This window comes from Symphodus melops (assembly GCF_947650265.1).
Source record: "Symphodus melops genome assembly, chromosome: 3".
Taxonomy (NCBI): domain Eukaryota; kingdom Metazoa; phylum Chordata; class Actinopteri; order Labriformes; family Labridae; genus Symphodus; species Symphodus melops.
The window spans coordinates 18,288,441-18,359,229 of NC_136693.1; the positions used below are offsets into that span (position 1 = coordinate 18,288,441).

Consider the following 70,789-nt stretch of genomic DNA (forward strand, 5'->3'; position numbering starts at 1 on the left):
GTATTCATGGTTCTTATCAATGATGAAGTCCCTGACAGGAAAGGGTCTAAGGGATCAAAGTTATGGCTTGAGAATGTAAACAGTAATGTGGGACAAAGAAGACAGCGCAAACTGCACACATCAGAGACCATACCTTTATCCTTTCTTTATAGCGAAAACATGTCCAAACACATCCAGCAGGTCTCCCTCCAGAGGGAAGATATCACAGAAAAAGTGACAGAACACAATGTGACAAAACAGCAACAGAAAACATAAGAAGTGTTACGAAAATAAGAAACAGAAGAAGAAATTAAACTGTAAGGCAAAAGGTTAGAGAAAGGCTAAAGGAACAGCAATTATTAGTCATCAAGAAACATATCATAAACATATGTTCATATCAGTGTCCTTATACCTTAAAGGGTTTACATTTCCTTTCAGGTAGAAGTGTGTGTTTGAGGAAATAAAAGGTCAGTGCAAAATAATTCACCGGGCTTATACACTTAAACATCCAGTCACATTTTACTGCTTTCATTTTATTATTTTTAGCACATACACATAACATATCTCTTGGGATACATTTAAGTGTTTTGTCATGTTTGAGATGCAGCAGCAGCTTTTCTGAATGTGTGACTGTCAATAACTGCAAACATCGAGCTGTACTTAGCAAGTGCTTCATCGCTGATCATCAACCTTTTTTTTTCGTCTCAGATCCACTTGTTGAAAACACCTCAGATAAAATAGATGTTAAAAATATCCCACATCGTCTCATCTCTTCAACTCTTTAAAGAGAAACAGAACTTATTAAAGGGCAGTGATCTGTTTAGCAGTGAAAATAATATGTGTAATAGCAGAGACAAAAGAAAGAATATTCAACTTTTTGAGGTGGCGCACGATAAGACAAATAGGTTTGGATATGTAGTAAAACACAAAAAAAACAAAAAGACATTTTTGAGCCTTCAGCATCCATGATAAAAAAAATCAGTTCTATGAAAAAATGGACTGCCTACCATCATTACAATTAATCCATACACTGTTTAAGAACGGCCTCTTCATCTTTGTCAACAGCCACAAAACAGACCCTTTGTGATGACAATCCTTGTCGATCAGCGCTGATTGTAGAGGATGATGATTAAGGCTTACAGGTTGTACAAGGTGGAACACATCCACAAATGGACCTTTTAAAACTGATCCTGAGAGCTTTGATTAAACGTTGAGATGTTGTATTCATTGTTATCATTAAATGTTTACTGTATGATGCCAGGTCACCCTTGAAAACAGATCTGTGCTATCAGTGGCACTAACTTGGATAAATAAAGACAAAATAAAATCTTAAAAATGTTTGTGAGTTACTCTGCAGATTTCTTTAGAATAAGCGTTTGTTTGATGTAAAAGAAGATTTGGATAGTCATTTGCAGTTTATCTACTTCCTCACAAGGAAAGTGTTTAAATGTTTCAAAACTCCAAAATATTTTCCTACAGTGCATATATTAAAGATAGATAGGAGATCACAGGCGATAAAAAAGTTAAACAATAAACACATTTTTTTTGGTCATTTGTTTAAGTAACAGTCTTTGGATCTAAAAGCCTTGGTTGAAAAAAAGAAGCCATCTGAATATTACATGCTGGGGAAACTATAAGATAAATGAATTAAAAATAAATTATAAAAGTACATTTGTTTACAAACACAGAATAGAAAAAATGACAAATTATTATTTTTTTAAAAAGACAAGCTGAGTGAAACCAGTAATTTGAAGGTTTCATAAAACATAATGTTTGTCATGTCAGGTGATATTCAAGCAAAACATTCTAATTACACCTAAAGAAAGCTCATTTGTGGGTGCGTTTTGTTGGTTATCTCTTAATAGTCTGAAAAGTGAAATATCTTCAGCAGGGATAGGTCCGAAGTCTATGGTCCGAACACTTGCTAGAAATAATATTTCTTGCTTGCTGCCTAAAACAATAGCATGAGAAATAGCTTTTGATATTTTCTATGATTATGATTATGTTTCATGATCTAGGCTACATCCCCATCTACTGCTGGGCAGGCAGTTGGCGAAGCTTCACGCGCACAGTCTTGTGCTTGCTTGCCTGTCTGTGCGCATCCGTCGCACTCATAGGCTGTAAATGTAATAAACTAGATACGCATTCCTGGAGCAGGAGTGTGTGTGACTGTGTGTGCGTATGTGTGCATGTGTGTGTGCATGTGTTCGCGCGCGCGCGCGCGTGGGGGGGGGGGGGGGGGGGGGGGGGGGCGAGAAAGCGCGCAAAGAGATGTCTTGAGATGTCTGATGGATTACTGGTTGGACCTGGTTGGACGTTACGCAGAAGGAGTCTGGTTTTGGAGATTATTTGAACAAACTGATGTGAAAACTGACAACTCGCTCACAGAAGCGGAAAGGTAAGTCAGATGAATGTGATAACAAAGTGCGCATTCTGTTTATGTTTGTAAAGATCATCTTTTACTGGTGTGCATGATCCACTGCATCACCTCACCATTTGAACCGAAGGCTGTTGCGGTCACTGGCGCCAAAGAAACATTGTGCGAGTCTGCCCATCATTCGTGTTGCATTCTATCTGACTAAATGTTTTTAACAGTTTTCAAAACACACTTTCAGTCACATTTGCACTTAAGTTTTTGACGCACTAAGGGCAACCTGGGTTTAAATAACAACCATTCAAAAGAAAGAATTCATCATCAAATCATAATCAAAAGAATTCGAAGAGGTGCAAAATTTATCATCCATTACATTTTTCAAAAGAGGTTTTATGAGTAATTTTGTCTGGAAGAAAACGAGAAGTTGGGGAATGAATGGAGTTATAATTTTGAATCTATACATGAAGTAGCTTTTCACAAATAGATCTTTTGACCTTTTATTACCTTACCGACTGCAATTTATCAAGTCATTACGCATACATGACGCAAATCGCACGTGCATTTGTACTTAAGGTTTTAACCAGGTAACCCGGGGGGAAAAGATGGACGCTGAGAGTCTTGTTCAACACGTTGAAAGAGACACGGGGGCCACTCTGTGGCCACTCTCAGAGACCACCGAGTGGCCGGAGGACGGAAATGAGACGTTTGGGAATCAGTTCCACCAGCCGGACTGGCAGGTGGGAGATCTGAAAGGACACTAGATGATTCAGAGCCTTCTCTGTGTACTCCAGCCTGGAAGCTTTCAGAGGAAACTTTGATGAGAAACTGAAGAAATTTAGAAAACACACACACACACACACACACACACACACACACACACACACTATATATATATATATGAAATGTATATATATAAATATAAAAGATTTCATTGCACTCTTTAGAAAACATGAAGAAAGAGTGCAATGAAATTATATATATATATTATATATATAAATATTATGATTCATATATATGCATATATATAATACAAAAATATATATAAAATATTTTAATATATAAAAATAATTTCATATATATATATTTTTATATATATTTCATTGCACGCTTTCTTCATGTTTTCTAAAGAGTGCAATGAAATCATTTATATATATATGAATTATATATATATATATATATACACACACACACACACATATATATATATATATTGTTCAGTCCCTGATTACTACAACCAAATTCATTCATTAAATGAAGTATTTTGGTGACAATATATCAGATTATTTTTTTAAATCAGTTCTCTTTAATAATTTGTGTTTTTACAATGAATATTTTTTGATTCTCTTCTCTCCTCTCAGGTGGCTCTGTGGGCTATAGCGTACTCCCTCATCATCCTGGTTTCTGTTACTGGGAATGTCACGGTGATCTGGATTATTCTAGCTCACAGACGCATGAGGACCGTCACCAACTACTTCATCGTCAACCTGGCCTTCTCAGATGTTTCCATGGCAACCTTCAATACGCTGTTTAACTTTGTCTATGCGCTTCACAATGACTGGTACTTTGGTCTGGGCTATTGCAGGTTTCAGAACTTCTTTCCCATCACGGCCATGTTTTCATCCATATACTCGATGGCTGCCATTGCAGTGGACAGGTAGGAACGCTTACATCTGTACAGCTGTTCTCCCAACTACATCATCTAAATTATATTATAGTGATAAACAACCTATTACAAATAAGTAAACTCAATTAACAAACTTCACTGCTCCGTGTCTCTCTCTATGTTATAGCTCTTTCTTGTTTGGTGTAAGTAATGGTTTCTCATTTTTCTATTCTTCTGAGTAGAACATTTTTTCATGTGTGTAGTGCAGACTAGAACATAGGTAGGATGCAAGCACAGATGGTGACAGGCATTCTTGTGCAGTAGTTTGGAGCAACAATGACTTACAGGTAGGTTTGGTAGAAAAACAGGCAGGCAGGCTGGTTAGGATACAAGTGAATATCAAAAAAACAAATTTATCTGTCTGTCTGTCTGTCTGTCTGTCTGTCTGTCTGTCTGTCTGTCTGTCTGTCTGTCTGTCTGTCTGTCTGTCTATCAGCTTTGTTAGTAATCCTTTGTTAAACATGTGGTCACCATGTATCCTTTACAGAGCACAATGTGAAAAAAGAACACTAGAAAGATGACAAATGTATCATTAAATGTGTTTGTTGAAACACAAACTGTTATTATGTGTCCATGTAACATCCTTTAAAACATTAATATATTAGTATACATACAATTTACAACAAGCACACCTGTAAATCTTATGCTATCACACACAGGTTCTTGCAGAAAAGATATGCAAATGCACAAAGTTGCATTCAGCTATTATCATCATTGTATCATATACATTTGCAATCAAATCATCTGTCTTATTATTCTGGTTTCTCTGTCTTGAAAGTGAATATTTTGGCACAAAGGATTCCCATAGTTCCAAAAGATAATTATGAGACATAACCAAATACACATATTATATCTTTAATATTAAGGATACATGTTGCCATTCTCTGTTCTCCTGTACCGCCCCGTTCATTTAGGAGTGTCTCTGTCACACAGTCATGCAGGGAGGAGTAAATTGATATTTCTATGTCGCAGAAAGCCAGAACAGCAGCAGGGACAAAAAGAGACAAACAGAATGAAGATAATCATTTATTATAATATTTAATAAAATGAGGTTTTTTGCTCTTTGACTTTTTAAACTGTTTATAGCTTCAGAAAAATGTAATTGTTAAAACATCTCCACATCTAGAGGTGGTGTTTCAGAAAAAATTCCCTCAGAGTGAAACATGAGGTCAGTGCTCTGCTATTAGGAAAAATATCTAATATATTTAAATCTGACACGACTCTCATTCATCATCATTAGTCTGAACTACAGGATATTTGGATGATAAAGATGACAAAGTTGAGAATTGCATGTTCAGGTCAAGAGGAGAGAAATCCCATTCACTCCCTCACACGACCATGATAATAGTGTTTCATCTTGGTTATCCTGACTGATGATATCGACCTTACAGGTTCCCCGCTTAGAATAAATGTGAAGAGATTTCAGGTCATTATTTCAGATCTAGGATTTTATTAGCATGTGGTCAGACAGTAAGGGGTTTCTCTGTTGTTTCTTTTTCTTTATATTTAACATGAAATTCCTTCATAGAAAAATAGGCACATGACTGAATAAACCTTTTATCCTCTCTCAGGTACATGGCGATCATCCACCCTCTAAAGCCCCGCCTGTCCTCCACCTCCACAAAGGTTATGATCGCAGTGATTTGGATTGTGGCCATCTTACTGGCTTTCCCACAGTGCTACTACAGCGTGACTAGATATTACTACCCCAGAACCGTGTGCATGGTGGATTGGCCTGATGATTATGGAGGAACACATCAACTCAGGTAAAAGAAGAACTGTATACAGTATTCACATGGAAACTTTGTACTAAAAAAACATAGATAAAAACAAAGACTATCGTATTTTCGCCATGCAAGATCAATGAAATATATTGGGGGGTTTTCCCCCTGTGATACACAAACGTACAATAATGTATAATCATTTCTGTGAGACTGATCCCTGACTCAAAAAGGATTTATGGAAACCAGTGTACAATAAGTTAATATAATACACATATTGATTTAAGAACTATTTAGCTGGCATTTTGCATTGTTATCAACTTTAAAAGTGTTCTAGTCTATAATGGTGTAAAGAATCTAATAATCTAATATGTTAATATCATAAACCAGGTATTTGTTCTCTCTCTCTCTCTCTCTCTCTCTCTCTCTCTCTGTAGTTACCAGTATGCAGTGATTTTGCTGATCTACTTGTTCCCTCTGCTGGTGATGCTTGTGACCTACAGTTTAGTTGGCTGCTCGTTGTGGGGCGGACACATTCCTGGAGAGGCGACAGACCATTACCACAGCCAGATAACAGCCAAGAGAAAAGTCACATGTCTTTATTTTGCAACTATGTCTGGACTTTTAATTTGTCAACCTCTATATTATCAGATGGCTAAATTACTTAGACTAATTAAGCTTGATGGAAGTTAATTAACTGATATGTTTTTCCCCCTCTCTGTGATTTGAGGCAGGTGGTGAAGATGATGGTGGTTGTGGTGGTGACGTTTGCACTGTGCTGGTTGCCCTATCACATCTACTTTATACTGGGCTCATTTAACAGGGACATATATAAGCAGCGTTACATTCAACAGGTAAGCAAGCTTGTCTGTTTGCCTTTTTGCCTCTTGTATGTTTGATTGATTCACTCTGGGGCCTCATGTTTCCTTTCACTGTCAGGTGTATCTGACCATATTCTGGTTGGCGATGAGTTCAACAATGTACAATCCCATCATCTACTGCTGTCTAAACCAAAGGTAATAAAGCAGCTTCAGACCTTACGTTTAAATGTCCATCAAGACAAAACAACATTTCCCCTCTTTCTGTAGGTTTCGTGCTGGTTTCCGTCACGCGTTTTCTTGGTGTCCCTTCATCCAAGTGTCAGAGGAGGACAGGATGGAACTGCAGCACACACACACCTTCAGAGTCACCATGACACGCAGCCACCGCAATGACAACACGTACATACACACCTCTACGAAAACAAACAACACCTTTGATACGGAAAGAGATTTTTGCATTCAGCTTCAAAAACAAACATCATCGGGAACAAACAGCACACACAACACACACGCAATGAGGAGGCCAGACAAATAAAGATTTGCATCTAATAAACTAATGGAGAACAACCGCTGATTTTTGATTGGAAGGAAGATTGGTTTCCATAAAGCTGCAACAGTACTGACATAGAAGAAGATGGAGGAGAACACCAAGGTTAAACCAATTCTGGTGAGTTTTTTCCACGAGGAAAAGTTTAGAAATAATAGTTATTTATTGGACCTGACTTTTTTTTGTTGTTGTTGTTGTTGTTGTTGTTGTTGTTAAGGAGGAAGATGAATAAATGTGACTTTCAAGCTCATGGAGATTAGCTGTTCATGCCAAAGTGATCAAATGTTTCTGTGTAAGTATAGCTGTGAATTAAATCATATAACAATAGATGTGTTTTTATGCATTGTTAGAAAGTGTTGAAAAGATTTGAAGATAATATGCTCATCATTCATTTACTCTTCTTTCCATTCGTTACATATTTTCTTCTACCAATATCATTCGGGTTTTTTTTGCAAAAATCTGAACTGTATATATGTTTGTGTACCTTGAAAGTGTTTATCAGTTATTTCTGGTTTTCAAGAGCAGTGAATAGAGCACAGGACATTCTACTGGCATCAGCATCAAGCCTTAACGTTGTTGATTTTTTAGTTTTTTTATTGCCTTGAATAGTGGACTGAAAGAGAGAGAGTTATTACATTTCTTCCTCTCAACCAATCATTGTGATTAATCGGCAACATTGCTGATTTTAAAAAGTGTATTGTTCCTTGTGCTTTTTTGAGATGTGTGAATTAAACTGTACTGTATGATGAATTAGTGACAGCTTTAAGACATTTTCTCGTGTACTTATAACTGCAGAGATGTTGCATTAATCAGGATTTCATAGTAAGGTCACAATTTCTGTTACAGATAAAAACTAAATTAGTTTCATCATGTCTTGTTTCACATGTGGAAACATTTGAATGTCATGTTTGTTTGTCAGTGTATAAGAGGTAACTAAATATAAATATTAGAAATGCTGAAAACTTAAACTAAATATGTGTGGACTTGCTGGAGTTAGGTTATTTGCATTTACTGATTTGGTCATTCACATTAATACTGTTTTGAAGTGTAACAGCATCACCACTTACATGAGCAGTGAGATAGTAATCTCCTGTTTCTTTATATAGACACCATTATCTATATTGACCATTATTTTAAAATTAAAAACCATTTTGAAATAGCCTTAATTGTCAGCACTTTCTGGATGTTTCTGTAACTGTACAGCACTATTCCTTAAACATGGTGTTCATTAATACAGTTAATTGTGTCAATGTATTTAGTCCTAAAAAAATCACTGATTAAAAGTGCTTCTAAGAGTGTAATGTAATGTAAATGTACTATCAAGTGAGTTAACGCAATGTAAAAAAAAAACTGGATGTGATGTGATCTCGAACATTGGGTCATGATATTAATGACACATTTTTACTTTAACAGATACATCAATGTTTTGAGACATCTGTTTATTCATTGTTTACACATGTGAGCAGGTTTTGGTTTGTGACGTATCAGTCAAGATGTTTCATAAACGTATGTTTTTATTTGTGTAATGCTCGGAGTTTCTCACTAAGGCTGAATCTTGATGTTCTCCCTAAACCTGGAGCCCTTAAGGACTTAATTGACATCTCCTGTAAAGTGGTTGAGTGCACAAGGTTGCAAGGACTTGAAATGGTTAAATAGGAATGGGACAGCGCTTCTCTGTAACCATAACAGCACGATGACATGTGACATTAGGTGTTTTTATTTATGTTTTACTTTACACACTCAGCCATGGCCCTTTCTGCATTGTGGCATAAATAAAAATGTATCTTATCTTATACAGTAAATATAACTGGACTAATAAGCTTTCTGTCCCTTGTTTTTGTTCACAGACTTGCAGTAGATTTCTAAATCATCTGTAGTTTCAAAATAACATTTGTTTTTAGAAGACTAAATAGAGCGTCGTTTCACCTTACAGCCCTTTTAACATTTATTGAAATGTTAAAGTATTAACGGTAGGCCTAATAGCAAATGTAGATGTCAATGATTGCTTTATGTTAAGGTTTTTCAACCCTCTATGTTCAGTGGATAGCAACAGCAGCTGGACAGGTGATTAGCAATGTCAGTTCAAACATTTTCATTTGTACTAGTTTTGTGTATTTGGGTGTATTTTAGCTTCCTACAGAGTCCTTCACCTGCTCCTTCTCCTTCTCCTCACCAGTCTCACTGCCTCTTAAGCCAACTCTTTGAACAATAGTTGAGAACAGTGAATCCTCATCATCTCAGTATGTTATTTTACTTTCATTTGGATATTTATTCACAAACTTCCAAGTTGTCTCTTGTCAACTACGGTTTTTTTTTAACATGTTTTTCTGTTACAGAATTGATCTGCAAACTAATCACACAAGCAATCAAATAAATGTTAGCAGAGACAACATCTTGCAGGGTAGCCTTCAAGCTTCAAGCTGCAGATTGTGTTCCCCATGTTTAGGCTGCTTAAGATGAGACTAGTTTTAGTTAAACTGTGAAACTTGAGTTGTTGGAGTTAAAACAATCTGTTTTAGTAGTTACCACTATTTTTTGCTTGTATTACTGCTGTATAAAAGCAACATCACACTCGAGATGGTCGAGATGCTATTCATGTTGAAATGACATTTTGACATGTAGAAATATATTTGTATACATGTAAAAATGGTTTTAGTTATCTTGAATTAACATTTAAACATGTACAACTTAAATTTCAACATGTTAAAATGTAATTTCCACTCGTGAAAACTACTACTTGTCAGCCAGACTTTTTTTTTTTTAATGTTAAAAGGACTTGCCATAGGATCAAAATTAGCTATATTGGCCAGGTATGTTTAACACACAAGGAATTTAACTTCGGTAGACTGTGCGCTTTCTGTACAATGTAAACATTACATATGAACAAAAAATATAGACAAGAAATTAAAGACTAATATGTACAAGATTAAACAAGATAATAGTGCAGTGCTGAGTAGTGCAAAAGGTTGATGAAGTGAACATGAGGCAGTTATCTTTTATGATAAGAGACACTTGAGACAGCCTGATGCTGACAAACAATAACATTGAAAAACAACCTGAATACATTTATTGCATCACTGAACTTAATACAGTCTAATGTATATGATTTGAGAAGAAAACAACCACAATATATTGACACAGGTTTGTCTTTATTTAGTGACTTTGATTGACAGTGTTGGACGGTGGATATGTCTGGGTTTGTGATCACAGGAAAAAGAAGAGATTTAAGTTTCTGTGGGGCTTCAGTTTATCTACTTTTGAGAGAAGTCTGAAGGCCGGCTAGCTTTAAACTTCTGGCAGTTTGAGTAACAGTGGGAATGGAAGCTCCGTTTGTTTGAGATTTCTAGGAATTCTTAAGTGTAATAGCTTTTGGGTGGGTCTATGCTAATCTACCCCAAAACTTCAGAACTGCAACTGGCTTTACAATGGCAGTAAAATGTAGAGCAGCAAATGGAAGACTCGTCATTGCATAACAACAGTACCCTGTCCTGACCTTAAAACAGAAACAAGTTAACTTGAAGTCAAGGTTTAAGGTTTTAAAAAGACTTGCCACTACAATGAAGAAAGCCACTGAAAGATTCCATCTTTCTTAATAAGCATCAGACACAGTTATAATACAACTATTGAAGAAGATAGAGAAAAATAAATATTTGACTCTGCATTATGGTGTCATAAGAATGTGTACAGCAGTTCACTTAAACACCCTCCAGTCTGTAGGATCATATGAATTACAGTGAGTGACTACAGGGACACAACTTAGTTCCAAAGTATTTAAATCTTCCTCTGAGATTCTCTTTAAATATTCTTCTTATACAGTTTTGTTTTTTTTCTGATTCACTGACTTTCATGTTAGCACCACAGTTCTGTCTCATGGCTGAGCTAAGCGGCTAGTCACACTGTGCGGACGAGTAACAAGAACTTCTTAAGACAACTTAAATTCATCAACAGCTGGTTGTGCTTGCTATAAAGAACCAGATTTTTACTTACAAAAATAAAAAGGTTCTTGAGAAAAATGTTACAGTAGATAAGAGTAGAATAGGACTTCTGTTATGAATTTCACCTAATGTAAATTCTCAACAAACATGTGACATAGCGTTCCCTGCAGATCAAACATGTCTCGTTTTCTCCACTTTTGTGGTTGTCAAACCCTCCAATAAAGAATGAATACAGACTAAAGGGACTTGGACAATAGGCTATTGCAACAATAACATTTTCGATCTCTCCCAATATAAAAATAAAATAAATAGCAACAATATAATTATCATATATTGTTTTTACATCTGGGTAAGATGTTAACATTTTAAATCAAAAATATTCCCTTTAATCTCATTACATATTGAGCATCTTGCCAGAATAAATATTTTTCTGCCTTTGGTTATTGTATTGCAACTGTTGAACTTGGGAGTATTTTAACTGTTTGCAGTTGTCAGAGGGATCCTCTAGGTGGCGATGATAAACTGCTCACAGGCGCATTACAGGAGTAATAAAACTTTGTCAGCCCTGGAACTCAATGTGCCTGAAGGTTCACCTCAGAAATAACAAAACATTAATCAAATCCGAGTATTGGTTTAAAGGTTAATCAAACAAAATCCGACTACAACACAGTGCCTGACTGTCTGCTAATACAGCAGAAGAAGATCTCTCTGTGTCATACAGATGAACTAAGGCAGCCCCAGGAGCCTGACGCATTTTCTGGACTGGTGTGATTCGGGAAGAAATGGGACAAAAAAAAGGGGACGAGAAAGCAGGTGGACGGAGAAAGAACATAGAGAAGGTGAGACAGGAGTTCATTCCTATTTATTGTTAAGCTCCTGTCTTAGCCGGCAGCCTACGGCTGTGATGAGTGCAGCTCCTTTCCCACTGCCGTCTTCTGAAAGCAGGAAGTTGACATTACATTGAGGAGCCAGTTCATTTACCGTCTGGTGCATGATCCCCGAGAAACTGGCAGGGAGAAAACATTGACAATATTATTAAAGAGAAAAGCAGAAAAGAAGGAAAAACAAGATTGGGTGTAGCTATGAAAGGGGGGAGATTCGGCTTTAAACAGGTAGTCAGTGAGAAACAAGTCCAACAGGATTGCTGTATTTGCATGGTGATACATGACAAGCTGTTAAATGACAAGATTAGTTAAATAGTCCACTTCATGGACTACTTCAAACATGACCAGGGTACAAATAACATTCTTTAAATAAATGTTTCATCAAAGGAGATTTTGAAACAAAAATTTAGTACTGCATCGAGTTCAGATGTAAATTAACATCTGTACTCTTAAAATGTATGAATCTATGTTAAACTGGTCAAACAAGAAAAACCAGATGTGGTAAAGTGTTGGATGTACTCAAAATAAAATCATCATCAAGATTTAAAAAGTAACAGACACGCTTGTTGAGCCGTTCAGGCTACACCTCTTCTTAGTTGTCACAACTGGTTGAGCTTGTCAATGTCTGTATTTGCATATTTTCTATATGGCCGTTTCACCCCAGGGATGACAAACATTTGTTATTTAAATAGTGTTTTTCTACTCACTGAGGATGAAGTTTGTAGAGAGTCCCGTCCACCCCTACAGTGATGTTCAGATGGTCCAGTCCTCGGTTCTCTCTGATCTTATCCACCACTGCTGCCATGCCGGCCCCACACAGCTGAGCTGCCCGATGTGATACAGCTCCACACACCTGTATTACAAAAAAATGCCTTTATCATTATTGCAACACTGAGCAGACTGTTGGTGACACAGTTTGCTGAGCCAATACCAATCAACAAACAACGAAAATAATTAATGAAAGACGTCTGTTTCTGTAAGCTTTTGTGAAGTCACGTATTCCTTCCTCTTTCACAAAAAACAGCCTGATAACAAAGTGCTAAGGGTTCAGACTCCTCCAGTGTCCACTGTTCACTTATTTTATTCAACCAGCAAGTTGATAACCTACTCCTACCCCAAAAACATGGACTTTTAGTGCAACAGTCCTGGAATATTAAGGACAAGTGTAGCCTGGATTTGATGCTAAACTTTCTCATTCACTTTGATGCAATTTGTAGAAAAAACATTTGAATATGTACTGCAGTAGATGCATGGGATGCCTTACCTCTTTGACTATAATACTGTCATCACAAGTGCTGTCCAGCCCCAGGTGTTGTAGGATGGATCTCACCTGCAGCAGAGCTAATCGGTCACTGGAGTTAGAGAGAATGAAAATTGGCAGAGGTTAAAAAAACAAAAAAAAACAAAACATAAAATATTCAAGTACATTTTTAAAAGCATGAACTACAGGCAGAGATCTAAACTAAACACATTTCACATCCCATTGTTTTTACCTCTCTATCTGTGAGAGGAACTTTGTTTCAAAGATGCTTCTGGTCTTCAGTGTTTCAGAAATCTGTCCTCTGAACAGGAATCCCTTCTTGGTCATATCTATCAGGATGTTCCGCACAATCTCACCGAGATACATGCCGCTGCACATTTTCTCATATCTATAAAAGAAAACGTGAAAAACACATAAAAAAAACCCATATAGATACAACCACACGTACTCAAAGTCATATAAAGAGAAAGGAGTCCAGAAAAAAAAGAGTTAGCATGCTATAAGGCGTTTCTGACTTGAAGAGCATCAACAGTATACATGTTTGTGTGCGTGCGTAGAGATTACCTTTGTTTGCCTGGATTGAGGGAAAAGTCATCCACAGCACGGTCGTACTCTGTCCTAATGTCGTCCAGGCATCCATTGTCTCCAAAAGCCCCCCACTCCATGTTGACACACATCCGCCCCTCATCTCCCTCAATCATCTCAACGTTCCTCATCTCCTCCATGTAACACGCATTACTGCCAGTGCCTTTAAACAAACACAGGTAACATTAACAACACTCAGATGAATGGAAAAAGTTGATTTATCCAAAACTGTCCAAACACGAGTAACCAACCAGCAATGAGTCCAATCTCGCAGGTAGGTTCTTCGTAAGCGCAGGTCATCATGGTTCCCACAGTATCATTCACTACCGCCACCACATCCAAGTCAAATTCCTTAAGCAGAAACGCACAATATGATGCAACATCACAGTTTTTTGGGGGTTTTTTTCAACAGTTTTAAAACAGCAGGTTGGTTGTACTCTACCTCTCTCCTCTTTATGGCCTCCCTCAACAGTCCAACCACATCTTCTCCTTCACAGTCTGTTGCCTTGAAGCCCTTAGTCCACGTCACAAGAATGCCCTGCATGCAGATAATTAAAAGGTGTTCATTGACCACTCAGCACTCATAAAATTATATTCTGGGGTAGATCATAGGTTTATTTTTACTGTGTATCGTAGAGAAAGGAAGACTCTGAACTCACAGCGTCAAGGCTCGTCTGTCTGCAGGGGAATGAGAAGGTGAAGCCCAGAGGAAGACGAGTATTCTTCATCCCCATGTAGTCCAGGAAGTCACTGATACAGTGCACAATGTGATCGAACAACTGGGGAAAAAAAGACAAGATAGAAGCTGCAGTTTTTCTTTAAGTTTTTTTTTCTTTGTGCATTTTTAGCCTTTTATTGAAGGTGTTGATTACTTTGATTCATCAATGACGCGCAACGTGGACATAACAATGTATGGAAATGGCAAGGCCTTCACTATTTCTTATTTTAAAGAACTGTAACATACGTTGAGTTTTCTGTCTTTTATTCATTTCATTGTCCAGAGTGATAAGTCTCTGCTCTGCTTGTATGTTCCTATCAATGGAGGAGCTTATCCAAGGACCACACACAGCCAGGAGTAGACACGGGTACAAAATGCAGCCCGACTCCATGTAACTCAACAGCTGTGACAAGCACAGGAAGACAGGCGCTCACCCATCTTGCCTGTGAGAGAGGAGATACTCCTCCTACAAGACAAATATAAGCAGTATTCAGACTGTGTTCAAGGTGCATCATTTACGCCCGTTGTGAAATATGAAGGAAGAATGATGCAACACTGTTCAGGATGGATAAAACCTCACAAACATGTTGCGCTTCTGATCACAGCAACACTAAATATGTACAAAAATAAGAGTATAAAAAAGTCAAACTAAAGTCTTTTATAATCCAGAAACTCAGTGAGCTCGGGAAGAACTGATGTAGCAATCCAGATTTTAACCCTATGCTGTGTGTAAACCAGAGGTCTCCTTTTATCCAGGTGCAAAAACCTGTGTAGTGTGAATCACTCCTTCTATGAGTTTGAACAACTATTTCAAACTCAAGTAGTATCAGATGCCATCACCCCTACTATGTTGTACCAGGTTTTCGACATGCCCAAAAACAAACACCTTCAACACAATCTCATTTATATGTGAAAATTAATCAAGTCCTCAGCATGGCAACTTTTGGGGTTGCTCCTGGCAACAGTTTCAAGGCATCAATCAGAATTTATAGCTTCTCAACATTGTTAGTCTGCAGGTTTATTTAGCCGGAAATCATCCAAACCTCTCCATCTCACTCGTGCTGGATTTGCGAGATTTATTTAACTTCTAAAACTAGAAAAGATCTAATGCACGGTTCAGGAATCATTAAAAAGATTCTCCTTTTTCTCTTTTCTGCTGATTGTTTTACTTAATTTGCCTTGCCTTTTACTCATACTGCTGCCATTACATATAGTAGAGAGGTATTTCATGTGCAAAGTATGTAAGATTGTATACTGAGCTTTTACTTTTTTTAAAACCTTTTTTATTTTTGCTGTTTTTCTTATGATTGGGATTAATTCTCTGCATTATTTCACTGAAAACTCAATAAAAGAAACTTAAAAATAATAAAAAAAACAATTGTTCCTACTCACTTGGCTGAGTAGACCTTTGCTCATGAAGAAGATTTGAAGAAATAATGGCATGAAATGTTTAGTAAGGCCACACTACAGATACGCATAAAATGTTGTGCGAGAAAAAAGGGAACTGTCTGGGGAAGTGTAAGTCAGGTGAAATAAGTGAAAAAACATCTGTGGTATGAGGATAAAACTGTGCCATTGCTATTCAGACTTTCTTGTCCAATGTACACGAGGAGGCAGAGAAGCAGGGGGAGGAATGGGAGTAAAGGTGAAAGTTAAAATCGTGGTTTAAAGAGTCAATTCGACACCAATCTTAACCAAATTCTATTTCTGACTCTCTTTAACGAACCAGCCGTCACCCATGCTTCCTTTGATCTACTTATCGCTGAGCCAACAAGGATCACACCCCTGACCTCCCACACAACTTACTACCCTTACATTCACGGTTCATCTCCATGTAATCTGCATCACTCTGAACGCTCTACCACAGATTTTAGAGCTGACGACTGATGGTTCTCACCTCCTCTCCTGTGCCCTGCATCACTTCTAGAGGAATAGCGTAGATCTTGTTGTGCATTTCTACTGTTCTCCTTTTGCCAGAGCGAATCTTGACCAAGAGAACTCTGAAGTTGGTTCCTCCTAAATCCAACGCCAAGAAATCACCATGTTCTGGATAAAAGGCAGGCAGACAAACAGAGGAAAATATTAATTAATGTAGCAGTAGGCATGTAAAAAAAACACCTCCCAGGTATACGCCATTTACTGAACAAAATTAAGAGTTGAGTATATGAATTTAAAATTACGTAGGAACAGATTTTTATCCTGAAACGTTGATTCATGATGCCATTTTATTCATCTTGTATTGTTTTGGAAACATGTTTAACAACCCTTATTGTAGATGTTCCCTGGTCTAAAAACACAATAATGCAATTGAAACAAAACGTTGTGTGGCAAGTATGAACACTTTTTGAAGTTGCACAAAAAATTCTCAAGGGTAAGAAATCAGATCAAAAGTGGCTTTAGTGCAGTTCAGTGATTGCGCCTTTTTATTGGCCAAGAGGTCTGTCAATGACGAGATGTGTCATTGTTAGTCAGCTGAAATAAGCTGCTTAACTGCTGTGTAATAATACCAGTTGCTTCCACCCACATAAAGTCACACAATTGAACATAAAGACACCTACCTCTGTGTATGATTGGGTGTGAGCCTATGTGTCTCACCTGTACCATCAGGAGTGCTTTGGACAAAAGTTGGCAGCATCTTGACTGTAGCTGAGTCCTGAGTGCTCTTCGAAAGGCCATTTTGTATCTCTATCCTCATTCGGTTCTTTACCTAAACAAAAGAATTCCCCGAATGTAACTTATGTTAGGAACTTTAATACAGTGTCCAGATGTCCAAACACTAAAATCACATCATTCACAATCTTTCTCTCCTCACCTCAAGCAGCTGTTCTTGCGTCAAACGGAATTCAGAAAGCGTTTGGGCAATATGTTTCGACTGTTCAGCGAGTCGGTAGGCCACCGCTGTCACCATGGCTGCCCCTTTTCCACTTCCACTCTCTGAAAGGAGGAACCGGACATCACAGTCCGGCACCAAGCGACGGACAGTCTTATGAAGACGACGTGAATATCTGGAACAATTAGGAGTTAGTTGCTTTTTATTGGGCTTTTTAAAGAAGAAATGTGGTCAACAGAGAGTTTGTGCTTAATATGATGTCAGATATTCAGTAAGACGTCTGACAGCATTTCTCGATCACCTTTATGGAAAGTTCAAAGGAATGACCTACAAACAATAAAAGCTGGAATAACTATGAAAGTGAATTGTGCTGATAGACCATGTAAAGCATATATTTTGGTATTTGATTTAATTCTTCGGTAACTCACTGTGGGTGCATCTTGTACAGAGATCCATCTATGCCTACAGTGGTTCGCAGACGTGCCACTCCTTTGTTCTCCTTCAGCCTCATCAGGATGCCTGCCAGTGTGGCTGCGATCAGGTTTGCAGAGCGGAATGACACGATGGCACAAACCTGAAGAGGGAGGAGAGCCATTTATCAATCAGCATATTCAAATGTTCATTTAATCAACACTAAGAACCTGAATTAATAAACCTCAGGTCAAATACCTGAACTTGGAGTTTTCAAATTTTTTTATGATCATGCCAATTAAAGCGTCTAAAAACAAACTGAAAAATACCCATACTGAATAATAATTATAATACACACGTGCTGCACAGCGATACAGTCTTCATTCGAAGGCTCCACACCAAGTTTGAATAAAATCTCTTTGGTCTTGTTCAAACCCTCCTTACTCCTAAGGAGAAAACAAAGAGAAGCAGAGATATACATGATTCATAGTTTTTTATAGAAATGCTCCATTAAGGAAATTAATGAAATTAAATGTCGTCCCACTCACTTTTCTATGGCTGAGATGTGTTTGGTCTCAATAGATCCCCTTGTGAGCAGCTCAGGTGTGATCCTTCCCTCAAACAGTTGACCCTCTCTCGCCATCTTCACTAGGATGAGTCGAACCAGCTCCCCCATGTACATACCACTGACCATCTTCTCAAATCTATCATACAAAAGGAACAGAAAATAGAATCCCAAGTGATATTCTTTATACTTACTACATACTACACTGTTTTCAGAAAACGTCCCCCCCCCCCCCCCCCCCATCTGAGAAAAAAAAACAGGGCAGAGTGCCAACAAGGAGTCCAGACTTCTCTTCTACTCAAGTTAACGGAGAACACAGGACCATTACAAATGAGATATGTTCTTCAAAAACCTTCGGACTGTAGGTACATGTAAAAAACCTCAAAAAAGTAATCAAAAAAAGACTTCTTTATCCGTATCTTATTTTGTTGTAATAAAAGAAAATATGGATGCTTTGAATGATTTTGAGCTCTATCCTAAAGAAAACCATTTACAAAAACTTTGTGAGCAACTGACGGCTAATTATAGCCAACTCTGCAGTTCCATTTCAGAATGATTAAGATTGCAGATTAATATCATCTCAGGAATGAAAAGTCTGAAGGAAATAGTTTCAGTGTGACATACAGCTGTTTTCCAGGGTTCAGGGACCCTCTGTCTATCTCTCTGTCAAACTCTGTCCTGATGTCCTCCAGCCTGCCGTCGTCTCCAAAAGCTCCCCACTCAGTGTTCACACACATCCTGCCCTCGTCTCCCTCCACCAGGTCGATGTGACGCAGCTCCTCCATGTAGCATGCGTTGGTACCAGTGCCTAAATACAAACAAAGTATCCATACATTCATATTGAACATATTTTAGATTTATCATTTTAACTGACAGCAATTATTTTCTTGATAAAGGCACCGTGGTTTTTTTCAGTAAGTTACGTTTGCCATTTTTCTTCTTGATTGGTTCTATACATTTTCAATCTGACTGATTCCTCTTCCTTTCAAATGCACTTTGCGGTATTACCGATGATAATGCCGACTTCACAGCGTTGGTCATCAAATCCACAAGTCATCATCGTTCCCACAGTGTCATTCACGACTGCCATGATGTCAGCGTCATAGTCCTAAAAATGCACATATGTAAGAATGTTTGTTAACAGGCTAGCTGACTGATTAGCATACACTTGAGTTTGATGGCCTTAGATTTTAGAGCTAAAGTGTGACGTTAAAAAGAGTCTAAATGAGACAAAAGATAAGACGCACCCCTCTTTTCTTAATTGCTTTGTTGAGCAGATTGACGACGTCCATTCCTTCCACTCCACTGGCCTTGAAACGTTTTGTCCATGTTATCAGAAAGCTCTGGAAACAAATAATTAGAGAGCCAGAAGGAAGTTATACAACGCGTTTATAAAATGCATAGTAATCATCAGATCTCTGATAAGAACATGTCACAAATAAGAGTTGACTATGCTGTGCTATGAAGACGACTGCTGAATTTGTATTCCACTTACCTCGTCTAGTTTGGTCTGCTGGCAGGGAAAGGAGAAGGTAAATCCTACTGGAAGTTTCTTGTCTTTGATGTTTTGTTTTTCCATGAAGTCCCCGAGACACTCGGCCACATGGTCGAACAGCTGGAATAGAGGGAGAAAAGAGGGAGAGGTGGTTTGGGGGTGAGATTTGAGAGATACAGTACGCGTCTATTTCTGCCTTTATTTTTAGCATTAACACTGACCCTTGTTCCACTGCCGTGAAGGATGTCCTCTGGTGTGTCATAAATCTGACTCTCCATCTGAACCGTCTGTTTCTTCTCATGACTCACTTTGACTCTGAGGATACGGAAGTTACTGCCTCCTAAATCCAACGCAATGAAGTCCCCCTTCTCTGTCAAGACAGAAAGGCAGAAGGTAGGAAATACGTGATTGTGATAAATACAGCGTTCAGCATTAGTGTAGAGGGAACTTATGTCACACTTTACAGCATGGAAACGTAAAGCTGTTTGAGCAAGCTGTTTTGTCTTCGGCTAAAGATGCGGACTATAGTTATTCAATTTACTAACAAGAAAACAATCAAAGGGTATTTCTATATCTATCAGTTGAGTCTTTCTTTGCGTACGTGTGTATGATGGTGTATCTTAGACGCACCAAGATCATTTCTGCAAGCTGAACTTCCTCTACAGTTATTGGTTAATGATTTCTCAACCTCACCACAAGTGTAACAGTAGCCATACAACCAGAACAAGAGCTAATCAGAAAGGACCTTTATGAGGAAATCAAACAGTAGCTTAACAACTGTGAGCAAGCAAGTCACGAACCTGCACTAGAAGACTGTGTTCTATAAACAATGACAGGCTCAGATATAAAAGCGTGTCGTGAACATTGTAAGCAGTTATTTTGTCAAACAATCCTGATTTTTGTGATGGGATGTTATTGGATTGAGTAGACAGCGTGCTGTGAGACTATGGCTGTGGAGCTGTGATTAGGATAACTCCCTTAATGTCACTGTGAAATCTCTTCTTAATCCGTATCCGAAGTCATTCAGGACAAACAAATCAAACTGTAACTCTTTAACTCCAGTGCTCATTAAAAAAAAGGTTAAATGATTACGTTTCTAATCACTTCTCTGAAATGTGAAACTGCCACATGATGATGTTTCTAATCACTGGTTTGGTTTGTAGAAGATAAATTCAACCTTTACCCAGCAATGTAGTTTCATGTTATAATGATACACTGCTACAAGTTTTTGTGCAGCTCAGAATACAAGGTCATGTCAAAGATATTTTATCAGAGAGGAATGTGAGTAAAGCAGAGAAGCTAGTATAAACTATGAAAGGTTGGTGCAATCGTTGTATTTCATTCCAGTCTTTTCTTTTTTTATTGGTCCGTCTGTCCGTAGGAATTGATGACACGCGCTGTAATTATGTTAGGCCTTATCTGTGCATGACTTAAAATAGATAAGATGTAATTAGAGTCAGGCTTTTTCCCAACCCTTGGCCAAACAAAGCTTCTGTAAGCCTGAGCAAACTAAACTAACTAAATATTATAGTACCTATAATCGATGACAGGCTGCACTTCTTCCTCCACACTCACTGACATTACTCAGATTTAGTGAAATGTAGCAGAGCCATTTATTTACCATTCACAACATCACGATGTGACTAATACAATACCTTTTATACATGAGCTTACACTTGTATTAAATGTATATAAATATATACACTTCTTACAGTCTCATTAATACCTCACGCATGTCATAGAAATATTAGTTCAATGTTTAATCAACTAAACTAAACGAGTTTAAAAGAGAAAAGAGCGGAGACAGACAACAGGCAGTCTCAGTTCATATCGCTGTTCGACACCACAGAAGAAGATGACTGTCATGTCCAGACAAGCTGATAACCAAAGAACAGCGACTGGAAGTATGCTACAATTAAGGTTTGTAGAAGGAGCTGAGGGCATTTTTGGAGCAGTAGTACAAGCCAACATTAGGGGGGGAACAGCAGCTACAAGAGGGGGAAAGATGCAGCAGAATTGTGCAAAACAGCAAAGTGTGTGTAACTACAGGCTCTTTGACGGCTCTCTTTTTTTTTTATAATAAAAAAATGCAAGTACTATTAGATTACTGTAAATGACCATTTGAGTTTCTTCATCTCTGCGGGTATGTCTGCATGAGTTTGTCATTTTCTCTTTAAATGCCTCCTGAGATCTAAAGCTCCATGTTAACAAACACTGGCCGTGATGACATATCTATTAGTGTGGATAAGGTATTTGAAAGCTTACTTAGACTCCTAATCGTGTTGACTCGTTTATACAGAGAGAAAATAGGCAAACCTGTGTTGACACTGATTTCATTATATACAGTGCTTAAACCGATTGGTTTCAGATTATCCGACTATATTTACAATAAGAGTTAGAGCTACTAACCTGAACCATCAGGGATTGATCGTACAAATGTTGGCAGCATCTTCAGTGCAGCAGTGGCATTAGTGTCCCGCCCAAGTCCTTTGGCCAGCTCTCTCCGAAACCGCTGTGTGATGTCCAGTAACGTCTCATCAGAGAAACGCATGGAGTAGAGGTATTTATCAATCTGAAAACAGAAAAATGAGTGTGTTAGCTTCAAATGTTTATATTATTAGTCAAATATGCGAATCACCAGACGCCAGATTATCAATGTTTTAACAATAAACTATTAAATCAAGATACAATACTACTTTACATCCACTTTTGTCTGCAGAAAAAAATTGTTTTATCCAAGTCTGTTAGTGTCATATTCGTTGCACCAGCATTGTAAAACATCCAGCCCCACAGTATTTCTATTAGACTCTTGGCATAGTCAAGCAACAGTGCAAACATTTGGATTATAAGGCTATTGCAGGTAAATTGACCAATGCAAATTGAACAAACAAGTTATACAGCCCATTCTGCAATTGAAATACTGTGAACTCGAGAATAAATGTGATGTCTTCATATCTACATGCCACTTCTCGGCTGCTCTTCTTTCTAATAATATTACCCAGCACCATCATGTGAACTGCAAAATGTTTCATCTTTCTACTACTGTACTGTGATCTACCGAAGAACACATTATTCCCACACAGAATATCATACCAATGTTTTCCACCTCTGATCAATCAAGCCACACATCTACTGCCAGACACAAACCCACAAACCCACATGAATACGACTTCATTCAGTCTCATACCTACTATAAAGTTATCAAACCTTTATGTACAGTCAATGTGTAATCAAACATATCACTAGTGCTCTTCACAGACCAAGGTCTAATCAATCCAGGCTGTTATAAAGTGATGTTACAGGTATGGTCAGATGACGCATTGTGATGTGGCGTAGGAGAGTCTCAAATTAAAAGTCCTGACACCATGAAGGTACAAAATAGTCTTGAAAATGTGATTTCTTGCACTGCCATATACTGTAGATGAAAGTTACAATCAGCAAGTTTGGACATGTAGATCTTGAGCAGACAGATGACCTGATAAAACTGCAGACTTACTGGTATCACAGATACAACACAAAGCAGTCTTAGCTCTGTGGCTTTGCAGAACAGGATGTTAAACAATGGTGAAATCCTATGTTGCATCACACTCTGATAAAGCAAAGACTCACCATTAGTGAGGATGATGCACCAGGAGCAGCTCCCGTTAAATGTCATGTTCAAGATGACTGTAGGAGGATTAACTCTTGCTTGGTGGGACCCTTAACCGGATTACCGTCAGTGAGTTTTATAACAAAGACAACAAGAATATGCTAGACATACTTAAAATACTCACACGGTCAGCATGATGTTAGCATGATTACACATACAGAAAAAAAATAATGCCTGTATTTAGATGTCCATGTGACAATTCATCAGGATTAGCCTACTTTTTAATGTAACAGACATCACATTTGAAAGTTGAGACTTCCTGTTTAAGGAGACACACATTAACTGTATTTCCCACAATGGTTATAACTGGTTCAGGAAAATGACAGTTTAGTTGTGACAGTAATAAAGATCAATGACTTTTTCAGCCAGTGTAAGCCGTTGAGTTAGCTTTTATCATACATTAAATGACAACATAACGGAAGGTTTAACAGACATTATTGATTTGATTATCAATGGAGAATGGTATAAACAGGTTGAATTGACATCAACAGAAAATGACATACACGACAAGAGCGTTGTCCATGTTATCTTCTCTGTATGTGTGGGTGGTAAATTCCATATATTCTATCTAAATGTAGCATCTCCCTATGGTTTGAAAGTTCATTAGCACATCTCTTTTCACGAGCCTACAGCTTAGTAAATGACCTCTCAATTTCAAAAACCCAAGAAAACATATTTGTACTCTTAACCTGCTGGGTCACAACACCAAACGGAAAACCTTACATGTGTTTCTCAGAGGTTTAGAGACATTTTAAAACACTTACACATCAGAGCTTTAACATGCACAATGACACTTCAGCTTGTCCAGCATCTGTTCTTTCAATTATAATGCACACACACATGATGGCACCTTCTACCCCTTACAAACATGTTTACAAAAACTTAGCGCTAATCTACATTTGCTTAAATAAACATCTAAACCAAATGCATGCACATTACATAATCCACAGATTTATCAAATGTTGTTGTCAAATGCTTTACCCTCTTGGATATCACACACTTAGTTACTTGGTGACATTTGGCTGATTTTAGTCGAGAGATAAAGAGCTTGTTTTACTTTATGTATTTTTGTATGTCTGTGTGACCTTTTGTTTGACCCTGGCCAGCCATCTGTCTATCTAAACAGTATACGATTACAGAACATTAAAAACATTAAAAACTGTAAGGAAACATTGCACTTCTCTTTAAAACATCTTGTTTATGTTTAATCTTTATGACAGTAACATCAGAACGAATGATCCCTGTAATGTGGAATGGCTGGAAGTCCTGCTGATTCCATTGACAATCAATAGTTCAGTCTGTGGCTCTGTGCAGTTTGTGAATCAGTTCACTGACCAACAGAAAGTTCTCAGAAGCTGATGCTCGTTAAGTATTGCTTATTCAAGAACAAAATGCAATTATATTTTACCTTTGCATAACAACTATTGCCCGTATGGTGTGGTATAACACTGAGTTATGAATAATACTTTAAATGTGCACATTCTGATGACAAATTTTGTATTTGCTCATTTAAATGATTTAAATGATGAGTGACTTTTTTTTTTATTAATTCCTCTTAAGTTGAAGTCAATGCTTGGTTCTATAATGTACTAAAAACCACTCAGCCTGGCTTCCAAGTATGCCTGTAGCACAGCAACAAAGGTAAACGATATACCATAAAAATATCTGCATCTGACGCATCTGTATGATAATTATAAGGGAAAGCCTGCAGATGGTGAGCAGAAACTCTCAGTTGTAGCCCTGTTATCCACAATAATTGAGTGACCCAATTCGAAATCCTTCATACATTTACTGGGCACCAGTACATAAGAAACCATAATGGAAGCAAGAAACTTATTGCCAGCAAACTGGCTGGTCTTTATTATACACCCATGAGCTAACATGGGTGTGTACAACCTGTAATGTTAGGGCAATTAATTGGACACAGCGTGCCAACCCGAGGTCGTCCCTTAGCCATGCATTCAGTTGCCACCTATTTAACAAATTTAAGCAATATCACGATTGTAAACCGGGATTGTTATTGAGTTATTTTAGGTGCAAACAAACTGGGTATACGTTTCTTTATTAGTTGTAAATCACTGTGAGCATTTATTGGAATGATTTATAAACAAAGGAAAAATGAGAAAGGGGTAGGGATATAAAGTATATGTTTTACTTCTTCCCACTGCTTTTCAGACACTTCATTTGTCCCTTTTTTTTTATTATTAGCTCATTTTTATTATCTCAATTATTGGTTCAAATTAAAGCCCTTCACTTGTTTATACTTAAAGTTAAACAAAAGGGACAAAATAACATGGAATTACATTTTCAATTCCTATTAATACTATTTTAAAAAAATGCATGTATTCATTTTTGACCTTAATTGCATTGAGGTTAACAAGTCTATGACTAGAAATAGCTTTGGACTGTGTTGGGACCTTGGTCTCTGTGAGGAAACGTATTAATGGTCTTCAAAAGTTCCTTGTCCCCTCGAGAAAGTTCCTGCAATGGAAACACAATATCTGTCCTTGGTGTGAGGTCACCACTATATAAGGTGCATCAAGCACTTAAATGTGTATCTAAATGACCGGGTTAAAAATAAAAATGTGTTCCTAATAAGCTAATTGAATGAGAATGCCTTAGCTAGTCTACTTAAATAACAAAGTGCTCCCAGCTGACCAGGGATGTGAGGCTACAGAAGGGATTAAAAGCAGACGACATTTCTCCTTAAAAGCTAGAAATCCTCTGAGCCAGGACACAATTTAGTTCCTGCTGCAGTAAAAACATTATCATCAATGACTCAGCACTTCTTGGCTTTAAAAACCATGACTAAGCACTTTAGCATTGCTCTTCATCATCTGATCTCACATTGCTCTGAGGGATACAGTATCTTTGCTGTCGCTTGTAGATGGAATACAGTGCATAATGAACATAATTTATCATTATCTTTCATTGGAAACATCTAACTTTTCTTAGTTTTATGAGAAGATTTTTAACCAAACAAAAAATCTAAATGACATGACCCTGTGAGGCAACATGAAGCCTCTGTGCTTTGGACACACGAGTCTGTAAAGGCCATGTTTCCCCCAAACACACCACTGACACAACTTTCTCTGACACCGCCCGCAGCGGGGTTAAGTTTCAGGAAGAGATCAATCTCTCTGTTTCTGCCTCTGCTTCTCCCTCCCCTTTCCCCTCCTCTCTCCTTTCTGTTTGCATTCCTCCCTTCAACAATGCCTCCTTTTCCACGTCATTGACACACTGTTTGAGGAAGCCCTGAAACCTGATTCTGTTGTGTATGTACATTATGTGTGAAGGATGTTGGTCACACACCGCCTCGCCATGTGGAAAAATACTGTCCTCCACACTGCCCTCTTCTGTACTTTCCTTTTTTTCCTCCTCAAGCTCACACACACTCACTGAACGATGCTTTGGATGCCTGCTACACAATCTCTGTGTGTCAAAGAGTGCAGTCAAGGACACTGCGGTGGAATGAGTAAAGAGCGGACACACTCAGCTGACTGAGGCTCGTCAACTAATGCATACACGTTTTAGCTGTAAAAACACACCAGGGATGAGATTGTCTTCTCTTTTGTAGGTGCTTAAATTCATGAATATGTGTTTCGAAATGTCACATCTAGAAGTTGCTTCGCTTTGTAAGCTGCACAATGGTGGCACACCTGGCTCAGTGTGTAGGTGTGTCAATGTAATTGTGTGTAAGCCTTCTTCTCCAGTCACCTACAGTCACATGGTTCAAAGCTGGCCTATTTTAGTCAGGCAGGACAGGAGAAGAGTTAGAGTTAGAGGGAGGGAGATGTGTTGTATTACATCAGATCCTGGCTGCTGATAATGTATTTTACTTTGACAGACTCGGTTTTACAGCAAACAGGTACACCTGAGAATTGCAGCTTTGTGAATCTATGTTGTAGGAATAAAGATTGCTCAATTCAAATGAACTGAAGCAGTGAGGGAAATGGAGGAAGAATCATGATAGCTGTAAACTTTTTCCACTACTTCAGGGAAATAGACCTGGCAGAGTCTGCCTGTTGACATGTGACATCATCAGGAAGTAACCTTAAAGGGACATTACTCTATATGAGAATTAGAAAGCATGTGTTAAAACAGGGCTTTAAGATTAACAATAAAATAAACTACGTGTAAAGCTGTAACTACAATAAGAAAAAATATGACCACACATCAGGGATTCTGAGAGTATTTCATCTTCTGCTGACTCAAACTAGCTTTTTAGACTACGCTATAAGAAGATAGTGCTTTATAGCTTTCCTGGCAATATTATTTTCAATAGTGAGGTGCAGGGAAGTGTGAGGGTCTCAGTGACTGGAAAAGCTCTGCTCTTAGGTTACAAACACACATATTTCTCTAAGGATGACTAAAACAGGTCTGGCCAGTTTTTGTGCTTTACAGTGGGGGCTGCTCAGCTGAGAAGTTATGAAAGACTTACATTCATAGTCTTAACTTCATGTTCCCCTCTTTCACCTTTAACTTCTTCATATTCAGTCAAGCTGTAAAACTTGTTGGAGCAGAAACTCTTTGATTCAATATGACATCTTATTGGATGGACACTATGTTTGTGGAAAAAGGAGATACTTAATCAACAACCCCCACTACATTTCAGTTTGGACTCAGATATATGGAAAGCTAAAAATGACGAGCGCTGAAGTCTGTCTCCTGTTCCTTTCTCTAAGCTGTACTGAGAAAAGTTCACGTTTTAGGCTCATTTTTAAAAGAACAGAAAAGAAACTCAGTGACCCCTACATTGACTTGGCTCTTAATCCACATCTACCTTCTCATCCAACTGTTCATCTGTCCTTTTATCACCTCTTACTTCCTCTCTCCTCCTCTTTGCCACACCTCTATCAGCTCACAACATGGCACGTATCACACGCCTGTGTGTCATGTCTTCTTTCACATCATAATATAGAAACAGAAACACAGCTGTGCGGTTTGTCACAATTAGCCAGGGTGAACTTAACCTCACTACAAAAAGAGATGTCAGTGATTATGACCACGACAGCTTCTTGCTTGCACTTCTTTTCCAACATGCTATTCGTCTTGTTCACTTACTGAAAGAGATGCATCACAAGACAAAGATTTCTCAACATGTGCTGTAGTGGAAAACCCCAGTTTTACAGCAAAGTTAAGATGACAACAGTGTGAGTAAACCATGACCTCTACAAAATCATGGCCCTCTTCTCCTTTCAATGCCTGTTTTTTTCTCCACAATCTATAAATTCAAAGATAGAAGAACCAGGAAGCACTCACCTTTTTAACCTGGTCATCCTTGAGCTCAGTGAAGTAATAGGCAAGAAGCTGTGCAGCAATCATCCTCGTCCCTTAATTCTCTTACACTCACATACAGACTCACTTAGCTAAACTCACACTCACTCAGTTACACACGGTCACCTAAAGTCAGATGGAGAAAAATCCCAAACAAAACATTTAAAAATAAAAATTGCTAAAACTGGCCTCTTGCTCATGTAATCTGTAATAAGCTGCAAGAGAAATAGTCCAGTCTGCTATAGTTTAAAATAGACAGAGCTGCCTCATGTGCGCCTGAGACTCTACAGCTCTTCTCTTTCTCTGTACATGTGAGTGAAGCCAGGAAGCATGAGTGAGACAGCAAGTTAGCTGCAGGAGGCAGAGAGGAAGAGAGAGAGGAGCGGGGAGGGCCAGATCTCCAGCCCTGCCCACTGTCCCTCAGCTCCTCATTTTATTGGCTAAAGTGGGATTCTGTAAGGGGGAGGGGAGTGGGTGAGTGCCACATCCTCTTTTCAACCATTAGCCTATTCCTCAGAGACCAACTGCAGGGATGGAAGAGGCAAGACGAAAGAGAGGGGCCTGCATAATTAAGGAGAGGCGGGGTAATGTGAGCAGGCAATTCAGGCTCTACTGTTTTAAGGAAGTTATAAAGTTGAATACCATGAAGCTTGTGTAACCAAAATGACTAACTCTGTTGTAAAAATGACTCAAATAACTCTTTGGCTCTGGGCAGAAGGGGAAACTGTGTGGGAGGGTGTTTAATTGTGCTTCTGCTTTATAGGGCACACTCCCAGGAAGTATAGTGATGTAGCTGTAGATTAGGTTTTTTTCTGTCTTTCGCAAAGTAGAAAATGTGGGGATGGATTATTTTCTTTTCCACATTCAGTCAGTCTGTCTGTCTGTCTGTCTGTCTGTCTGTCTGTCTGTCTGTCTGTCTGTCTGTCTGTCTGTCTGTCTGTCTGTCTGTCTGTCTGTCTGTCTGTCAGTCAGTCAGTCTGTCTGTCTGTCTGTCTGTCTGTCTGTCACTTACTCTCTTTCTATCTTGTCATAATCATAGCAAACCGATTAGACTGACACTTCTCTGGCTGCACTGTCCTCCCAGACAGACGTGACATCATCACAACAACAGCTGTGTGTAGTCTGGACTCTAATGAAAACAACCACAGACACAGAAGGCCAGTAATACTTTATACACTCACTATGTGGATTGTGTCGTTAATTCCAACTTTATAGAACAGATTCAATGACCTACTCTATGTTACCCACACACTACATTTCCAATAGTTCTTAAAATTCTAGAAACATTAAACACTATTGAGAAGCCAATCCTGCTGGCATCCTAATATTCAATAAATAAATGATTTGTCTTAATATGATGTCATCTCACAGCATTTCCTTTGGTTACCTACTCAATTTTTGAGCATTTTCTTGCACATCTTCTCATAATTGCATAATAATAATACATTTTATTTGTAAAGCACTTTACATTTTTCAATCTCAACGTGCTAGAGTTTAAAAGGATAAAAGAGAAGTTAAAAACACATAAAACATCTTAAAAAATGAAGTTAAGAGAAGGCTTTTCGAAAAAGATAAGTCTTAAGGCTTTTTTTTTAAAGCAGCTGTAGTCTGTGGGGCCTTCAGGTGCTCAGGGAGAGCGTTCCAGCATATTTAAATGCTGCCCAATGACCCTTCTGGACACATTCCCATGTATTTAATATATTGGTCATTGTGAATATTATTTATCTATTTACATAATGCCTAACTATAAAACAATCTCAAAAACGTTATGTAAATCATGTGGTCTCTTTCCTCCAAAAAAATCTTTAAAATACGATTACAGATTCTCAAGGTGTCACTTTAACCCAGACAAATGTGGTGAGTTTAAAAAAAGCACAAAATAAGTCAATGTGTTCATGTCATAATGACTACTGTGAAATATTGTCTTTAATGAGATGTTCTCTTGAGCCTAATAGTGTCGAACATCTCTGCAGTATGCTACATGATAGCGCAATATATTTTATGTACACACTCATGCTCAGCCTCCAACATCTTCAGCATCGTCCAATTCCAGAATCTGTTTGCTTTGCCTTTCTGCAGATGCATAAGTATACTTCTGTTTCTCAATCCTTATACCTCCAGCAACAACAGCAGCAGCATCATAACTAATCCCACCAGCAGTTAATAGACAAATAACCCTGGCAGTGTAAAATCCTCCAGATTAAGTTACCATGCAGATAATTGAATTACCTTCATTAATAACGTTTTCCATCGATCAAGTGGAGGTTGCATCCATCTGTTGCCAAAATGAATTTGTTTCATATCATTGTGGCATCTCGTTTTTCCAGTGTTCATTCCAATTGAAGGTTCAAATCCAGGCTTGAAGTTTCCCTGCATTGGATCTTTAGAAGCAATAAATGGATGAAGATTCAAAAAGTTAAGCTTGTGTTCCCTGACAAACACCAGATTAAAAAAAACAACAACGACAGAGCAGAAGACCTCCAGGAAAAGGCCAGAGATTGTCCCTTTATAGGTTCTGAAAAGCCAGAGTCCAAACTCTCTCATCTGTTGTGCTTTTGTGTGTGTATGTGTGTGTGTGTTTATATTTGTCAAAGCACTTATTGTTGGCTTACATTGGGGACAAAGACATGCTCACAGAGCCTTGAACTTACACACAAACACACTCACAAAGACAACGTGGCTCACACACCTTGCTTCCTGATGATCCCAAGAAGGAATGTGTGTTAGGCATCGTTTTAACCAGAATATAACTTGGAACAAGACGTTGATTTACATTAAAGGTGAGGTGTACAAAAGAGAGGAAAAGAAGAAGACTGATATAAAGAAACACGGAGGCAGAGACAGTGAACAAGTAGTGCCACAATGTGAGAGGAAACAAAAGTTACTGTACTGTAAAGTTACTGTATCAGTCACCTAAATATGACGTACTGCACGAGCTGCAGATTCAGCAGCCCCACAGTGTGTGTGTGTGTGTGTGTGTGTGTGTGTGTGTGTGTGTGTGTGTGTGTGTGTGTGCATTAAAGCTGCAGAGTCAGTGCTGGTGTGATTTAGCTGTATAGGTCACCACTAGGACGGTGTGGGATTACAGTTGTGTGTGTCTGTGTGTGTGTAAGTGTGACGTAGCACTCAGATGGTAGAATTGTAACATGTTAATCCCTGTCAGATTAGCCTCTGTTTCACTCGTGTTAGCACGCATCCTGTCTCAATACATTTCCTTCCTCCTTTGTTTAAGCCATCTGACATTGCTTGCTGCATTCACTTTTTCTTTCCTGATGCTTTGGCACGCTCATTTTAAAAACAACATCTATTTCTATCAGAATGGATTAGCGCAAATCCCCTGCTTTGCTAATTCCCTGTCCAGCACTGTCAAATCCACAACTGGGATTAAGACTAAAACTTTTTTTGACAATAAACAATCATTTTTACAACAGTTTGTCTTCCGCAGGAATACTGTATACTCTAAAATGTTGTCATTTGACAGCACTGAAATAGTCTTGGAAAAATAGCAAAATGCATTTCAGGATTTCTTTGTGTTTACACCTGCACAGTTGTTTCAGGATGCAGACAGCCAGATGAAGACAGAGGCAACTGGGCAAAGATCCAGCAAGACAGATCAAGAGGACAGATTTAAACAGTACAGATGAACAGGCACTCAGACAGACAGATTGACAGGCAGACAGAGAATAGAGAGACAGTCAGGCAATCACAAGGACAGAGACTCAGTCCAGACTGACAGAACAGAGTGCTGGTTGTTTTTATTGCTGGAAAATGTGGTCAGAAGCATTCCTGTCCTCCTCCAACCCTTCATCAATACACTCCCTCTCTTTCCTTTGTCTATTCTTTAGGAAGACAATCTGAAATTATGCACAGTAATCATTCGAATCAGAAGAATAAGTGCACACAAACAGAATAATGGAGCAGTGTGAGTACAGTCAGAGAATGGGAACACATTTTCAGAAGGCGCAGTATTTTGTTTAATTGTTTAATAATTGATTTGGTCTCAATGTAAGTGCCATTTAGATTAGTCTGCAAGGTCTACTGTTAGCAGCCTGTCTTTCCAAAACCAACACTTAGCCTGCGTATGAATGACTAATCAGTGGATGGCAGGTCCAACTCCGGATTAGTTTGAATGTCGAAGGATTTTTTTAAGCATAAAGGAACAAATATATAGGCCAATTAAATGTTTATATTATTGGAATCCTGTTGTCCACAAAAAAATATTAGAGAATAAAAAAATAAAGGATGAATAAGAAGCTTTTCTCAGCAGAGATTCTGGCTGATCAGATTTGTGTTCATTTTGTAAAATCCAATATTTTTTATTCAGTTCTTTAAATATCTCTCCTGACTGAAATATAATCCCTGGCAGCAGTGTTATTATTTTAGCTGGTTGCACAATGCAGAAAAAAATAGGCTATTTGTCTGGAAAACCTTTTTGGGATCAGCATGTGTCATGTGCTTTAGATGAGTTACTTCTGCTGTCAGGTGTAAAGAGGATGTTGTTGAATCTGGTTTTATCAGAGCTTCAGAGGCAACACATCACTGAAGGACATAACATTGCAGAAGGAAGTGAGTTTTCCAAACTTAGAAGAACGTGAATATAAAACTCCATTAAAATCCTTTTTTCCAGTCGTGTAGTTACATATTCTGCTTCTGTCGAGCAACAGCCGTGATGAGAGCAGCACCTTTCCCACTGCCCTCCTCTGATGGCAGGAAGGTCACGTTACACTGAGGAGCCAAAAGCCTGGCAGTGTCTTGAAGGACTCGAGAGAAACTAGAAACAACAACAACAGAAGAAGAAAACATAAATTCTAAATTCAGTTTTTGAAAAAGTAAGTTGAAGAAATATTATTAAGAGGGGAGATACTTGAAGTAGCTCTTACGTACAAATAAAAACATCAATGCATTTATTCGAATCAAACCCTTTTCAGTACTTTCACACCACCATAAGAACCAAGAAAGCCCAACATACTGAGGATGTAGTTTGTAGAGAGCCCCGTCCACCCCTACAGTGATGTTCAGATGGTCCAGTCCTCGGTTCTCTCTGATCTTATCCACCACTGCTGCCATGCCGGCCCCACACAGCTGAGCTGCCCGACGTGACACAGCTCCACATACCTGTTTTACAATGAAAACTTTATCAGAACATTGCAACACTAAACAGACTGTTGGTGCCACAGTCTCCAGTCAAAAAATATCACATCACTCCTCAGCCAGGAGAGATAAATGTTACTAAATCCAAAAGTGAGATTGTACTGTAGTTCATACAAATGCAATCTCTTAACCTCTCTCTGACATTTTAGACAGACTTGAGACAATAAAACATGGTTGCACAATTGTGCTATTCTGCGGCTTTCTTCTTCTAAAGCTCAGAATAACTTATAACTGTTAAAAATAAGGTTTAAAGGTTATGTGTCACATTAGTTTTCTTATGGCCTATGTACTGACGGATAAATGAAAAGTTATAATTTACATTCATATTGGATGTTTGACATACATTAAGAATAAGGTTATCAGTTAGACCTGTGACCTTCCGGCAATGAATAAATCTGCTGTGAGAAGACTAAAGATGTCAAACATATGTATGTTGTATGCAGTTGGATAAACTAGTAAAATGCACTCTGTTTGTCAGAAGCTAATATAATACTGTTATGAATGCTTAAATATCAAAGAAAATCACTTATATCTACAGATGTCCTGCATCCTCAGGTACATTATTTAGACATTATTATTACATAAAATAATATGTTCGATCCTGTACTGGTAATTGCATTTTATTTAAAAGGAAAATTTCCTACAAGTTGATAAAATAAAGTCTAAAACTTAATTGGAAAACAGCTGCTCATATTTTAATTCATATACCTCTTTAACAATGATGCTGTCATCACAGTTGCTGTCGAGCCCCAGATGCTGTAGAATACATCTGACCTGCAGTAGAGCCAGGCGATCACTAGAGGGAGACACACAGTGGATGTTCACAGTTACAATGTTCGTCACACACTGGCAAGAAGATGAGTGCATTCAGAGATTTAATATGCATTTTCACAAATTTTACAAAACTCAAATGTCTGACACTAAAACACAAACACACACACACACACGCGAACGCACACACACACACACACACACACACACACACACAGGCAGTTTCTCTTACCTCTCGATCTGTGACAAGTATTTTGTCTCAAATATTCCGGCTGTTTTCAAAGCTTCAGTGACGTGTCCTCTGAACAGCAAACCTCCTCTGGTTAAATCCAACAACACCTGACGAACAATTTCTCCTAAATACATCCCACTGGTAAGCTTTTCAAACCTGAAAATTCACACAAGCCAATTGACATATTTTTTCAAAATCAGATAAACCCTGCAACACAAACACAAACATGTGCCTAAAAAGTATGAAGTTCAGGTTACCGAAACACATTAGCTCATAGCGACCTTAAAAATAAGTGAAGGAACAATGAACACACTCAGGCGGTCACAAACAGACACCAACACTGTGAGGGTTTCTAACCTTTGTTTCCCAGGGTTCACTGAGTTTTGGTTCACCTCACAGTCATAAGGCGTGATGATGTCATCCAGAGAGCCATCATCACCAAGGCCCCCCCACTCTGTGTTTATACACATCTTTTGTATCTCAGCATCACCTCCCTTCTCTCCTTCAGACCCATCATCACCCTGCTGCAAGCAGACACAAAAAAGTGGTCTAACTTGTGTAAATATTCAATTAACGTAACCTCATCTTACTCATAAGACTTTTTCAACCTTATCCTCCTCTCCTTTTGGTTTTCCCTCTTCTCTGTTTCCTCTTACTGTCTTCTGTTCAGTCTTCTCAATGTTCTTCAGTTCCTCCATGTAACACACATTAGTGCCCGTTCCTGTGAAACACCATCAGAAGCTTCATTTGCTGTCTCAGAGAAAGAACTTCAAATATGAAATGAAAAGAATCATCTTTGAACATGAACAGTCCATAAATATAATCCCAATCTAAATTGTGAAATGAAAACCAGCCAACATGATCTGTCTGTAGGTCACATACCAGCAATCAGACCAATCTCACACTGAGGGTCTTCATATGCACAACTCATCATGGTCCCAACGGTGTCATTAACCACGGCTACGATGTCCAAGTCAAACTCCTACAGGCACAATCAAACAATCAAAAGAACACCCAGATACACACACATCACTTTTTTTTTTATTTTGCTTCTTGGCCCAGCAATTATTGTGTGACATGACTTTATACAGGTTAATTCTGAGCCAAAGGCAACTGGACTTGGTTGAAGTCGGTTTAAGTTGCCTTTGGATCAAGCTTCGACTTTACGTGACGACTGAGAACCTACGCAGACACTTCATACAGGTCCATTACTTCATTAGTTTTAACCCCAGTTGGACTTCCAAAGATGTAAAAGGTTTCAACCTGGAATTCAAATTAAATTTTATCTGAATGTACTCAAAGCTTTTTAAACATTTTCACTGTAAATCATTTCGAAAAATCAAGTAATATCACCCTTTGCATCTTAAGTGATATTCAATATTCAGTTTTATCAGTTACATACAACCCCAAATAATTTGTCTAATGGGGGTGAATACCAGGGCACTGTAGGTACCAACACATAGATTTATTTGTTGTTTTTAAAGGCTGAAATAATGAACAGTAGAAGAACACACTCTGAGAATGAGGATATAGTCAGAGAGTCATGGAGTAGGATTTGAGATAATTTGTCATTATGACTTCGACTCTCGTTTCTTACTTGCATGAAAAAAAGTCAAAAGATTTTCAGAAGTCTTGCAGCATTTGATAAGATTTCTTAGAAATCAAGGTCATCACTTCCTTCTTTTGTACTCACATTGCGTCTCTTGATGGCCTCCCTCAGCATTTCAACAACATCCTGTCCTTCACAGTCTGTGGCCTTAAAGCCTTTGGTCCAGCTCACCAACGTGCCCTACAGAATGTACAAAAGTTAAAATGACCAACTTATTTGTTCTCTTTGGGATCTTTAAACTGCCTTTAAATGAATTTACTTAATCCCAGATTTACACACTTACTGTATCAATAGCCGTCTGCTCACAAGGAAATGAGAAGGTGAAGCCTGCAGGGAGATGAGCGTTCTTCATCCCCATGTAGTCCAAGAAGTCACCAACACACTGCACTAAATGATCAAACAACTATAGAAGGAAAGAGGCAGAGACAGAAGGAAGAGCTTTATGGAAAAAAGTCAAGGAGGTGTTTGATTGATCAGTCTGTGCATATGTAATGGTACTATATCTTAAACAAACATGCCCTACCTCTTCTCCAGTTCCCTGCATTATCTCCAGTGGGATTGTGTAGATCTTATGGTAAAGTCTTGCATTCTCTTGGAAACCTTTTTTAAAGTTCACCAGCATTGCTCTGAAGTTTGTTCCTCCAAGATCCAAGGCAAGGTACTTTCCATGCTCTGGAGAAAACCCCCCAAAAAAGAACATATAGTTTACTGTATTCTGTCTCTGACTAATCTGTTCATTTCATTCATCATCTCCCTCCAATTATACATAAAAATATAATGTTTAAAAACGTTGTTTTGTCTTGAAGATAGTATTATCATACAATGTACTTGTTCAGCATCCACATACTTGATTAAACACAAGAGGCAAAGACACAAATAACACAATCAAAATCTTGCGGCGATGCAAAAGGGCACAGACTGGAAATAAACTCTCCAAGAGCCTGCAGGTGCAATATTTAAAAGTGAAAATGAAGGCTTTGGAAAACTTTACATATCATGAAAAAGATTTTCTCATTGTGAGTGTTCTAGATTAAGTGCTGACCTGTTCCATCAGGTGTGTGATACACAAAAGAGGGCAGCATCTTGATAGTAGACGGGCCTTTAGTCTTCAACCCGGCCTCTAGCCCCGCCCTCATCCTGGCTTTCACCAACTGCAGCTGTTCTCTGCTCAGTCTGAATGGACACAGTGTCTCATCCACCTGGAACACAAGTTACATAGACACTGTCTATTATTACGTATAGATAATAATAATAATAGTATGTAAGCGTGTATGTTTGTACACTTTTTCGCAGTCTCATACAGTACAGAAACACAGCCTCACCTGTTTCCTTCGTGATGCCAGTCTCTGGGCAACTGCAGAAACTAAAGCTGCTCCTTTGCTGCTGCCACTGTCCGAAAGGACAAACCTGACATGGCACTCAGGAAGTAACCTGCGCACTACTTTATGAAGACGTTTAGGATACCTGGAGTGGAAAGAGGCTAATGTTACCTTCATATTCATTTGAACAGAAACCATAATATGGATCAGTTAGAATAAGAATTCATAATGCTGTTCTCAGTATCAAATGTGGTGAATTTACCTTATAGATAATATTATTCGAGATAACCCTAGTTACTTTTAGATTGACTTATTTCTAAACATTTAGGAAGGGAAATCCGGTTTTGACTTATTAAGCTCTCCCACCAGCTCTCCCACCAGCCTCTGCTTTATCGGCTAAGCTGGACTCAGTGTTGTCTATTTCAACTGCATTGCATATACGTACATATGAACTTGATTTGTGTTCAAACTTGTCTCCTTTTGTATATTGAGTTGTGGCAGGATTTTACTGTCCTCTGTCTTAGTGACATTTTAACCTGTCAAGCGTTATGTTCACTCCAATCCTTTGTAATGTAATTTTGTCAACAGTACCTAATGTGAGGTACCAGCATTGGAATTCGATTTTTGTCATATACTTCCATAATAACTTACTGTGGGTGTGTCTTGTACACGGTTCCATCCACACCTACAGTGATCCTTAGTGTCCTTAAATGACGGTTTTGCCTGATTCGTGTTAATATCGCCGCCAGTCCTGCAGCCACCAGATTGGAGGACCTGAAGGACACTATGGTGCTGACATGTTGAACAGCAGTACAGTCGTCCTTTGATGGGTTCAGATCAAGGTGCATGAGGAGGTTTTTGGTGTTCGTCAGACCATTTTTGTAACTGAAAGAGACACATTTCGATGGTGTTACTGTTTTCTGGAGTGTAAAAAGAACAGAGGGAGATACAGAGTGATAACTCACTCCTCCATGGCTGCTACATTTGCAGTGGTGATCTTTCCTTTAGTCCTCAGGGCTTCAGAAACATGGCCATCAAACAAAAGTCCAAGTTTAGCCATCTTTAATACCACCAACCTCACAATCTCACCCAGATACATCCCGCTGACCATCTTCTCAAAGCTACGAACACAGAAACAAACAGGTTTAAGGTGAAAATTATTTCAATATTGCTGTACAGTATGATGGGAAATTCTGCTTTCATCACATTTGTTTTCCTGGGTTGCTAGACGCTGCATCCACATCTCGGTCAAACTCAGTGATGAAATCATCTAGAGCCCCGTCGTCTCCAAAGGCCCCCCACTCAGTGTTCACACACATCCTGCCCTCGTCTCCCTCCACCAGGTCGATGTTACGTAGACCCTCCATGTAGCATGCATTTGTGCCTGTACCTAGGCACACATGTAGGATACCCATGCATTCATTAACACTGTTCATTTTCTATCCTTTAAGTACAATATCATGGTAAACTTGGCTAAATGATCCAATCCTGAACAGATAAAATGTTTTTATCTCTACCCTAATTCTTATCATAACTTTAATCCAACAACTATCTTCCTTTCTTGAGAAATTGTCGAGACCTGAAAAGGTTGAATCAAAGAAGTTCAAAAATGGTATACAAATCCTCATGCTCATGCATGAAGACACTTAACCACTAGAGGGAGCAGTTCTACAACCAGTGACTGGATCACCCTGGACGTGATTCAACAGAGGAAGTTCAGTCACAGACTGATCAGCTCTGATTCTTAGGAGTGTCAGTTTTTGATACATTTGAGCCAGCTTTTGTTTTGTTTTTTTTAAATTTATATCATATATGATATATTGAGTCAGTTGTGTAATTTGTAGTTATTTTTGTCTCCTCACTTCAACAATTTAGGAACCTTTCCTGGCAGCACAAACATATTTTATAATAAGATGATCAATACATTATTTTCTACTTCAAACAGTGAAAACAGGCTGGTGGTTGTAATTTAACTAATCATTCTTTATAGTCCAGGAGATTTTAGCATTTTAACTGAGTGCTTCATTAATTGCATGAATGCACTCACCAATGATGAGACCGACATCACAGTAGTCGTCATCAAAACCGCAGGTCATCATGGTTGCTACAGTGTCATTAACCATGGCTAACACCTCGACATCCATACCCTGCAGAGTGAATGACAGAGACAACCACAACAAAGTTTGAACATATTACTCAGGGTTAAGATGCATTGCAGTCAGGAAAGTGTTGACCAATGGAGGAGGTTATCAGTATTATACACTTGATTGGGTTTTTCTACAATCCTACAGTTTCACTGTATTCTGTCAGATCTGACACTCATTGTAAACATTTCAACAACCTAAGGTATGAGTTATATTTATTAACTTGTGCTTCTTTCAAAATTAATTTGTTTTAGCTACATGCTAAGAAAATGATCCTCAGGTATGACTAACAAATGTCAGATGTGTCAAACAGATGACGAACCCCAGTTCTGTTGATAGCATCTCTGAGGACCTGGACCACATCTTTACCCTGAAGACCTCTGACCCGGTACTTTTTACTCCAGTTCAACAATAATCCCTGCAGATGAAGAAAGGAAATAACAACTCAATAAACAACAACAACACATTCAGCAATAAACAATAACACATGAAAACTAGACAAATGTTTGTGATTTGTTTACCTGATCCAAGCTGGACTGTTCACATGGGAATGAGAAAGTAAAAGCCAGAGGATGTTTCTTCTTCATGCTGATGTTTTTCTCATGCATGAAGTCCTTCAGAGACTCTGATACATGGTCAAAGAGCTGCATACAAAGAAAAGAAGAAGTAACACAATTCAGGGTTTAAATTATAAATGATATATATTTTTTGTTTTATGTGTATCACCTCCTCTTTTGCACCTCCTTACCTCTGTTCCTCTCCCAGTCAGAAGCTCTTTGGGTATCGGGTAGGTCTTCTCCTCCATCTCCACTCCTCCTTTCCTGATCCCCATACCCTCCCTCACTTTCACTTGGAGCACCTTAAACTTGGACCCTCCAAGATCCAACGCCAGGAACTGTCCTTTCTCTGCGCGGAGAAAAGAAGAGAGAGGAAAAATAAATATCTGTGTGTATGTTATATATTTCTTTGGAACAACCTACAGCTCTGAAAACTGTTAATGAGGCGAACCTGATCCATCAGGGGTGGAGCAAACATGTGTTGGCAGCATCTTAACAGCTGCTGCGGCGTTGCTCTTAGATGAAAGCCCTTTCTTCATTTCAGCCTGGAAACGAGCCGAAATGTCTCTAAGCTGGTCGTCATGGAGTCGCATCGTATACAAGAACCGATCCACCTAGAAACACAGGGCAAAGATGGACTAGAAATTCTGATTTATTTTCCCTTTAACTGGACTGGGATAGTGAGAAAACACAAATCAATCTCTTTGTCTGCTCTTTTTTCTGTAACATCTTAATCAGTCTTTTTTCACCACAAAAAGGAATAACACTGCAATACGCGTTTGATTTTGGCCATTTTGGATTTGTAGAGAATGCTGCCAATGTTATTTAGCATCATAATGTCAAATCCCAATAAAAGAGCATGTGAAGGGGACAAGGTCACTCTGTGGAGGCACCTGGCTGGATGTCACAGTGTGGGTGCTGTTTGACTTTCATTTAACTCTCCTGTAAAGCACTTTCAGTTTGTGTCCATTCTGGTGCCTGATGTGGACAAAAAAAGACTTTTGGGTTTGATTTTTTGCCTAAAACAAAATCTCTGCTTTCTTCATACAATCAGATACCTCTCATTGGTCAGTTTTGCTTTAAATGTTTTTATTTTTTACCTGTTAATCACTTTATCTGACACCTTCCCCCCAACAGCAGTTTTAGATAATAAAAAATTTAACTTTTTAAAAAGTCCATCTTTTAAAACTCAAAGTTTCACAATGGAATACAACAACATTACAACCAGTCAGGGTGTGGTTCTCACAGTTGGGCATACTGGCAGCTCATGAGGGTCTCTCTTTTAGACTAACTAACCAGGTTGAGAGATACCACGCTAAGTGGGGGAACGACATCACATTCATCAAGGGACTCTGATAATGGACTACTGCTATTGGAACAATTGTTTTTTTTTCTTCTTTTTTCATACTATCCGCCAATCTTGTTAGGCTCTATGTTTTATTTTGTTCTTTTGTGTTTTTTCTTAAGGTGCGCGTATAAGCACATGTATAATAATAGGCATATATGTGTGCAGGTGTATTTAAAACTCTTTTAATGCCATTTTATTTTCAGTTTCGGTTGTCTTGATGTATTGTTTGTTATTGTTGGGGCCCAATCCGAACGGACGACACATGTGTGTCCTCCTGTGGACCCACCATCCACAGAGGAAACCGTAGGGATCAGGTGCAGCGTGGCGGCAGTCGGCGGGCAGGGGCTTCGGCGACCTGATCCCCGGACACGGCTTCTGGCCTTTGGGAAGGAGCCTGAGCTTGTGCGGGAGGTGGTGAAGTACTGGCTCGATATAGTCGGGCTCACCTCCACGCACAGCTTGGGCTTTGGAACCCAGCTCCTCAAGAGGAGCTGGACTCTTTCTCTGGAGTAACGGTTAGATGCGGCAGGCTGTTGTGGGCTTGCTCATAGCCCCAAAGCTCAGCCGCCATATGTTGGAGTTTACCCCAGTGAACGAGAGGGTCGTGTCCCTATGCCTTTGGGAAGGGGACAGGTCTCTTACTGTTGTCTCACCCTACAGCCTGAACAGCAGTGCAGAGTACCTGGCCTTCTTGAAGTCCCTGGGAGGGGTGTTGGACAGCGCTCCCTCTTTTCAAGAAGGGGGATCGGAGGGTGTGTTCCAACTACCGAGGAATCACACTCCTCAGCCTCCCTGGGAAAGTCTATTCCAGGGTACTGGAGAGGAGGATCCAGCTGTTGGTCGAACCTCAGATCCAAGAGGAACAATGCAGCTTTCGTCCCGGCCGTGGAACACTGGACCAGCTCTACACTCTCCATCAGGTGCTCGAGGGTTCATGGGAGTTCACCAAACCAGTCCACATGTGCTTTGTGGACCTGGAGAAGGAGTTCAACCGTGTCCCCCGTTGCGTCCTGTTCGGGCAGCGGTTCGCTGCCGAGGCGGCTGGGATGAGGATCAGCACCTCTAAATCTGAGGCCATGGTTCTCGACTGTAAAAAGGTGGCTTGCCCTCTCCGGGTCAGTGGGGAGTCCTTGCCCCAAGTGGAGGAGTTTAAGTATCTCAGGGTCTTGTTCAGGAGTGAGGAGAGGAAGGAGTGCGAGGTCGACAGACGGATCAGTGCTGCGTCCGCAGTCATGCGGTTGCTGTATCAGTTTGTCGTTGTGAAGAAGGAGCTACGCCGAAAGGCGAAGCTCTCGATTTACCAGTCGATCTTCATTCCTACCCTCACCTATGGTCATGAACTTTGGGTCATGACCGAAAGAACGAGATCCCGGATACAAGAAGTTGAAATGGGCTTCCTCCGTAGGGTGGCTGGGCGCACCCTTAGAGATAGGGTGAGGAGCTCAGTCACCAGGGAGGAGCTCCGAGTAGAGCCACTACTCCTCCACATCGAGAGGAGTCACCTGACGTGGTTCGGGCATCTGGTCCGGATGCCCCCTTGACGCCTCCCTGGTTCAGTATTTCCCTCCGGGAGGAGGCCTCAGGGTAGACCCAGGACATGCTGGAGAGACTATGTCTCCCGGCTGGCCTAGGAACGCCTCGGGGTCTGGAAGCGCTGGAGGAAGTGTCTGGGGCGAGGGAATTCTGGGCGTCTCTGCATAAACTGCTGCCCCCGCACCCCTGTGACCCCACGACCCCACCCCGGATAAGCGGTAGAAAATGGATGAATGGATGTTGGGAAAAATAGAAATTGAATAAAAACTCACAAAAAATAGTCCACCTTTTATCTTTTTACCTTTGTTGTTGATAAGGAGGAGAAAGTATTCACTGCCAGTAAAAGAAGTTAATTATTGCTCAAAAATGACACACTGTGAAAGAGTTATTAACGATTTTGGGTATTATGAACATACAATTACAACCCATGGCTTCTGATTTAGTAAACCTGGTTGCAAACAGGTCTGATTTTATTCATAAAAATAACAGGATTTCACTTTATCCTTTTAATTTTGCATTTTTAATTCTGCATGAAGTTCCCTGAGTTAATGACACAGAACTATAGTAAAGTATCAAACTGAGGCAGTTGAACACATTTTCAGCAGGAGATACTGAATGCAAATTTACCTTGTAAAAATGTTATTAACATGTTCCCATTCTGCTTTTAAAACTTGACAGCAATCTTTTTCATCTAAGATCACCATCTCTGCAACACATTTCTATTTCTGTAATGGTGAAAAAAATAACAGGGTGCACGTTTAGTTAGTTAGTTAGTAGGACAGGTTCCCTGTGACATAAAGAGAGGCTGCAGTGCTTTTAGAACTGGCGGCAGGTTCCACTTTCGATCCTGACTCCATTTTGATGCACGTTATCTCCCACTGTCTTTTTAAAGCTGTAGTATCTACTAAAGGCAAACACGCCTGAAATGAGTGTTAAAATCTGATGGAAAACACTGCTGCTGAAAGAAAAGGTTTGATAAATTGTATGAATGATGAAACCCTGTGGATTATCTCTTACCTTCTTTGTGGGATCTTCCTGAAGTTTGGAAAAAAAGAAGGCAACAAGATGAACAGCCAACATCTTGACAACTCGTTGAAAACTTCAAGTTGTTTTGTAAAGTTCTCTGTATTCCTCTATCAGTGCACACAGCTGCACACACTCAACTGAAACATGGTTAAAAAAATAACACACATTCACTTTGTACACAATGAAATTCAAAGTATATCTTCCCTGTTTTCCTGCTCTGATAGTTTAGTTTTGCTGAGTCAGTGAGCAGATCAACCTTGGCTCTAACTCAATGATTAACATGCCAAACCCAACTCTCCAACTATATCATCTAATCGTCATATCTTACTGCCCAACCCAGTCTGCTTATTGTTTTCAATCAAGTGTCTGATGACCTCAACTGCAGTTTAACTAAACATCTGCAGACACCTAAGGTCAAAAAGGTGATTCATTGAAGTCCTAAGGCCGAAATAAAAATGTGTATTTAATTGATTTGACTCAATTAAACTTTTCGCTATTAGGTAGTGAGACCCTTTATGCATTTTTCTTTTCAGTCAGTTTTTAACCCTGTAACATTGGGTCTTTTTGTGTGCCTTATATCTCAAAATAAACATGAATATAAGATATTTAAAACATAATATTCTTTTAATAAACAATACACAAACAAGAAAAATCGTGTCATCCTATCTGTATATACATTTACAGTTTGTTTAAACTGCTCCATTAAATGTGACTGTATCCAACTCATGCTGTTCAGAGGTTTGACTTTTCAGTGTGCTGAGCAAAGGGACAGTGAACTGATTTCAATGCAGAACATGCATACAGTAGATTTTTTAAAATGTTCCCTGGTCAAAAAACATATCATCAGTCGTTAGCACAGTTAAAGAAGTCAATGATATGACAGCCCTCTGATCACGTTTATGTTAATCTCAGTTTCAAGTTGACTGAACATAATCAAACACACTATGGATGACTGAGAGTTTTTCTAAATAATTTTTGCGCTTGAACTGTGAATACATCCAATTTGAAAGGTTTAAATCCAGGGTAATTTAAAACAAACCACCAGATATTATCCAAAGTTTAAATAACAGGTAGGTTTAATAAATTCAATTTATGATGTCCATTGAAACCTCTTTGCTCATGTACATTTACCAACATTGTTTCTTCATTTCTTTTTCTTCTTTCTTTTCCCTTTGTTGTCATTATTGGTATCATCAGTTTGGAGTGCACTCTGATTGCTCCCCTCCTGCTTTTTGTCTGTCGACCACTCCCTCTGAAGTTGCCGGAGCAGATCGGGAGTCAAAAGCCCGTCTCTGACCAGCCGACTAGCGAGAGAGCTGTTAATCATCTCTCCTGAGCCTCTTTGCCACCTTTCACTTTTGCTACCCTTAAAAAAGTCACTGCTTGTGTCTCCATTGTAAGTGCCTGTCTGCCCGTGCTTGCTGCTCAGTGTCTGCAGAGGGGAGGCGATGGTTGGGTCTGTGGCCTTGATGAGACGGGTGATGTTTCGAACGCCCTGTTGGATGATGTCATCAAGTTCCTGCTGGATTTCTCGTACAAAGCTGGTGTCTGGGAACATGTCCATGAAACGGTAGCTACAGAAGAAATACAGAAACAATAAGGATTAAGATGAAAAGCAAAGAAAGAATTCTGTTAAAGGGAAAATTCACCTGTTCAAACATGAAATCTGTATTGAATCATATACGCCGTAGAAATGCGACTACAATGCACTCCCAGAATGCAAAGCACCACAGGCCACTCCCACTGAAGCTAGGGTGCTCTATATATGGTTTTCTCAAATGATTCTGAGATTTCTATCAGAAGTAATTGGCATCTAAGAAATTCCTGGCAGTAAACAAACTATGTCTGTGTCTGTGTAGCTTTCTAGCAAGATGGCGGCTTTTAGATTCTGGCAGTGAGGTCCCGCCCACTGATCTGTAATAGGTCTGTAGCTTCAGTGGGTCAGAAATAGGAGGAACTAGCGATGTAGTTTCACACCCTCTAACTACATCAGCCTCCGATGAAGCAAAGTAACGATTTACATCATGTTGTGGAGGCTCCTTTTCAGACAAGAAATATGAAGCTTTCTTGTCTCAGGGCAAAATGAGGGTGGGATGTAGAACCATTCAAAAATACTACCAAGTTTCCTATGATACTAAGCTTAAAGCAAATAGATGAAGTATCCCTTTAAAAATAATGTGAATTATAAAGAAGAATATACTGCCGTCAAATCAAAATCCTTCACTAATCTAATTTAAATACCAGGCAGTTACCTTAACCAGAGGTAAAGATCCAACACATCATGAACTGCCTCCAAGTGAACCAGGTCTTTGATGTTTTTAGGGGCAGCCAGAGGCCAGCTGACATGGCGACAGACCCAGTCAAAGGTCAGGGGCTCGTCTCGACTGAACTGACGGGCAAACTGAAAGAGAAATGAGACTGGTATCAGTGGCATTGAGAAAGTAAAGGTTTGTAATGCATAGCAGACAAGCAAATAAAGGGAATCTGTTTCAAAATGTCCTTAAAAAGTGCGAGAGAATTATGAAGAATTAAGTTAGGGATAGCAACACAACACTATAGCGCATTATTTACAATAATAATTTCTAATAATTTTGTTGTACGATTGTATAATGACAATAAAAGCATTCTATATTATAAATATATATAGAAATATTAAATATGATTAAACCTGTGAAATACTTTATGTATTGTGTATGTGTATGTCTCTCCACAAGCAAGAATCCCCTTTCTTCTACACATACTATAATCAGCACCTTTGTAAGAAGTTACAACTTGATTCTGAATCTCAAAGGTTAGCTGTTAAGGAACAACTTTAATACTGGAGCGAGTTTTATCAGTACCATAAAGTATGGGAGCAAAGGTACACTGCCCATAAAACGACTTCTTATATTTCTTTACAACTCTGAATCTTTGATAAATCTTTGATGTTTGATAAACAGAAGAATCCTGAATGATAAAGTCTAAAAATTATAAGAAAAGAAAAACGGTCCTAGAGAGGAACAAAAGATGAGAAACCTTTTCTGAATCAAATAGACCCAGTGACTGTTGTTCTTGTTCATCTGCCTTATTTCTTTATCGTCTGATCTCGGGCAATCTGCACTTGTTAGCCTGTGCTCATCCTCACCTTTAGAAAGGAGGTGCACACAAAAGGTTGCTTCTTGTTGATGGGAGCGGTACAAAAGACGTAGCGTGACCGCAGGTTGAGCGGGATGTGCTGAATCATGTCGGCCAGAAACTTGAAGTCGTCGATGTTGCAGACAAAATACATCCCGTCCACCCGAGAGAGGCTGACAAAGATGTCCTGCAGGGAAGAGATGGAGACAGAGGAGAGTAGCGGTGTTTGTCAGGAGAAGCAGAGGAAGCTTCTCATAAATCTTAAACTGGGTAGCTTCAGTGAAATGTGTCTTATTTTGAGCCTTGTGTGTGACTTTATTTAAGTGGATATCGGGCTGAGTGACTCTGCACATTACTGCTGATGATTGACAGACTTCTAATCAGACTACATGACTCACGCAGTATGTGGAGCATTGTCTACTTAAGATCATGGTGGGGAAATCGTTTGAGAACACTCTTGACAAACATTGGTGATGCCTACCACGAGAAGTTTGCAGGATTTAGTGGAAGATGTGGTCGTGTTGGCTCCATTGAACCTGGACCTGCAGCGCACAATGGGGCGGTTCGCTGCCGAGGCAGCTGGGATGAGGATCAGCACCTCTAAATCTGAGGCCATGGTTCTCGACTGTAAAAAGGTGGCTTGCCCTCTCCGGGTCAGTGGGGAGTGAAAGTTTGATATCTTCAAACCGACTTCATGAGAAGGCTGGATGTGCAAACACCTCCTTTAAAAAGTAAAGTCTTCAAAAATAAAGAAGTGACCTGACTTAAGCTTGACTTAAAGTCTTGAATGTCTCAAACATAAAATTAAATACAATCCCTACTCATTTAAATCATAGACTATGTAAATTAAATCTAAATAATTCAGGGAGGGTAAGAACATCTCTCTATTTTAATTTAGGACAAACATATTGTATCTGAATGTCACTGTGATGCATGTCTTGAATTTCCCTCAGGATCATTAAAATATCTACCTACTGTATCTATCTCTTTGCCTTGAATAGCCTCTGTGTTTGGTATCAGATGTTCAGGTGAAGATCATTTGCGATGTCGAAGTTTCTAATTTAGGTAAAGTTACAACAATAAGCTTCAACGTTATGTTTTATTTACAATATACTGGTGTGTAAGACAACAACATGATGTATTTGTGATGAAAATTAAACATTAACAGCTGAGTAAACTCCATCCACTGATAACTTCTGTCACACGTGAAGTTGAATGTCAGATCCTCTGATGCTGAAGCTCAAATTAACAGGTCCTGTGGAGTGAGTAAAACTTCTCCCGTCCACTGTTATGAAAACAGTTTGAAAGCAGCGCACTGCAACACCAGTTGAATAGACATGTAGTGAAACTCTCTGAAGGATAGTTTGGTGGACCATCGACTTGAAAACAGAAGTTCAAATTTCTTCTCAAACTTCTGTTTTAAAGTCAAAACATTTTTAACTCAGGACTCATCAAGAATGTAAACAATGAGTGGAGAGCACCCTTCACTGTTTCACTCACGGTTGCTATGTTGTCCGACATTTTCAGCTCATAATGATCTCATAATGTTATTCCAATGCTTAAGAAAAGGGAGGTGACTGAGTTCGTGCGAGTGCTTACCACTAGGTTGGACAGTGTAGCATCAGGTAGATGATAGGCGAACATTTCTATCTGCTCCGCTGTAGGATGCAGCCCTGCAGTCTGAGACAGAGACAAACACCTGAGCAACAACATTTCAGCTCACTAATGAACTGAGAGAGCACGCACTCACACAGGCTCATTCAGGGCTCAGAGGGAAAGTTTTAGTGTGCGTTTGTGTAAATGATCACCTCTATGGGCTCCACAGAGTGGCTGAGTATTTCCTTCAGAACAGGCAGATCGTCTCTGTGCATGGTGGTGACTTCACCCTCTGTGAACTTGGAGGAGAACCTGAAAGAGGAGGCAAGTTAAAAACCTTAGCTGGACAAAGTTTAAAGTGTTTAATACCTTTACTTCTTAACATATAGATAACAAGTAGAGTGTGACTGACCTCCCTGCTCGGCCTGCTATCTGAAGAGCTTGTGACGTGCTGATGGTCTCCATCTGTTTCTCCCCTTTCTCATTCACATTTGGCTTCATCAGACTGTTGAAGATGATACGTTTAATACTCCTGCAGAGCGGGGGACACAGAAGAAGGCGGTTGATTTAAAGAGCATATTGCAGGTTAAAGACAAAACTTAACTAATCATAGGGAAATACGTTAACAATACTGTTTTTAAAGAAATTCTGAAATTAATAACCCACAGGGTCTCCTGGAGACGTTTTAGTACGTGTTCGCACGTCTTTGCTTTTTACTTCCGCATTCGGCTGTGACGTAACATAAGGGAGTCCCGCTGAATCCCCGTCTGTTTAACATAGAAAATCATGGATCCGAGTGTCACTCCCGTCAATAAATAGGAAGAAAATATGTATTTCTTTACATATAATGATGTGCTGGCTTATTATTCTGAACCTGTTAGATGTGATAGAGAGCAGAAACAGGCAGGATTAGAGGAATAACGGCCTCAGGAGAGAAGAGAGACCCGGAGCAGGCTTCCTGCCGAGTGACAGGTGTCAGCTCGCCATATATGGGCGAGTGCTGTGTTCACATCAGCTTATGTAAAGTTTGTAATCACATTCAATCAATTCAAAAACAATTTGTAGAAGGTGCAAGTGACGATCATTCACCTTTACATTGTATGGGAGCTGCTTGTAAAAACGGCAAATCCGTTCAACATATTACGGTGCCGCGCTGTGCGCGCGCGAGAGACAGAGACAGACAGAGAGAGAGAGAGAGACAGACAGACAGACATAGAACCCGATTACACGGCCTGTGCAAATGCAGCACCATGTCTTTATTGTTTATTCCTCATGCAGCCCAGTGCTCACGTTGTTATAGAAAATACAGTGTATGGTGCAGGATTCTCCTGACGTGAGTTCACAGCGCACGTAATCCACACAAACATGCACAACAGCGCACACACACACACACACTCCGCAGTTTAATGCGTGCACATATATTAGGCTATTACAAAAAGTTTAAAGTTTTAATGGGATAGAGGACCGACAGAAGTAAAGGTTGTGTTTCGTTTCGTTTCCAAACTGCGCGTTCCGTCTTTCCCCACTGCGCACACACACACACACACACACACACACACACACACGCGCACACACACACACGCGCTCTCTTGTAACAGAGTTGGATTTATAATAAATCGTATGACTACATATATTAAAACAGACTGTCCGGTGTCTATTACGCGCAAACTACAGAATATAACAGAGGATTCCAGCAGATCAAATCATTAAACGCTGCGTATATAATATTTGATGTTAAACACCCAGAGATTTAAATCATTAATAAACGCTTTTGTGTCTGATACTGAAATATTCAACGTGTCTGTTCGATCGTTTCTGAGGTTGTGAGAATAATTCACCAAAACACACTGTGAATAATCAAGCCACTTACACTGTGCACCTGGATGTGCGCCGCGCAAGTTACACACTATTACAGTGAGGCATCCTGTCTGTTCTCACTCACTACCACGTGTCATTACACCTCTTTAATCATGTTTTAGCCTGTTTTTTGTGCTTTAATTCTTTTGTGCTGCCTTCTAAATGTTTGTTTGTAAAGTGCTTGATGCTCTCGGTGCAAGACAAGTTACCCCAGGGGCAATAAAGGCTTCATTCATTCATTCATACACAGACGCATAAAGCCGATCAAAGCAGAGTCAGAGAACGGGACTCCCTTATGTGACGTCATATGACGCGTTGTTGAAAAAAAGCACGTTCTAAACGGCTATGCTAAAACAGCCACTTTCTCCTCTAAATTAGAGCACTTATGTGTTGTAGAACATATTAAAAAAATAACCCACTTATTTTACAGCCATTAACAGACTATATAAAATATTAATTACAATTTTTTTTTAACCTGCAATATGCTCTTTAAGCCAAGTTGACACATTAAATGGAGTTGCTGCAGTCTTTTTGTTTGTACCATAGGAGGTATCTAATATAATTTCAGTCCATTTCACAGCCTATTAAAAGCTCCTCACGGCAGCTTTAATAGAAATCTGATCAAATTCTATAAATACAGTTTAAAGACCATTAAAGCGGCGCAGGGTAGGATTATGAGCTGAATGAGTCTGATGACCCCTAGTGGTGAATGCTGAACATGCCGGGAAACAACAGAACAATTAAAAGGTACTTAATAACTAATATGTTGAACTTTCCAGATAAAAATGACCAGTAGGCGAAACATATTCATAAAAAGCTGCTTGTGAAATGAAAGATTGACTTAACAAGGCTGTGAAAATCTATTTATTATTTAAAGCCCTATTCAGACGGCTGTTATAAGCTGCAACATTGATGGCCCTGTGACGTTTAATCAAAGTGATCCCAGCTCTGTGTCGTGTTTGGAGGTAGTAACAGAGGTGTTACAGCGACGACACTGTATCAGGAGAGCACAAAACTGTTTGCGAGTGCATGGAGGACGTCATGTCTATTTTGGAGCTCCAGCAGTGCTCTGCTTCTGCAAGGCTGGGACACCAATATTACACTGTTGTAGAATCAATAGGATGGCTGAGCTAAGCTGAGGCACTTTCAGTCTGCAAAGGGTTAATATTGGGGCGGAGGGGACGTCAAAGTATTAAGGTGTGTGTGATGTTATTTACAGGTTCAGGCCCATTCCAATGGCATCAGTAGCAACCAGGATCTTGCAGGGGTCATCAGGGTCATTGAACTTCTTGGCCTGAGAAAGCTTAGTGCCTGCAAATTATAGAAACACTTTACTTTTGTGTCTGTGAAAGTTTCTTTACAAATAACTCCAAATCTACGATATGACTGAAACCAAGTTGACATATTGGGTTGTAACAAACATATATCCTCACATACAAACTCACCTGGAGGTAAACTCCCATAAATGACCGCACATTCCTGCCCTCGGACCTCAATCTGCCTGCTGATGGAGTAGATGTCATTTTTACTGAAGCAGACGATACAATCTCCTGGTCTCAAGTTGTCTAATGAATCCACAGCTTGATCGAGGATTGTGAATGGAGTGAGACGCTGATATGTGTGCACCTAGTGCAGAGAACGAGAGAGAGAGAGAGAGAGGTCATCCAAAGGCAATCATTTAAACAATGAAAGCAGTGGCCGTCTGCTCTTCCTCCTGTACAGCCTTACCTCCACCTCCTCTCCGGTCGTGTACATCAGCTCTCTGATGAAGTCGATAGCTGCAGGTTCACCGCACACATGAATCTCCTCTGCACACAAACCTACACATGAAGAGTTCAAAGGAAAACAAGTGTAAGGCAACGAGGGGTGAAAATGACAGAAATGTTGTGTTTGATGTGTGATTCCTTAATTCATGATAGATCATGATGAATGGGGCTTTTGCAACCACATGTTACATGTGATCATGATTAAAACAGTGATTTGTCAAGAAAACATTCTTAAATCTTATATCCTCTGGACACTTTGTATCTCAGAGCTTTAAAGTTTTAACACAAATGTTAAAACCGTTCTCATCACTGCTTGTTTGATAAACATCTCTGATGCTCTTTTCTGTCCACACACATGGATTCTTATCTACAAGGATACTTAAGGTCTGCTTCCTTTGTACCTTCTGAACTTCTTCAGTCAGAAAAGTACAGGATCTTCTGTCCCAGGAACTTTTCTCATTGTTGTCAAAAAGATGAAAACTAAAGTGGGGGAAAAGTTGAAGTTTGCTGCTCCCTTTACCAGGAACGAAATTATAAAAAGGCCTAAACTTAATGATCTGACGTGTCTCTGGTTGAGAACAATCTTGATAAATATTTGCCATTTTGCTTTGTAATTTGTACGTTTTTAAATGTTTTACAATTATGTCTCTTATGTTTGTACAACGTTGTATATCAGAAATTCTTGGCCAGGACACTGTTGAAATTTTTCATTTGAATGATTTTTTCCCCCCAAAGTCCAAGGATGTTCAAAGCAGTACATGAAGTGGGGTGTGCGTGCGTGTCATTCACAGATGTTACAAACCCAGTAGTGCTCTGGTCCAGGCCCAACCTCTGGAAGGATCTCTGATCATTTGAATTTCATCAACAACAGCCACTTCATCTAAAAAACAAACAATTCAAATGGATGATATTTCATTAAAAGGATATTCAAGGCAAATGTATTTTCACCACAGTGACATTAGAAACAATGGGCGTTTAAAAAAAATAAAAAAAATCCCAATCACATTAAATAAGAGATTCAGTTTTCTCCCTCTTACCCCCTGAACTCTTTGAGATTTAAAACTTAACAGAATCAAGCTCAAACGCAAGTTGAAGTGATATTTATGCTATATCATACTACTGTTTATATTTTGTGTTTTCTTACAAGGTGTTGTCACATTGCACATCTCAATGGTGCAGGCCACATGACCAGCCGCTCGACCCTCCAAGTCAACAAAGGTCCTTTCCTCTCCAGTGACTAAGTCACACGGCACACCCTGCGAGTACGAGCATACACCCAATTAATATACAGACACAGAAAAAGTAGATTGTACAATATGCTGAAGAAGAAGAAAAGACAACATCTTAAAGATGCTTTCAGACATAAGAAATAGAAGAGGACAAACATTAAGAAACATTACCTACAGAACATCAAAACTAAAAGAATTTTTAACAGTCAGATTAATTATAAGTAGTTTTAAAAAAGGTTGAAAATCAAGGCTGCAGAACCAGAGTTATTGTCTTTGTCGTGTATACCTGGAGCTTACATTCCGACTAAACCTAAACTGGGCTGATTTATAAGATTTTACACATCTCCCTTTGGTTAAATTCTTTTTTTTAATTTTTTTTTAATCATAGCATCATGCAGTAGAACTAGTGTGTAACCTTTGAACAGGTAAGTGAAATACTTCTTTAGACAGAGCAGAGGACAGAGGAGAAAAGGTACATACAGCATTGTTGCTCTTCTCAAAGATCTCGTGTGCCAGCAGCTTCAGGGGGCCACAGTACACTGCGCTCTTTGCAGCCAGGTAGCGCTGGATGGCATGGTAGGTTTTTCCACTGTTGGTGGGACCAGCATGGAAAACGACCTTCCTCTGGATGGCACGTGCCTCGGGGTACCTGACAGAATATAACCCACTCTGTCACCACAGTTATATAGTTCATGCTTCCTTAAATATTGTAGAGGTACAAGTGTTACCACATTAGTAAAACCAACATAAGATGTTTAACATCATTCAGAGTAAAAGGGCCGTACCAGTTAGCCGGGACTCTGAGGTCTGAGATCTTTCTCAGGTCGTCCATGCAGTCCAGCATAGGGAAGATCTGCTTAGCATGGCGCAGAAAGTATGGATAGATGTCGTCGATATGACCTGAAGTACAATAAAAAACTAATTTAACAAAAGGTGCGCTCAAATGGATGATTGTCATGTATCAACATGATCGTATTTCGGGGTATAACTGAAAATGGACAAACCTGCTCCGTAGCAGATGTCATTAAGGATGATGTGCAGGTCAGCAGGGAGTGATGTCACTTCCAGAGCGTACTTCCTGAAGCTAATGAAGGCCTGATGAAACAGACGTGCTGTGAACACGGAAAAAAGAGAGGTAATGCTAACCATCAAAAGCATGCTGGTTATGGGGCGTCAGTAGATTAGTGGTTACTTTGCACGCCCCACGTAGAGATGCAAGTGATCTTGAAGTGTACAGCATGGGTTTAAATCCCACCACTCTCAGATTGACAGATTGGGCTTTGTTTTTTTTTTACCATGGCTCTGAGATTAGGAAAAAACAAGTGTGAACTAATGTGAGTTAAATTTCTCACCATCCAGGCCACCGTCTGCTGCCAGCTTCTGCATCTCCTTCCTCTTGTAAAACCTGTTCAGAACTTTCAGCAGCTCACCTGGATCACAGACACAAACAGCGAAGAGAAACAAGTCTCAGAAAACACAGACAGCAATGTTATCAAATGTCAAAACAACAAAAAGTCGTGTATCTCTGATAGCCATAATATGTGGAAAACTCCCGACAGCAACAACATAATGTCTTATCTGAAGTGCTTGACTCACAGGACACTCACTTTGTAACTCACAGATAGGTTCAGGTGTATTTACTCACTTTTCTCGAGAGGTTGGCTCAGTTCTGCTCCCACACCTCCATCTCCGGAGCTGTCAGTCTTCAGAGAGACGGGGACAAACAAAGAGGTGTCCGGGGGTTTTGCAGACGAGTTGTGAGATGAAACATGTCGACAGCAAACCACTGAACAAGCCCGGTGTTCTGTCTGAAACAAACCAGACTCTGAAGACACAGGACGGCTCCCAGCTCGGGGATTAATGTGGCGTCGAAGCCGAACAAAGAGTCGCAAACACTGGTTTACAGACATTTCTAAGGGTCGGCTGTCTCCCCACTGTGAGCACTTTTAGTGGGCCACGTAAAATAATGTGCTAGATATGTTTCATGCTGTTCAACAGCTGTCAATATCAAGTTGACAAAACACAGCCTGCTACAGAGGACGGTCAACACACTCCTCTTCCTACTGACACAACGTGGGTCAGGACCCGCTCTTTCTTAGCTGCCCACACATGTGCCTGTGTGAATACTGAGCAAAAATACAGACTCGTATTCGGGATTTAAAGCCGCTCGCTCAAATAAGACAAAGTCGAGGAAAAGTATGACGAGAAGCGACAATTTATTTTATCGTCAACATAGCGCAAATGGATAGTAAAGTATAATAAACAGGCAAAATACGAACTCCTTTGTTAATTAATCTCAAGATCGTATATTAAACACAAAGGTGTCCCCTTTGTCTGTAAAAAAAAGTTCTAGTTTATTCCCCAGCACAATATGTATAGACGATCTTTGAATGGGTCCCGTGTGTGTCTCACTTTAAAACGGGAACAACTCTTCAGAAAAGATGCTCATGTTTTAAAATGTAACTGGATTGAGAAATGTAGGGGAGAAAGAATACAAACTAACTAAACTAACTAATCTGATTTGTTTGTTTGTCTCATGCTGTAAATAGTGTCACACAGAAATTGGATTTTTAAATGCTGTTCGAGGGTTGTTCTCACCCTTGAAATATTTGTTTTAACTAATGCACAGTGTGTTTGATTACGTGTCAGGCATGTTAAAAATATAAATGTTATCATTATTATTCTTAGAATGTATCTTAATTCTTAACCAAAAGTCAAATTGCATTGTTTCTTTTTCAGGTGACTGAAGAGGTATAATAGAACTATCAAAGATGAATGCAGTGATCGAATATTGAAATATAACATTTTGCAACTGTTGTAGTTTAAGTCTTCCTAATATCTTGTAGGCCTAGAGAAGGTAGGGGAAAAGATCGAGTAAACCTGATTAACTTTTATCTGACTTTTTTCCAAGAGTGTCCTGGACTTTTTTTGAATTTATTCAGACAGGATTTTGGTTGATCAGTAGCTGTTTTATTCTACTCTTTTATCTATTTTACCTTTTGTATGTTTGTTTTTGCCGTTTCTGTTTTTAACTGTTAATCGCCTTTTATTGTTGTAAAGCACTTTGTGATCCTGATATGTGAAAGGTGCCCTATAAATAAACGTTACTTACTTACTTACTTATAGGTCACTGTTCCGTCTCCCCTGAGAGTTGAGAGTACTTTCTACCTGGAAGTCCATTTGGAAATCCCACTCACACACTAAGGTTTACCTCTCTAAACAAATAATTGAGCTAAACTCTCATTTTCATCTGTGGTGCGATCATCTTTAAAATAAATGATTCTCTAAAAAGAATTCAGTATAAATTTTCTTTATTCATGATTCATCTTAGCTATATATTTGGGTCTGGTAACAATTCACATATCATACAACCACACACACACATATTGATGGCATGATTCGACATTGTGTGAAGATGACCATGCAGACGATGAGAGAGGGACAGAAAATTGTAACATTTGAGTTTCTTCCTAACCATTTGAAGGTATTTAAAAGTACAACAAACCCTTTCATGTGGTGCTCAGAATGATAGAAAGTGTTTGGCAGCAGCAGAAGAGGAAACATGACTTGATAATAAATAACATTGATTCTAAACAAGAGGAGACCAGAGTGCAGGGTCAACAATAGAAGCTGTAACATTTTAAGTGACCAAAGGTCATGTCTGTCATGTTATGAAACATGACAGCACAACTTTCACACGAGAGTAAAATAAAGTAGTCAACAAAAGTGGTAGTGACATACAAATGAAAGCATTGTTTTCTCTGTGGCAGACACAGGGGATCTCTGAGGTGTGGTTGTCCTTGAGTGATGTTCAGTTGCAGCTTAGATGACCACTTTAAACAAAGTAAAGAATCAGAAGGGAAAGTGCAAAGCCAGCCACAAGTCAGAACATAAGGGCAAAATCAACTTACACACAAGTTAAGTAAAATCACCAGACTGTGTGCGTGTGTGTGTGTGTGTGTGTGCGTGTGTGTTTCTTCTAAGCAGGACGTAAACAGTCGGTCGTAGCATCACAGTGGAACAATGTTGAACTTAGTGTTTGATTCTGCATCTCATCCAGTGCGCACAAAGCAGATATGACCAGGTTAGAAAAAAGAAATAGTATTCAGAAAATAAAAAACCTGCTGCGAGCTTTAAAAGGGGATATGAAGTGAGAAGACGAGTTTGCTCATCATGTCTTAGCATCCTTTCAGCTATCTACACATGGTTTTAATTTAAAATGTAAACTGAAACCATGCAGAAGTAGCTGTTGAACACACTTTCTACCTTGTCATGCTTTGAATCTGAAGAAATTTCTTTCACATACACTGCAGTAAAAGTCAGCTGTCATCAGCTATGATGAGCTGTGAATTCAATGGTTCAGTTCAGCCCAACTACAAATAAATACATGTTAGCAACAAAGACTTAACAAAATACAAGTTTTGAAATCTCTCTAATGACCTTATACATTTCTTCATAGGGAAATTAAATTCAATGGAATTCCATGTGGCGACCAAGCTCGGATATTTCTTTATTCTTTCTCCACTTTTGGATTAACTACCCTTGCAATAACTCTGGAGGGTAAATATAACTGAGGTTCTTTTTTTCCACCAGGGTTCATACAGACAGGATCAAACTAAACGCTGAAATCCCAAGAAAACGCCTCGACTTGAAGAAGACGTCAAGAGAACTCTTAGAAACTTTACAAGGCAAACATAGTTGGGTGATCGACAGTGAAGAGTGCATAACATATTCATCTTAACTATCTAAATCATTTGCATTTTCATTTCAAGAGCTGCAACAATTAGTGGGTGATTTGATAAGTCAATTGTTGCTAATTGAACATTACTTTCAGTCATTTTCTATCTCTTACCTCCTCAAACATTACTTTTCATTTCTTTTTTTTCCCTCTGGAACATTTTTTGCCGTTTCCTGTTGACTTCACCGTGTTAACTTCCATGTCCTCTCAGTTTCAAGAAAATTTCTGGACATGTAAAGACTAAACTTTAAATCATTAACATCACATGCATAAAATAACTGAAAGAACAATAAGTTGCAGCTCTTACGGATTTTGTATATAATTAAATAAGATCTAAATAGAGTAACACAATTATTTGGGATTAATGGACAGATGAATAAAAGTTGCACTGAACCATTACGCAGACATTTGGGTGGAAAGAGCAGCCTGTAGCCTCATGGCTTAAACACAGGGTTAGTGAATAAACACAGAGTGTGTGTGTTGACTCATAACTGTCCTTCAGGTTGACCCCACTTAAATATTTGCAATCGTTGGTTGACTCCAGCGAGACCTTTTTGTAACATTTGTGTGAGAGAGGATGCCAGAGGAACTTCTGTCCAAATATGCAACAAAATAAACTCCTGTTGCAGGTGATGGGGATACTGGGTGTGGTGGCTGTTTGTAGCAGTCAACTTCTTTCTTGTTTTGCTCTTTAAGTTGAGAAAACTGCAGCAGGTGGGGACTGTCTGGCTCCCCTTGTGAGTGTGTGTGTGAGTGTGTGTGTGTGTGTGTGTGTGTGTGTGTGTGTGTGAGAGAGAGAGAGAGTGTGTGTGTTTTCAGTCTGAGACACCAGGGTTATACTTGCCTTGACTTCTAGCATTCAGCCTCCTTTGATTGCATTCTTTTGTGCATTTGTATGCAAGTGTGTTTGAGTCTTGTAGTGCAGCACGCTCACATCAGAAGCTGTGAAGCAGTGGGGGGGGGGGGGGACTCTGAAGGTATGTGTGTTCATGTTTACAGACAGTTGTCAGTCCAGGGAGAGAGTGGAGCGGCCCTCACACCTCTGGCTGTTCAGCAGTGAAGAGTTGCGGTGTTTCTGTGTCCAGTTTCAGTCACTGCTTTGCCTTCACATCTCAGGCTGCTCTGCAGTAACTGGCTGGGGTCGGGGCTCAGGGGACTCGTAGCGCTGGTGGAAGTTTCTTTTCCTCAGCTTCTCTGGAGCTTTTCTCCACAAAACAATCTCCTGAACACACACAGAGAGGAATAGATGACTGAATACACTCGGGAAAAAAATGGAACAAAAATAAAATAAAAAAAATAGATGATCGTAAATGAGTACCGTAAATTTCGTACTATTGAGCGCACCTGGATATAAGCCGCACCGGCTAAAAATAAGTAAATAAATGTATTTGTACATATATAAGCCGCACTTGATTATAAGCCGCAGGTGTCCACGCTATAACAAGAGCTATTTACACAGACGTAGGCTACCGGTAACATCCGCAAATACTGTAGCGTCCGTACGGAGCGTTCAAATAATAACTTTTAATAACCCGATCACTGTCGGCCGTGACCACGCCGTTTACAGCAGAGAGCAACACGTAACTTGCCGTAACAATCCAACTCTCTCCCCCAGCGTTCTCTCATACAGCCACTCAACACGTTCTCGCTGGTGCATTCACTGACTCTCCACATAATCGGAATTATGAACACATTATCAACTACTGACTTTACAACATGAACCGTTACAATACGAAGCCTAGCCGACAGTGTCTGTAACACGGCTGATGAAAAAGATGACCGTAATATTTTTCACAAGAAAAAGTCCATCCATTCACTGCCTCAGAATGACTTCATTACTCACTTCCTCAGTCTCTGTTGTCGCTGTCAGTGTCATCTTAACGTGCAGCAGCTCTGTTAGCTTCTTTGACAGCCAGGTCTATCGCCTTTAACTTGAAAGCTACATCATATGTATTTCTCCGTGTGTTTTCCATCATGAGGGTGCGTGCATGAAGCGCAAAATGACTGATATTAAGATCCGATGTGACGAAGTCAAATGTTTTTGCGGCAGAAGCTCATTGTCCCCCATAAAAAATCCATGCATTAGCCGCACCGGAGTAGAAGCCGCAGTGCTCGAAGTGTGAGAAAAAAGTAGCGGCTTATAGTCCGGAATTTACGGTACTTGAGCTGTGGTATTACTAACATCCATGTACTTAGTGGTACCACTTTGGTACGATTATTAAGATGTTTAATATCACTAATGGACCACAGTTGTAATTTGGCTTGATATAGAACCAAACCAACAAGATATTCAATGTACAACTGTGTCAAGTTTCATTACACAACCATAAATATAAATAAATGGACAACTTGGATGATACTCATTTTCCAACAGTGTCTCCGTGTGCTGGAGAAAACAGCAACACTCACTGATGTCCAAGACTTTTCTGTGGATGCAGGTGTTACCTGTTGTTTAAAGTATCTTCGGTCCTCTTCATCCACCAGCACCAGATTAAGAAAGTAACGTACAGAAAACTTCTTGTTGACGTCCCTCATGGTGGGTGTTAATTCGTATCCTGTGAGCATTAGAATGAAGTCAGTGCAACAGCTGGAAATATATGTTTAAAGGCTTTAATGAGGACAGTTGATTACAATCACAACGAATGACATAAACAGATGATCTCTGCATACAATGGTTAAACCCTACTGTGAACTCAGCAACCGTAAAATTGGAGTTAAAGACGAAATTATAACATATTTCAGAGACGGAATAAGAAAACGATCAATTAAGAAGACCTTACCTGCCAGAAACAGTCTGATGGGGATTGACTCTCCTTTAACTGGAGCACCATCCATGATCTCATACTTTGCAACCGTCTCTGTTTCTGTAGTAGTACTGGGACCTGAAAATCAGGACAACAGTTGCATTACATGAGACATGATACAATAAAGTGGAGCAGAGCTGACAGGCTTCTTTTGGGACCCAAGCACCGCACAGAGGAGAAAACTAACTAAGTGTTATGTTGGATAAACCTAAAAGATGATGAATGACAGAGTTAGCACACATGCTGCTTTAGTTAGGCACGACTTGATGGGTCTTCATTTTTACCACCCAGGATTAGTACCTATTCCTGTTATCTCCTTCTTGATGAGCTGCAGCTCCATGTGTTGGATCTTGATCCTGACCAGCAGGAAGTAGATCTTCCCAACGATCACGTCTTTCAGGTGATATCTAATAAATAAACAAACACACACACACACACATCAAGAGGAACCCACTGCTTTGTGATATCTCAAAAGGCAGGGCTTTTTATGATTTGTGGGGCCAGATTTGAAAACAAATGTTTTAAAGGAAAAAATGATCTTACTTTGATTTATTGTATTCAAACTCAATGTGCAGACAGTCTTCTATGCCAACCTCCATCTTGATCGAGTTGTTGACGTCTGGGTAGGTGGCTAACTGGTGGACGATCAACTCGTATTCCTTCACCAGGTCAGAAAGACGACGAACTATTGTCACCCTGAGGAAATACCTGCAAGAAGGACACACAAACACAGACCCCACACAAGCTGTTTTTAACAGACATTTCTCCTCTGCATCAATACATGACTACTGACAGGAAATAATGAGATAGAATGGAAGAGAGACGTCTCCATGCTTCCCCTGTGCACACCTCACTCAAGCAGGCCACAATATACTTTATTATGTTTTCATCTGTGCAATTCTAATGCTGCTGTACACAATTGTTCCTGACAAAGTGTCATTGTGTTCCTTTGTACAATGATAGTAAAGTGCCCATCTACCTTTCATTCTCACTTTAGTCAGAGTTAAGATATGTTATTCAATGTATGTATTCACTAAAACTCCACCAAAGTTTGATGATCATAAAAAAAAGAAGCAAAAATAAGAAAACACTTACTGAAGTCAAAATCTTATCTGTAGATCCCATAATGCCACACAAGTTAAAGAGGACGTATTAGACCCCTTTTCAAACAGTCCCACTGTGGCCTAAATAAAACATCTGTGCTGTGCTTTGGTCTAATTGTAACATGAAGCAGCAGAGGAGGTTTGTGATCCTCTATAAACCAGCTCTCTCAGAACGCTCTGTTTTTGGTGTGCGTCTCTTTAAATGCAGTTTTCCTAGTAGACGTTACTCTTCGCTGACGAAAATAAAAAAAAGTTGATGGACCTGCGTGAAAATGTTGCTCTGTGCTGGGATGGAGTCCATGGGTGGAGATGCCAGGGAGGAGAGTGGATCCCATTTGGGAGTGTGTGTCACAAGGAGAGCAAATTTGAGCATGTTTGTCCTCTGTGTTGTAAGACTAGTGCAGACCCCAAAGAAAAGGACTGGATGGGTTTATTTCACATTTTGAAGGTGGGTAGACACCGAGGTTACCCAACGTTATGTTCAAAAACACAAAGTGGATTTTTTATAATATGTCCCCTTTAAGTCTTTACCATCAAACTATTTCATCTGTAAGCTAAATGAGATATTTTCAACTTGTTGACAACCAAAACAACTGATCAGTTATTTTGTAAATTTTGTGAATCTGAGGCAGCAGTACAAGTGAGAGGAGGCTGTTCTTTGCTGCCAAAGAAGAAGAAGCCCATAAAATAACACAAGTTATGAATCCCCATGTGATCAATATGATAACAGAGGCAGCAGTTTGACTTTATTGAGACCTTTTAATAAATATACCTTAGCCTGACATTGGCTCCAGTGTAGGATTCATAGGGCTTCTCCACCTGCATGAACTCAAAGTCGTAGCTCCTGTTCTGGGCGAGTTCTCCAGGGAGAGCCAACTCTTTGACCAAGTCCACAAACTCGTGCGTGTTGCTCTTATCAGAGAACAGCTCTGAAACAACAGGCAGAAGACAGCATGGTCAACCTACACTTCTTAGTTGACTGTATGGTTTATAAATCAAAAGAGTTGAGTCAGACTAGAACAACTTTATCACAGTCCAAGTTTCATTTCAGGATTTCATATTCTTTCAACACACTGCCGCTACAGTGGGAGGAGGGTTTAGCCCCACTATAGCAAGTGGCACATGATGACCACATGCTCTGTTAAACCCTTTAGCCACATGAGAAAGCCAGCAATCAATTGTTGACACGTAGTTTTTCCAGCTTTAAGGAGCAAAGCACCTTTTGCAATTAATGTTGTGAAAGGCAATCTAGAGGTTTCAATTGTACAACTGCAAATATGAATAAGTACTATTGTGGTTGTTTCAAAGCAACAAGAACGTTCATTGCACTTAGAAAGAACAATGAGAGCATAAGCCATTACAATGCAAACAGATCATAACGGAGACATGAAGCACGCTCACCTATCTGTCCCACAAACTCGATGCGAATGCCCTGATGCTCCAGACGCTTTCCTCCCTGCTTCACATTCAGATTTACCTGGAGAGCCAGAACTTCATCAGATCATTCAACAAATGAACCAAAGACCTGTGTGTGAGGATGTGCTTCATAACAGAGAAAAACGAGAAACAGACATAGAAGAAGAACTGTCCCGATCGTTCACAATCACATCTGCTGGGAGTATACATTTTAGTTGTGTGCTGGTGCTAACAGGTTAAAGCTGTATGAAACCTCGAAACCTAGTTTCAAACTGCACATGGGGAACACGCGAGAATGAAACATCCCAAGAGAAACTGTGTGGTGGGAAGACTCCAAAAGTTAAATATAGTTGACATTTTAGCTGACGATTTGAGGGATGTGAATCATAGATGGTTGACTTCCTCCTGAAGTCTGATCAAATGTTGCACATAAAAAGAACCTTAATTTCCCACTGGGATCCCTGAAAGAGAGGATCTCTAAATAGACTGCAGAGACGTCCAATATATGCTGACTGAGCACAGTGAACTTACTGTATACATGACAGCTAATCTAAATCATGACCCACGTGTGTACTGTCCCCTTAATGAACTTTGTGAAGCTCTCCTCGCCACTTTATAATTCATGAAAACTTGGCTTACCTTGCCAGAGACGGACTCGCCGTCATAGAACAGGTAGTGTTTCTCCACTTTTCCGTCTTCGGTCTTTAGCTCGGCGGTCTTTCTGTTCTCTGCATCGTTCAGCAGAACATCTATCTCACATACCGGCCCAAACAAACCCCCGAGGAAACTCTGAAAAACACAAAGCACATCATTCAAAACGGCAGCGTCACATTTCGTAGTTTAATACGTTTATGTCTGATGATGAATACTTTCACTGGCTCATTATTTACAGGAAAGATGTAATATGTTAAAACCTTACTGAACAACCCAGAAATCCTTTTTGACCACCACTTCAACAACTCAGAAAGTATAAAACTGGTCGAGTTGGGAAGCTTCCTTTTATTCTAAACATAGCATCACTGTGACTATCAATGCTAACTCGACAAACATATTGCATATTTTGCATATACTTTATTTAATGTAGCTTGAGGATATAAGTAAGCATCAGTTGCTTGCCCAGAATCAGTTGTAAAACACATTATTCAACCATCAATAAGTCATGAAGCAGTATGTTAACAATATTTGTTTGAGGGAATGTGTGAGGAGCAAAATTTGTGAGACAAAAACAAAATATCAATATTTATAAGAGAATATATATACAGAAAACATTGAATTTCCCTCAGGATCAATAATCAATCCATCCATCCATCCAACAATAGGACTTGAAGCTCACAGACACATTAAAGCCTGAGGAGCAAGTTTTAAACTCAGTCATGTGTCCATCTGAGGGGGGGGGGGGGTGTTAACACCTATTTTTGAAGACTGTCTGAGATTACAAACACCCCCGAGGCTGATCAATCTTTACATCCGTGGGTTTATAAGTGTGTGCAAAGAAAATGTGACTTATGAGTGTGCATGAAACTTGAAACACTTGTATTTATCATGCAACGCTCACCCCTTGTTTTGTTTTGGGGGGTTTTTTGTCACTGGATCAACAACTGCGCAAACATTTTCTCTCTTAGCTGGTGAAAACACACATCACACTTCAGCATGCAGCTGAGCTAAATCTGGTTCAACCATTAACATGTCAGGAGTAACTAATAACTATTTGATTATAAGGGAGGCATTTTAATATTATAACTATGTAGTAGGATGCATATAGGCTATTCAAGACAACTAGTTTTTAAAAAAAAAATCAAGGTACTGAGCTACAATGTCAAGATAAACAAAAACATTTTAGTTCATGCAGTTTAGTACAAAGTTAAAGCTTGAATAAATAAATGTGTGTTTCACTGATGTTATCTGACTTACATGATACGGTACAACTTCTCATCACACTGACCTAACATGTAAGGCTAGCTGACACTTATCTCTGTGGCCTCCCGACAACTCCACTGAAAACATGAACTAGATTAGAAACCTCTTAAACTTAGTGAGTTCTTCAGGCTGCTATCAGTAAATGTTGGCTTTTGCAAACACATCACTGACAAAAACCGAGACGGCCTCGTACTTGAGCTAACACAGCTAGCTCTCCTGTCAAACTTTAATGTCAAATGAAACACGGGGTCCGTGTTAATGCTACGTTTCATAAAGCAGCAAACCAGATTATCTCAAAGCAGTCCGAACAATTGATGAATGGGTTTTTTTTTTCACTCACCATGTCTGCTGTTTAAACAGTTGAAGCTAACAGCTAGCCTCGCTCCGTGTAGCCTGTCCGACTGAGGTAGTATCAAGACTCCCCGTCATATGACCCACGTCACGTGGTTGCGTCATAGCTGCGTGTGTGGGCGGGGCACAGACGTAACACGTTAGGCGCACAATCACATATTAATGTTGTCTTTCTTTCAGTACTGACTCGAATGTTGTTCACAATGATCATCCACGTGATGGCGCTCTTTAGCACTAGTATCCCAGTTTTGGATCAATTTGGGAAACTTTATTCTAATGTTGTAAACTTAATTAGTCTAATTCCTATTGCTGAAAAACTTCTGAGCTTTTACTTAAAGAGCATATTGCAGGTTAAAGACAAAACTTAACTAATCATAGGAAAATACGTTAACAATACTGTTTTTAAAGAAATTCTGAAATTAATAACCCACAGGGTCTCCTGGAAACGTTTTAGTACGTTTTCGCACGTCTTTGCTTTTTACTTCCGCATTCGGCTGTGACGTAACATAAGGGAGTCCCGCTGAATCCCCGTCTGTTTAACATAGAAAATCATGGATCCGAGTGTCACTCCCGTCAATGAAGAGGAAGAAGACATGTATTCCTTTACATATAATGGTCCACTGGCTTATTATTCTGAACCTGTTAAATGTGATAGAGAGCAGAAACAGGCAGGATTAAAGGAATAACGGCCTCAGGAGAGAAGTGAAGCTGTGGTGTGAGGAGAGACCCGGAGCAGGCGTCCTGCTGAGTGACAGGTGTCAGCTCGCCATATATGGGCGAGTGCTGTGTTCACATCAGCATATGTAAAGTTTGTAATCACATTCAATCAATTAAAAAACTATTTGTAGAAGGTGCAAGTGACGATCATTCACCTTTACATTGTATGGGAGCTGCTTGTAAAAACGGCAAATCTGTACAACGTATTACGGTGCCGCGCTGTGCGCGCGCGAGAGAGAGCGAGAGAGAGAGAGAGAGAGAGAGAGACAGACAGACAGACAGACAGACATAAAACCCGATTACACGGCCTGTGCAAATGCAGCACCATGTCTTAATTGTTTATTCCTCATGCAGCCCAGTGCTCACGTTGTTATAGAAAATACAGTGTATGGTGCAGGATCACGGCGCACGTAATCCACACAAACATGCACAACAGCGCACACACTCCACAGTTTAATGCGTGCACATATATTAGGCTACTACAAAAAGTTTAAAGTTTTAATTGGATAGAGGACCGACGTAAAGCTTGTGTTTCTGTTTGTTTCCAAACCGCGCGTTCCGTCTTTTCCCACTGCGCACACACAAACACACACACACACACACACACACACACACACACACACACACTCCACAGTTTAATGCGTGCACATATATTAGGCTACTACAAAAAGTTTAAAGTTTTAATGGGATAAAGGACCGACAGAAGTAAAGGTTGTGTTTCGTTTCGTTTCCAAACTGCGCGTTCCGTCTTTCCCCACTGCGCACACACACAAACACACACACACACACACACACACACGCGCACACACACACACGCGCTCTCTTGTAACAGAGTTGGATTTATAATAAATCGTATGACTACATATATTAAAACAGACTGTCCGGTGTCTATTACGCTCACACTAGAGAATATACAGAGGATTCCAGCAGATCAAATCATTAAACGCTTTCTGTCTGCGTATATAATATTTTATGTTAAACAGCCAGAGATTTAAATCATTAATAAGGAAACGTTTTTGTGTCTGATACCGAAATATTCAACGTGTCTGTTCGATCGTTTCTGAGGTTGTGAGAATAATTCACCAAAACACACTATGAATAATCAAGCCACTTACACTGTGCACCTGAATGTGCGCCGCTCAAGTTACAAACTATAGCAGGGAGGCATCCTGTCTGTTCTCACTCACTACCACGTATCATTACTCCTCTTTAATCATGTTTTAGCCTGTTTTTTTGTGCTTTAATTCTTTTGTGCTGCCTTCTAAATGTTTGTTTGTAAAGTGTTTGATGCTCTCGGTGCAAGACAAGTTCCCCCAGGGGCAATAAAGGCTTCATTCATTCATTCATACACGGACGCATAAAGCCGATCAAAGCAGAGTCAGAGAACGGGACTCCCTCATGTTACGTCATATGACGCGTTGTTGAAAAAAAAGCACGTTCTAAACGGCTATGCTAAAACAGCCACTTTCTCCTCTAAATTAGAGCACTTATGTGTTGTAGAACATATTAAAAAAATAACCTACTTATTTTACAGCCATTAACAAACTATATAAAATATTAATTACAAATTTTTTTTAACCTGCAATATGCTCTTTAAGTCTTTGGAATCAGCCTGCCTTTAATTGGGACATGCGTCAATAAAAGACGGATCACTTCATATTTTTAAAGTAAAGACTAACAAATTGTAGGCTTACATCAGATATAACATGAGCAAATTACACATAAATATCTAATCAATTCACCCATGAGGGCTGTGTTGGCCTATGGAACTGTGTATACACATAAGAATGTCTTAGACTGCTAAATGCTCATGTTAAAGCGTTAATAATTGGCTTGAGAAATAAAAAAAACCCCTCTGTTTTCATAGTTTTAACAATTATTTATTATTTCTAAAGCCAGCCAGCAGATATTGTGTCTTGCTGCTTTTTCTCCTTATTTTTGATCTTTTTGTTAATACTAAGTGAATAAGGGGTCTCTATTGATACCAGCCTTTATTTTTTAAAATGTGCAATAAAAACACCAAGCTACAGTAAAAGGGACTGAGCCTTAAATTAACAAATTGTATGGCCTTCTTTATTGTTCTTTATAAGTACACATTTTTGACTAAAAAGAAAGAATAAATAAAGTTTGCAAATGGCACTGCTTAAAACTTTCTATGCAGTTATGAAGGGATCCTATTTCATGATGGAATCTTGACAAAAAATAAAATACAGTCGCTTAACATTAACAACTGCTCAGAGCCAGTATACAGTATGTTAAAAATAAATGACTTCAAATGAAAATAAACTAATCAGCACCATCTGGTGGACAAACTTACAATGACACTGTTAACTTACCCTTATCTGATGTTTCTTGGAACTCATTGGCAGGCCAACATAACCAAATATAACACAAGCCTATGTGAAAGAGTATTGATCTATTGGCCTTATCATTTCTCTGAGTGTATTGGACTTTTAGTTGCTCCAACAGTTTAGTATATTTATTTGGGGTTTTTATTGTTCTAATTTGGCACCAACACAATACTGAAATGCGTTTATTGGATTGGCTTTGTTCTTTTATTGTCTTTAAAGCTCTTTGCAAGAGGTTCCCAAGCTTTTCGGTCCATGACCTTCAGAAGTGGCGCTGGAGATTGGGGACCAACACTGTCTATGGAGGTAGTTAGAACATTTACCATTGTGCACAGGCCTTTCCAAAGATTGGCATTAGAACACCACAAAAGAACAGAACAGCCTAAACACTGTGTTATGTTGTTTATTATTTCTTTAATTTATTAGACGAAATGCTAGATGCAAAACATAAGTAATCTCTTGAGCTACTTCTTTTGTACATATTTTTCTTTGATGTTTTTAAAAGAATTCTCAATGCCCGTGGCAAATATGTACTGACAGATGATTTTTTTTATTTATTTGTACTACATTAAATACATATACTGTCTTTGGATGAGAGAATATTCATAAAAACATTAAGCTTTAAATTGATGTTGACAAAAACTGTATTTATAGGTGAAAATGGCAACAAAGTAAACAAAGGAAAAGTTTGAATAATTCACTGTACACCATTTATATTAAAAAAAAGAAAACCTTATAGCATACTGTTGTTATGAATCCTTTATTTATTGAAGTATCTCAAATGCTAATTAGACAACACAGCCCATGATGAAATGGGTAAATATGTAGAATACATATTTAGAATATGTTTCAGCTCACAGTGGTTAAGATTGCGTGAATCCAATCCAGAGGGATTTGAGTTTGCAAGATTCTCTCGATCAACATTGCATCATTAAAAAGGTTGCATAATCATACTTGGTTAGTGAAAAGTATAAAAACATTTGAGACAAAGGGATCAAATTACATAAATATGTTTTATGCGTCTTAAAGGAACACATGCCTTCTAACTGAACTGAATAGGTGGAACATATATGTAATCTTATTGCACTGGTATCACAAATATTTAAAGGCATGTTTTAAATTTAAAAAGCATTGCCCTACTTCCTTTTTTTTTCTTTTTACAAAAAGACATCAAATACAGGGCTCTGTCAACTGAAATGTGCTCAGACATATTAGGTTTCTTTAATGCAGATAGTTATTCACTTTGACAGACACTTTTCATTCTTTATAAAAGTTCTTTCAATGCAAAAATATAATTTCCATCAGTGTTTATACAAAATATATATTTGTATACATTTGGCTTTTGTCAAGATTTTTGCTGCAATATTTAATAGACAGGGTGGAAATACAATAGATGCTAGCCTTGTGTATGTGTATGTGTGTGTGTGT

The 70,789-nt window shown here is 39.2% G+C and overlaps 6 protein-coding genes across 8 annotated transcripts in view; 1 reads left to right on the forward strand and 5 right to left on the reverse strand.

The window, feature by feature from the left end:
• The first annotated feature begins 2,256 nt into the window (after positions 1-2,256).
• Positions 2,257-8,437, forward strand: tacr2 (tachykinin receptor 2). Of its 2 annotated transcripts, XR_013778830.1 has the most exons (9): positions 2,257-2,377; positions 2,927-3,090; positions 3,712-4,007; positions 5,588-5,782; positions 6,175-6,325; positions 6,472-6,591; positions 6,677-6,753; positions 6,826-7,225; positions 7,323-8,437. XR_013778830.1 is itself a non-coding variant. In XM_079340302.1 (8 exons), exons 2-8 carry the CDS (start codon positions 2,956-2,958, stop codon positions 7,091-7,093), a joined length of 1,242 nt encoding a protein of 413 aa, XP_079196428.1. In that variant the 5' UTR covers positions 2,257-2,377; positions 2,927-2,955; the 3' UTR covers positions 7,094-8,437. The 2 variants fall into 2 exon arrangements, 1 of the variants encoding a protein (XP_079196428.1); XM_079340302.1 differs by having other exon boundaries at positions 6,826-8,437.
• Positions 8,438-10,235: 1,798 nt separating this feature from the next.
• Positions 10,236-29,071, reverse strand: hk1 (hexokinase 1). The gene is made up of 21 exons (XM_079338789.1): positions 28,701-29,071; positions 22,199-22,361; positions 20,011-20,159; positions 19,790-19,909; positions 19,542-19,637; positions 19,303-19,402; positions 18,919-19,102; positions 18,278-18,433; positions 18,088-18,175; positions 17,747-17,892; positions 17,301-17,493; positions 17,084-17,195; positions 16,386-16,534; positions 14,430-14,549; positions 14,213-14,308; positions 14,022-14,121; positions 13,750-13,933; positions 13,418-13,573; positions 13,189-13,276; positions 12,632-12,777; positions 10,236-12,046 (listed from the first exon to the last, which is right to left on the reverse strand). Exons 1-21 carry the CDS (start codon positions 28,761-28,763, stop codon positions 11,899-11,901), a joined length of 2,757 nt encoding a protein of 918 aa, XP_079194915.1. The 5' UTR covers positions 28,764-29,071; the 3' UTR covers positions 10,236-11,898.
• Positions 29,072-32,453: 3,382 nt separating this feature from the next.
• On the reverse strand, positions 32,454-44,712 carry LOC306820810 (hexokinase HKDC1-like). Of its 2 annotated transcripts, none has more exons than XM_079338788.1 (21): positions 44,397-44,712; positions 40,950-41,112; positions 40,690-40,847; positions 40,463-40,585; positions 40,264-40,359; positions 39,845-39,944; positions 39,004-39,187; positions 38,763-38,918; positions 38,449-38,682; positions 37,801-37,942; positions 37,521-37,677; positions 37,002-37,150; positions 36,762-36,881; positions 36,563-36,658; positions 35,752-35,851; positions 35,478-35,590; positions 35,227-35,390; positions 34,870-35,025; positions 34,575-34,662; positions 33,685-33,830; positions 32,454-33,486 (listed from the first exon to the last, which is right to left on the reverse strand). In XM_079338788.1, exons 1-21 carry the CDS (start codon positions 44,457-44,459, stop codon positions 33,351-33,353), a joined length of 2,844 nt encoding a protein of 947 aa, XP_079194914.1. In that variant the 5' UTR covers positions 44,460-44,712; the 3' UTR covers positions 32,454-33,350. The 2 variants fall into 2 exon arrangements, with proteins under 2 accessions (XP_079194914.1, XP_079194913.1); XM_079338787.1 differs by having other exon boundaries at positions 35,227-35,393.
• Positions 44,713-45,003: 291 nt separating this feature from the next.
• On the reverse strand, positions 45,004-56,101 carry supv3l1 (SUV3-like helicase). Its single transcript, XM_079339489.1, has 16 exons — positions 55,613-56,101; positions 55,320-55,397; positions 54,972-55,079; positions 54,753-54,867; positions 54,448-54,616; positions 53,883-53,994; positions 53,541-53,618; positions 52,701-52,792; positions 52,418-52,598; positions 52,190-52,283; positions 49,528-49,647; positions 49,328-49,427; positions 49,119-49,199; positions 47,530-47,706; positions 46,658-46,806; positions 45,004-45,979 (listed from the first exon to the last, which is right to left on the reverse strand). The coding sequence occupies exons 1-16, from the start codon at positions 55,875-55,877 to the stop codon at positions 45,550-45,552; spliced, it is 2,349 nt and encodes a 782-aa protein (XP_079195615.1). The 5' UTR covers positions 55,878-56,101; the 3' UTR covers positions 45,004-45,549.
• Positions 56,102-57,261: 1,160 nt separating this feature from the next.
• Positions 57,262-66,392, reverse strand: vps26a (VPS26, retromer complex component A). Its single transcript, XM_079339775.1, has 10 exons — positions 66,286-66,392; positions 64,668-64,817; positions 64,014-64,089; positions 63,385-63,541; positions 62,053-62,217; positions 61,810-61,916; positions 61,486-61,587; positions 61,151-61,260; positions 59,172-59,927; positions 57,262-59,138 (listed from the first exon to the last, which is right to left on the reverse strand). Exons 1-9 carry the CDS (start codon positions 66,286-66,288, stop codon positions 59,811-59,813), a joined length of 987 nt encoding a protein of 328 aa, XP_079195901.1. The 5' UTR covers positions 66,289-66,392; the 3' UTR covers positions 57,262-59,138; positions 59,172-59,810.
• A 3,713-nt stretch (positions 66,393-70,105) lies between these two features.
• The window catches only part of LOC306821217 (uncharacterized protein), a 5,815-nt gene continuing 5,131 nt past the window's right edge, over positions 70,106-70,789 (reverse strand). The window contains exon 4 of the mRNA XM_079339500.1: positions 70,106-70,789. This exon is cut by the window's right edge and continues 134 nt beyond it. The gene's annotated coding sequence lies outside the window, so the exon portion shown is untranslated.

Coding starts and splice junctions, on each gene's coding strand:
- supv3l1 (XM_079339489.1), bottom strand. CDS start 55,877: ATGTCTGTAAACCAGTGTTTGCGACTCTTTGTTCGGCTTCGACGCCAC. Junction 54,868..54,971: donor TGACATCTGCTACGGAGCAG/GTTTGTCCATTT, acceptor ATTGTACTTCAG/GTCATATCGACGACATCTAT. Junction 46,807..47,529: donor TGTGCACCTCCTTTCTAAAG/GTGAGGATGAGC, acceptor TTTCTCTTTCAG/TTTGCCCGTCAGTTCAGTCG.
- tacr2 (XM_079340302.1), top strand. CDS start 2,956: ATGGACGCTGAGAGTCTTGTTCAACACGTTGAAAGAGACACGGGGGCC. Junction 3,091..3,711: donor TCCACCAGCCGGACTGGCAG/GTGGGAGATCTG, acceptor CTCTCCTCTCAG/GTGGCTCTGTGGGCTATAGC. Junction 6,326..6,471: donor AGATAACAGCCAAGAGAAAA/GTCACATGTCTT, acceptor GATTTGAGGCAG/GTGGTGAAGATGATGGTGGT.
- vps26a (XM_079339775.1), bottom strand. Junction 63,542..64,013: donor CGAGTTTGTGGGACAGATAG/GTGAGCGTGCTT, acceptor CTGTTGTTTCAG/AGCTGTTCTCTGATAAGAGC. Junction 61,588..61,809: donor GAAGGAGATAACAGGAATAG/GTACTAATCCTG, acceptor CCTGATTTTCAG/GTCCCAGTACTACTACAGAA.
- hk1 (XM_079338789.1), bottom strand. CDS start 28,763: ATGATTGCTGCACAGCTTCTTGCCTATTACTTCACTGAGCTCAAGGAT. Junction 17,196..17,300: donor CGCAAGAACAGCTGCTTGAG/GTGAGGAGAGAA, acceptor TCTTTTGTTTAG/GTAAAGAACCGAATGAGGAT. Junction 14,122..14,212: donor AGGCCATAAAGAGGAGAGAG/GTAGAGTACAAC, acceptor TTTCTGCTTAAG/GAATTTGACTTGGATGTGGT.
- LOC306820810 (XM_079338787.1), bottom strand. CDS start 44,459: ATGTTGGCTGTTCATCTTGTTGCCTTCTTTTTTTCCAAACTTCAGGAA. Junction 39,188..39,844: donor TGATGTCGGTCTCATCATTG/GTGAGTGCATTC, acceptor ATGTGTGCCTAG/GTACAGGCACAAATGCATGC. Junction 33,831..34,574: donor ACAGCATCATTGTTAAAGAG/GTATATGAATTA, acceptor ATTGTAAAACAG/GTATGTGGAGCTGTGTCACG.